Here is a 72,089-nt window from a genome sequence, read left to right on the forward strand (position 1 = left end):
TCTTGGTTGAAAGGGAACAAAAATTCTTCATTGGAATAATCTTTTGTCTCAATACGTGAAAAAAGTATCATCGGATTCTAATAGCATTGTGTTGAATTAGAGATGTGGCATGTCGTTTGTCTTGCGAGCTTTGGTCTATGTCCTGATTTCCTTCACAGAACATGTCATTAGATGTGCTCTGGTTCATGTCAACTTAATTGAATTCGACAAATTGAACACTTTTATGGTTGTTAGTTGGTATGCTTCCATTATTGGGGCGAGTGTTCCACTATCATTTTTGTCTAGGAAATTTGTTGTTGTGGTCTGGCAGATTGAAGTTGTTTCCAGTAGTATTGTTCCCATAAGAGTTGAAGTTCTTTGACTGATTCTGGCCATAGTTCTTGTTGTTCAAGTTTCCATTAGACCATTGAAAATTATTGTTTTCCCCTTGTGACGATCGCAAACGAGTGAGCTCATTTTTTATCTGGGACATGGTTTTCTTCATTTGTTCTAATTCAGATATCACATTATTCTCTTTTTCTATAGCGAGTGTGACCTTCTACTCGAAGAATGTTTCTTTTGGAGGCTCGTATCTTGGATAAGTTTTGGCTGGTGCTGAGATTGTAGGAATCTATTGTACTAATACCAAATTCAATGGGGGGTATTGGTTGGGCATTATCAGTACTCATATTCGATATGGTGACATCATTGTAGAGGCATTAGCTGGTACCATCATACCTCCCTCATTAGGATTGACTTGTTTGGTGAAGGTGACCGCTTCTTCAAATACCTTTTCCAGAATATCAATATTTATAGTGGAAAGTCTTCTAAGGAAGATGGAGGTGAGATGATCCATAGAATTTAGATAGATTTGAATTGCACCCTCCAGTGGTACGATATAGGGAGTCTCCAATCTCCAGTATATCATGTGAAAATGATGGTTAAACTAGGAGATGGTTTCTGTGGGGTCCATTTTTATCGACAAGAACTAGTGATGCAAGGTAGCCAGGTTGATAAATGTCTTGAATTGATCTAGGAACAACTTTTTGAAAGTTGCCCAGTTTTGAATGCATGTCGATGGTAAGTTCATGTACCAGGTAGAACCAACTTCCCCCAATGTGTATGGGAAAAGATTGAGGACTATGTTTTTATGTTGAATTTATTTTCTGTTACATATTTCTTTCAAGACTTTGATGTGATCTTTTGTTGTTCATGTCTCACCGTAGATGAAATTTGGGTAGAAGTTTTCGGGATTCCTGGGGAGGTCATAGAGTGGACCTTGTAGTTGATAGGTGAATCTTGTGCATTTGTAAAGAAAGTCATGGGTGGAGACCATGGCGGTTGACTTTGTTGTTATGATATGTTTTGTGAAGTGGTTGTGATAAAAAAAACCGAAAAGTGAGTTGGAAGATGATGATGAAGTTTGTGGAGTGAATTGGCAAAGTTTTACTATCCCCTTGTCGCTACGAAACTTTCAGAAATGGTCAAGCTCTAAGAACGTGTGCTTGCTAGGAGAGGACATCATAGCTCAACGAAAGGGGGATGTTGGGTTAGGATCTTCCAATTTGCAGACCTCTAAGGCAGTGCACCTTAATATTTAGCGCACGTTGGCAAACTAAGGCACCTTGGCATCTGGCACACCTTGTTGATTGGTGCACCTACGCACCTTAGTGACTATAAAAATCCAAACATAGAAATTCTACAAACTGCAAAATTCTAGACTTAGAATTCTACAAATGTGTGAGATTCCAGACTCACAAATTTTTTGGCCCTCCTTCTAGTGCCACTTCTATTAAGAAGTCATTTTGCACAATGCCAACAGCAGAAATTCTTGCAAATCTCTTTCTTGAAAAGTTGATCGAATTGGCCAACTTCAAGGTTCTGGATGGTTATTTTTCAACCTATTAGGTAGCTCAATTGAAGATAAATGTGAATGTTTACAAGGAGGCCTTTGATGGTACTTTAATCTGCAAAAATTCTGAAAGAATGCAATCCATGCACCAATTTTATTTTATTTTTGTATTTTTTGATTATAACAATGAATGCAAATTTTAACAATGAAACTATATGAATTCCTATTCTAACCAAGTGTTTCAAAAGCAAATAGCAGAGCTAGGGTAACAAGGAATTAAAGGAAACTATTGAAAATAAAATTCCCAATGGACATAAGTCAAAGTAACAACGCTTCTACGAATTAAATCTTTGAAAGGATTGGGTAGGAAACCAATGGAATTAGGACCAACATGTCCTCAACTCCACCCATGCAATCATCAAAGGGAACTTGAAAACTGTAAGATGTTTCACAATTCATCAAATTGTATAGCCACAAAAAGTGTGCTTACATGAGACAATTCCTTATTCAAGAACTCGAAGGTGATCCTTTCTCTAATTCGTCACAACAGAGGAACTCGTTAGCAAAGAGAAACACCAGAACTAAAAGATCGCACAAGTATCAACATACAATAAAACCATTGTCTCCTTCGTTATTCATGAATCATAAAATTCATAAAGTGAATGCACACTCGAACAAGAAACACTACACACGGAATGAGAGCACCAATAGCATACTTTATTGCATCAAAATATTGGTCTTGAATACATATTACATCTTTGTATTTATAGGAAACCCCATCCTTAATGCAATTTTAGGATCTAGGGATTTTTCCTTGCAAAAAGCATGTTAAAATCACTAATTTTAAGCAAATTGTGTATAAACAGACTCCTAACTAGGTGCTAAGTAAGCCTGCACTCTTTATTTTATTAATTATATGGTGCATGGACCTTTACATGAGACAAAAAATCCTGAAGAAGAAGAAGATAAGAAGAGAGAAATTTGCAAATGATCTGGGAGTCTTTGGCACTTCTTTAGAGGAAAGCTTGAGATTCACTATGAGTCTCTTCTAGTTAAACTATAGCCAAAATGCATTTTTGATGGATCAAACACTCAAAAAATAGAGCTGGAAGTTAACTGTCGATGCAACCGCAATTGATCAAAACTATCAACGCACCTTAGTGTTTGGTGCACCTTATGAAAAGTGCACCTTTGTGTTTTTTATACCTTCGCACTAGCGTACCTTTATGTGGCACAACCAAAATGGACAAAAAAATTCAAATTTTCAATTTCCAACATCTAATTTTTGTGACCCTTCCACCAAAATGATGTATGGATGTCTCACTTTGAACTTTGAATTGCGGTGATGATTTCCTCAATACTTGACAAGTCCAAAGTCTCATACCTAGTGCATACTTCTCGATGATAGTCATTGATTTCCTACCAGATTTTTGCAAAATCTTCTAGCTTGGAATCTAACTTCTTTAGTGCCTCTTCAGTCTTGAATACATGTCTAACATCATCTTCAAAACATGTTGTTTCATATAATGCACAGAATTGTTGCGCAATTGTTTTGACAGAAAATAGTTGAGTTCTTGAGTTATCTCCAAATATTTCCAAGCTAGCAACACTATAGTACTTATTTGCCTCAAAAAATTGTTCTAAAGCATTGTCCTTCATTTCTTGAATATCCTCATAAAGTCCAATCATAACCTTATTTTCAGCCGCTAACTTCTTGATCCAATCATATATCTTATCTAATTCCTCTGTCAAATATACCTCTAGTAGCATCTAATATCTCTACCCCTTGATGGTCCTTAATGCTTCCAAATCATTAGTCCAAGTGGCCACCTCTCCATTAACCCAAAATCTTTCTCTACTACTGTAACTAATTTGTCAACATTATTTTTAATATTGTGTAGCAGGTTCATATTGCCTTCAATTATTTGTACTCTTTTTTCCTCAAAACTATGGTGTCATCTCTAACATGCATCAAAAAATGAGCTTGTGGGTGCCTAGATCAGAGCTCGTTTGTCAAGAGTAGCCACTAGGGTAACCTCGGGATGATCAGGATCCAATGGATGGACTACCTCCTTTAAATACTCCTAGAGAAGATCATTCTGCTTTCTCAATTCCAAAATCTTAGCCTCACCTTCATCCAAGTGTTGAAACACTTGTTTAAGGCGTGTGGGCATATTGATAATCCCAAGACCTAGAATGACAAAAAATCTAATCAAGAATGCATAGCTTAGGAGAAAGCGCAATAAGAACCCTTACATTCAAGTGGGGAAGGGTTATCTTGGATTCTTCAATTTGAATAACATAGCCCAAAGGTTTCAATATCTAAGACAAAATTAGCCAAAATTATGACTAGAGGGTTTTTTGTTCAACCTGGTTTAGTGAAGAACGGGCCATAACTTGTTCAATATTGCACTTTAAAGACCACAAGAATGCCCTAAAAGGGGATTTGCCAACATTTCAAAATATTTTTTAGAACCCTTTCTTGCATATTATGGTTCTTTAAGAAGATAAAAAAACAATCCTTTTTGCAACACTCTACACAAATTCACATGAATACCTAATTTCTTTCCACATACATTTCTCAACCAATCATCAAAAAAATTGTGATGGTAGAAAACCTGAATCCATGGCTATAAAGAAAATAGAAATATTTTTAAGCCTTTCTTTCTCATTATTAATGGTTGTCCTCATATATATCTTCATTGGATAGCGGGGTAGCTTCTTTGGACACAAGAGGATCCCTGCCACCTGGATATATGTGAATGTGTTAAATTGAATGAAGTAAGCACCAACTTGTGTTAATTGGGTGGCAGCTTCCACAAACATTCTCTTTGCATAATCCCCTTTAGTGAACCAGATTATAGCAAAGACAAAACCATCATTCACCAGTCTATACTCTGGGCTCTTAAATAGGAGCTTCTTCATACCAATTGAGAGTACACTATATATGGCAAGGTGTTAGCATCTTGCAAGCTTCCTCTCTTTACCAATCCTCAATAATCAGTGGGCCTAGCTGCTAGAAGGTACACCACATAAGAAGTCATCTAGAAACGAGGGTCAGACTTCTTTGGACGCTCTAGCCCATCTTCTTCCACCTCAGCAGGAGTTGAATGAGCATGTTAGACTTGACATCTATAGACAATATGTTATCACGACCTAGAGGAATCCCCCAGGTGGGCTCTGTTTGCGCATGGCCTTCTATGCTAAGCACTTTCTTGATATCCAAGACAAGATCATCTTATGTCCCTAGTACCTCACTAGTCATTGGACTCACACTCTTCGCATCTCCTTGGGATCTTTTAGGGTGGGATCTCACCAGCTACATATTCAAACTAATCACCAGATTGGTAGGAAGGACAGGATCTATCAGCTTTGTCACCTCAGGGAGGTCGAGACCGAGTCTCACTTTATTTTTCACTGTCCCATTTACTATGAGATCCAAGTGAGATTCTACTATTTTTTCAGAGAGTGTCGGTCTCTTCCCTCATTCTTCAGATATATTGACCAACATTGTCTTGCACTCTACCTTCAGGAGACCATGTAGTTTCAAGAGCACACTATATAGCTCTAGCTTTGCTCAACATCGACCCCTATGCGGCTCATCACCTCTTTCTTCAGTCCTACAGTTCTTGCCCGAGGATCGAAGCGGCCTCTCTACACTATCTCAGTTCACACCAGATCTGTGAGACCACACAGAGATTACACTCGACAACGTCCCTCTAGTAGACCTCAAAGGCAACCTTCTAGAGTACCCGATTGCCCTAATGTCCACCTTTCCATTATGGACTACTTCTCACCTGTGAGGAGTTCTTAGCTGTTGTTATTCCTTTTTCTTGGTTATTTTGTTGTTTTGCTTTCACGTTCTTTCTATGGACACTATTTGGTGCTCCCCCTACTGACATTTTCCCTTTGTACTGTTTCCAGTCCCTTAGACCCTCATTGGTCTCTTGTTGGACATTAATAAATTTATCTTATCTTATCTAGGTTATTGTTGATGATGGTGTCCGAGTCAATTGGCAATCTGCTCCTCCTAATGGTTTCAATGAAATGAACCATCCATATTTCAAGATGACTAGCTACAAGGAGTCACGTGACTCTGCTCAAGAGAACTTTGTAACCAATAGTGTCTATCATGTACCCTCGAGTCATGTCAACTTCCCAACTCTTGTGTTGGAAGGAAGTCAGGCAAGGAAGTACTTCTCTTGCACTATGCCTTTCGCCTCATCTTCATGTTGCCTATACCATCTATTTTCTATGTCATAAGTTATCTTATGGGATTAGTTTGCAGGATATAGGTGAAAAATCTTTTCTATGTTGTTGGGGCGTATGTCCAAAACCATCTCCCCTGTCATGCTTCTCACAACCTTCTCCTTTGGAACATAATGATGGGCTAGTGTCATGATCAACTATGAAGATTGAATAGACACGAGGTGGGAAGTTGTGTTCACTAACCCGCTTAAGATTAGTAATGAAATCATCTCTGATCTATCCCTCAATTTGTTGCACAAAACTAGGAATGTGTTCCAATCAATATGTCCCATCTTTGTGTCCCAGACCTCTGAATGTTTAACAAATCGTGATTTCTTCAGGGTGCCTTAAAACTTAAAGGTGATTGGTTTGGGTGTTATCTTCTCCATAGATGATGATGATGATGTCATTTTAACCTTCACAAAAGACACATTAGTATTTCAATGTCAAAAGATTGAAAAGACACCAATCGACATGACCAAACCGATGAAAACTAGTAAAAGAACAACAAAAAACTAATAAACTTGGACAAAAGGTCTAAAAAGTGCATGTGCGCACCTTGCGCACAGGGTGCTCATGCACAAGTGTGCATGGTGCACCCTGTGTAATTAGGGTAGAGAAACTTGTGCATGTGTGCATGCTCCTTAGGTGCACTTACGGGGAATCTTTGACCATGTTTGCAAAATTGCTCGTGGGGTGCAATGTGCATAGGTTAAGGGTGTGCTTGTGTGCATCTAGGATTATCTTAGATTCTTTTGATGAAGGCGCAATTGCGAAAGGGGCAAGATGTGCGAAGGTGCGAAGGTGCAATTTTTAGGGCTTCGTGACTTTATGTATAGGCACTCAGGGTGCCAAGGTGCACACCTAGCGCACCTTTGAGGGTGTGCAAGGTGCACATCTGCGCCCCTCAAGGAGTTGATGCTTGAGCACACTTAGTGCACCCTTGGTAGGTGTGTATGTGCGCACCTTCTTCTAACTTTGGCAAATTTTAGTTTTTTTGGTTCCCTAATTTTTCTTAATGGCGACTTTCTGGACATCCTAGACTGACCTAGACTTAGGGGGAGACTCATCCATTGAGGCAGCCGACTAGGTGCCCTACTTTGGAGAGTGGGATCCCTTGCTCGAAAGGCAAAGAGAGGGTCCCCATTTTTTTCAAAAAAAATTAAGCGTGTGTTGTGAAGCAGGGTGCCGAGGTGCACACCTAGCGCACCTTTGAGGGTGTGCAAGGTGCACATCTGCGCCCCTCAAGGAGTTGATGCTTGAGCACACTTAGTGCACCCTTGGTAGGTGTGTATGTGTGCACCTTCTTCTGACTTTGGCAAATTTTAGTTTTTCTAGTTCCCCAATTTTTCTTATAGGTGCTTAGGGTGCCAAGGTGCACACCTAGCGCACCTTTGAGGGTGTGCAAGGTGCGCTTCTATGCCCCTCAAGGAGTTAATGCTTGAGCACACTTAGTGCACCCTTGGTAGTTGTGTATGTGCGCACCTTCTTCTAACTTTAACAAATTTTAGTTTTTTTGGTTCCCTAATTTTGCTTAATGGCGACTTTTTGGACATCCTAGAGTGACCTAGACTCAAAGGGAGACTCATCCATTGAGGCAGCCGACTAGGTGCCCTACTTTGGAGAGTGGGATTCCTTGCTCAAAAGGCAAAGAGGGGGTCCCCATTTTTGTCAAAAAAAAAACTAAGCATGTGTTGTGAAGCCATATGGGCACCTTGAGCCTAGAGATTTTTTCATAGGAGAGTCAATTACCCTAATTTTGGGATCTTGGGGGATTTTATGTTTATGATGACTAATGATTTACTTTCATCCTTATTTGAATTTTGTCTTTGTGTTATATGTATATAGTTATTCGAGTATATACGGGTGCACACATATATGCCCAAACAAATATACATATATTCATGAATCTTTTTTTTTTGCATATGCTAATGTGATTCCTAACATAAAAGAAATAGCTAAAATTAATTAGCCAGAATAAAACTTATAAAGAAGCAAAATATACTAAGAGATCTTAACCTTGACCACTCATTCAACTCTATCTTCAACCAACTCACTTACATGACTCTTCAAGAATCCTTTTTCGGATTTAGTTTTGAATTCATAATAATCTAACCAAGAGGCAAAACTTAGAATGACAAAAAATCTAATCAAGAATGCATACCTTAGGAGAAAGCACAATAAGAACCCTTACATTCAAGTGGGGAAGGGTTATCTTGGATTCTTTAGTTTGCATAATATAGCCCAAAGGTTTCAATATGTGAGACAAAAACAGCCAAAATTATGACTAGAGGTTTTTTAGTTCAACCTGATTTAGTGAAGAATGGGCCATAACTTGTTCAATATTGCACTCTAAAGACCACGAGAATGCCCTAAAAGGGGACTTAAGAACATTTCAAAAGATTTTTTAAAACCCTTTCTTGCATATTATGATTCTTTAAGAAGATAAAAAAAACATTCCTTTTTGCAACACTACACAAATTCACATGAATACCTAATATCTTTCCACATACATTTCTCAACCATTCATCAAAAATATTGTGATGGTAGAAAACTCGAATCCGTGGCTATAAAGAAAATAGAAATATTTTTAAGCCTTGCTCTCTCATTATTAATGGTTTTCCTCATATATATCTTCATTTGGAGAAAGAACAAGTGTCTTACAGGCACAAGAACTTGCCATCTCTTCTTTCTTCGAGGTTTGCAAGGTTGATTTTGTGACCATTTCTACATCCATTGGATTCATCCCCCAATTCTCCTTTTTCCACTTTTGTCACCATGAGTTTTCCAGTGAAGTTTGCAGAAGGTGGGTATGAATAGTCATAATCTTCTTTGAGACCTATTTTATATTCAGGCTTTTTTGGCTCCCCTTCTCCACTTTTTTCAATCAACAAATGTTCTTCATCACCATTTTGTTATTTGCCAAGGGTATCCCAAATTTATTACTTTCTCATGTCATTTGTACTTCCTCATTTATGATCATTAAGGGTATTAAATCAAAGACACCAGACACAGACTCAAAGGGTCAAACTCCAAGGGACACTAGAGGGGATCACACATAGGAGGCAATGAAAAACAAATAAAGGCTAAACTACATAATGGAAAAGGAAGAAAAACTACATCAATCAAACAAGTGTAAAAAACACACACAAAGTCCAAAAATAATGTAGTCCAAGTGTGAATGGTACGACACCCAAGTTGTCCTCTTAGGGTGGCACCAAGTTCCAAAGAAACCATGATAGAAGGAAGTTAGAAAAAGCAGTAATTGCATACATATTTGAATAAGTTTAGTAGATCATTAGTGGAAATCAAAGATCAATTACCTAAGCATATGTATAATTTGTTGGAGGAGAAAATTTTGATAGCTATAGATGAAGATCAAAGGGTTAGAGAAGCATCTTTATTGGTGATGTTCCCATTAATCACTAATGACAATAAGAGCGGCATGTTAGAACAAGCTAAGATTGGGCTTGTTGGGAGAGAAGAGGAATTTATCTCTCAAACTAATGATGTAATAAATAGAATGATTGTAGAAGCGCAACTCGATATTCCTAGGAAGAAAGAGCCCAAGACAGAGAGGAAGGATGATAAAAAATTTGTTGATGATCAATTATTCTCTATTATCAGAGAACCAAATGGATTTATTTCAGGTGTTCCAGTTACTATTGACTCACAAGAGGATATTAACTTTAGGAAGGATGAGATCAGAGATTTTGGAGACTTATAAAGGACAATCTGTGACTAAACCTATGATTGTTGTAGGTGGACTTGAGATTAATCTACATGGTCTGGTGTGTTAGACATAGAGGTCACCAATGTTGATGAGACAAGCTTAGATAGCATCCTAGATGTGGAAGTTTCAGAGGAGATCACTAATTCCTAAAGTATTACCTATTGATGTTTTGAAACCTACTGATGAAGCTAATCTCACTCATATAGAAAAGGGTAGATCCTCTAGTGGGATTGAACCATTGTTGGCAAGAGACTTGTTGGAATCTTTTGTTTTGACTAAATCTCATGGCAAGCTAAATTTGGAAAGTATGGATGAAAATGAGTTGTTAAAGATAGTTGTTCTTTCTCAAGCTAAAGCTCATGAAAAAAACATTGAGAAAGAAGGAGAAAGAGATGAGTTTATTGGTAGAGTAGTTGATACTCTTGTAATGATTTCATCCAATGTTCATACTAGCTCTATTACTACTCCACTGAACCAGTTGGAGGTTTTGTTGAATAATCTTGATAATCAATTTGAAACTTCTGAGAAGTGTGATGAGGACATATTGCAAAATGAATTTTGGGCAAAGAGATACATGCATCTATCTACTTTAATTTATATTGGAAAATCTCATTTTTTGATGCTAATATTGTTCAAATCAAGAAATTATTTGATGAAGGCAGTATGATTCTTAGAGCTTGTTGTGAACATTTTCCAAAGTGAAGAATATTGACAAACTTATTAAACAGAATGAGGAGGAACTGGAAAATAAAGCAAAGGGATTTGATTCATGAAAAGAAATTGCTTTTATTTATATGGAAGATATATATTGTTAAGCTTCATGATACCATTGATACACTTGAAGTGGAGAAGCGGCAGATGTTTGGCAGATTTGTTGACTTGTGAAATCAAATTGTTCTTAAGTTAGATGTTACACAAAGAGCTCATACGGATATTGTGACCTTGAGAAATGCCCCACATCTACTGAATCTTATTCATGTTGAAGAGAAAACCTATGCTTTGAATGGTCAAATTCAAATACTAGAGAGTTTGTAGAGGACATGGTCAGCTGACATCATTGCACTTAGAAGCAATTTTGGAGACATTTTCAAAATGATGTAAGTTTTTGCTATCACTTGTACATATGTATATGTGAACAAAATAGGATCTTAGCAGAACATTTTGAATTCATGTTTGGCCCTGCCTTTTCCATTGATGTAAAAAGGGGAAGAAGTGTTGAAGAATTGAAAAATAAATGACTAATCAACTAAGGGGGAGTTCAATTTTGGAAGTTTTGGTTTGACATATTTTGGGATGGACACCTAGTCATTTTTCTTTAAGTGTTGCCATCAATGTGAAAGGAGGAGATTGTTAGCACCAATAACTGATATACATAGTAAGTTGTTCTTGATGACAACTACCTGTACTTAATGTTGATCATGTGTGGAAGCTATGTTATGTGTATAAAAAATGTAGTTTACTGAATAGTCAGTATGCAAGGTTGGATCGAATAGTTTTTGGTATGGTTATAGGTTGTGGGTGCAAATAGAGCAAGTAGAGATAGGACTATGTCTAATTTGATGATCACAAACTTGGATGGTGGCATACGCAGGAGATATTCATCATTGAATATGTAGTTGGCATTTTTTGTAAAAGCCAGAGCGGTTCAGTTTAATCCATTGGTGTGCATAAATAATCAATGTCAAATCTTTGTTTAATGATACATTTTAATGGAGCCAACATCTGAGAAGATTTATTTTAGTTAACACGCTATGTTTTGGTAATTTGGTTAGGTAGAGTTATGGATTGTACATTTATCATTGTGGAAGCCGACAAAGTTATATTTTGTGTTGTGACATGATATTTGTGATTGAGTTTTTGGTTGCAATGGATATAGATGATGTGTGTATGTGTGAAGAGTGGTTGGTGAACATCATCTATAGATTTAGATCCAGTATTTAGAGACAATATTTTTTACCACGGGTTCATTAGGACTGTACAAGCATTTGTGATGCAACTAGTTAGTTCGATATAAGATTGTAAGTCCATTTTGATTTTGTAATTGGCTTTATGCCATGATGTATTGGATTGCGGAATTGAGAAGGGAGCCTAGGTCATTGGCTTGAATGCAAATGTATTCCCCACTTTTTGTACTAAAGCCTTTAACCATGTAGTCTTTTGTTAGAAAGGCCAAAGTTGGTATTGCACCAAAAGATCAACCTATCAATGTTTGATACAACCAATAGTCTTATAGAATGACTGAAGGCAGTTAAGCCATATTGCCAACCCCACAAGGGACATTGGCCCACTACCAAAATTCCCCCTCCTAGCATCACTTGTTGTGGCTTGTAGGATTCAAATATGTGACCAAGCTCTGATACCAATTGTTAATATAGGAAGATTATTGGGGGGTGAATCAATACTCACCAACTTAAACAATAAAACACAATTCAAACTTTCTTTCTAGTTTACCTATAGTAATTTCAATTTACCTATAATAGCTTTATCAGTTAACTAAACAATAAGCATCTACTCATCACAATAAAATATTCACACATATTAAACATAGTATTTATCTCATGGAAACTCGATTAGGGTGAAAACCGTGATGTGAGATCAGTGCCCACGAATAATTGTACTCTTCTAGAAAACACTTTGTTAGGAGCTTGTTCAGTTAAGGGTTACAAAAATATTGTTAGGTGTCAACCTATTAAGGGATTTCCTTGAGACTTGTTAAAGTCTTTATCCTGTTAGGAGTGATTCTAAGACCTTAAACAGGGCACCTAATTACTACAATAGCGAGATATTAGTCGATATCATTAGTTTTATATTGAACTTTAAATTATGGTTTGGTCTAAAGAAGAAAGTTATTGAATATTGTTGCAATGAATCCATGCACTAAGTTAATCAATAAGATATTACAATGAAGTTCCTCACGCTACTTTACACTTTACAACTTCCAAGATAAATCCCAATACAAGAGTCAACTACCAGTGAACATATCACATGTTACACTTCAACGACCTCCATAGAATAATCGCTCAAATTTGCTAACACAAACATTTCTTCAACCATGATCTAAGCTCGCTCACCTTAATTCATTCTTGCTCATAGGATAAAATCAACTTATCAATAAATTATTTCCTATAACTCATCCAATCCTTCATATTAACATGCATGAATACATATGTAGCATCTGAACATATTCTTGAACATGAATCTAAGCGCACATAGCTTAACTTTCCATATCCAAACCTCATTGATCAATCCAACCTTTGTGATGTGCAAAAACACTGTTTAACATCAAATCAAACACATGAATGTTGACATCAATGACAAACATGTCATGAGTACAACACGTAAGCATCCAATCCAAGTGCCAACCACTTCCCTTAATCCTAAAACTATATCCAATGTATTACATCAAGGAAATATTTGCTTTGCTAGATAGAGTAACACCGTGTGCGGATGAAGATTTGCTACTAGGTCCTACAAAGATTTTGCATAACTCTCACCAAATGAAGCAATGCGCCAAAAAGTTAGGACATGATTTGGCTTATTTGCTTCAGGAGGTGAACTTGGTCCATTTGCAATAAAATATCAAAACAACATGGGAACTATCACATAGTGGTACCTCTATTATCAACCATTTAGGCATATCCACAACCTCTTGCAATTAAGGTCCTCTCACAAGTTTGTTTTAATGTTTTCCCACCTGTTTTCTACACTACTTTAATTTGCTTTTTGTGTTTTTTTGTTTTTTTTTGTGAACATTGTCCAAATTGCAAGTTATTTTGTTGTTGAAAGGAGTTGGAGTGCATGCTCCTTTATCCACCCTATGAAGCATAACCAGCTAGGCTTAAAAAAAGTTGAAAACTTGATTTACATTCATACCAACTTGTGTCTTTTGTCACGAGGAGGGTCACTTCAATGAAGGGGCAGCCAAGCTTTGGAATGCAAAACCTGCATATGAACTTGGATGCAACAGTTCAAGATCTTGGTACAATCAATCATAATATGGAGGTGGTGGTTGTGGTACACAAATGGTTCATCTAGCACAAGTGAAACTATTTTGGGTTAGGATTATCTTAAAATTGCATTAGTTGGAGTAGTGGTAAATAAGGGTTTTTTTTCCAAATTCATATGATTCTAATTTGTATTAGGGTCTGTTTGGTTCTTGGAAGATGACAAGAATTGGCTTTTTCAAAATCCGGATTTGAAATTTTTTGCGTTTATTTCAAAATTGGCAAAATGGAATTAGCATACAGGACTTCCAATTTTGCCTTAAAACCAAGTTTTCCAACTTCCTACTAGCAAGTAAGAATTGAAAATCAAAACCTAGTTATGTTTTTAAAGGAGTGTAAAAACAATAGATTGAACTACTTTTTGAAATTTGCCTTCAACTCCAAGCCTAAGTATAAAAATGTGTCTTCACACACATCTTCAGAGTGAAACAAACAGTTCAAGTAAAATCCCCAAAATCGGAATGAAGATTTGCAAAACCTTGATTTGGCTAAACCAAGGTTTCTAGAAATCCCGGTTTTTTAAATTCCACGAACCAAACGGACCCTAATGAAGCTTGAATCTTGATTGATGAACATTGAATCATGAAATAAATTTTAATTTTGTAATTGTAATGATTTTATGATTTGTATTGGAATCATAAACATAGACATATATGATGACTTAATGAATAATTAGTTATTTCAATTTGAATATTTGTGAGCTATCAGATATTTTGATCAATGTTGAAACATCATAGTACCAAATCATTACTTTTGTAGATTTCATACATTTTTTTGTGTGTCTGTGTGGAAACACATCCAAAACCCCTAAAAACTTGTGTACCTGCACACCCACATCCCCACCCGTATCAGTAACTTAGTTACATAGTATACCAGGAATATAAAAGATATATATATATAAATGCATTCCAAAACCCCTAAGAAATTGTGCATCTGCACACCCACATCCGCACTCGTATCAGTAACTTAGATACATAGTATACCAGAGATGTGTGTGTGTGTGTAAACATGTCCAAAACCCCTAAAAATTTGTGCATCTACACACCCACATCTGCACCCATATCAGTAACTTAGATACATAGTATACCAGGGTTATCAAAGATATCATACTAAACAAACATGGTCAAGACTGCAATTTTGAAAATATGCAACTACAGATGTGGGAGTAAAGAAACTGAAGCTTGACACACATACAAAAAGTTATAAAGAGCAAACTTATTCAGTACCAGCGTAGAAGTAGTGACAAAGCAAACTGAGAGAGCCTTGAGCATAAGCTAAATAGGAATTGAAAATAATTAAATGCCTCTATGATAGCTATTTTGAAGGGCATGGTGTCTAATGCTAGAAAGGTTGCAGAAGGGAAGGCATCTCCTAGTGATATTCTAGCTTCCATGTCCAACTGAAATCGAATTTGGCTCCCAAAACTGGCAAGCGTTAACCAACATAATCTCAAGTAGATTGGATTAGAATTAATAGAGAACACAAATGATAAGTAAATGAAGTACAGGAAAACACAAACTGATTGGATCATAACATATTAATATGATCACTAACGTAGTCTCCTATGGATCAAGACAAAATATAAATTGTCAGATATGAAAATACTAGGTTAACAAATGAAACTACAGTCATCTAGAAGAAGGAAAAAAATTAAAGAGAGATATTTAATGAATAATTCTGGACCTCTGGATGTAGTTTTAGATGCTAAAAATATTCGGTAGTGCAAACTGCTAACCATTTATTACTCATGTGGAAAATACTCAGCATAAACATGAAGTGTTTTTTGCATCAAAGCAAGGCATCAATTTATTAATTCTCAGCAATAACAAGAGTATAACGAGTTAATTACTTACCAGAAATGACTGCAAACTTTCATAGTTTCAACAAAAAATTAGTCAAATATCCCAAGGAAAAGGAAAGTAAACAGAAATTGCATAAGGCGGCAAAAATTCAATATTTCTGACTCAAAAAACGGAAAGATGTTGTGTTAATCTTCACTAGAAGGCAAAGGCGAGATTGTCATATATTATAGATAAGATTGATAAAAAAATGAATTATCCACATAATCCATTACTCTAACACCAAGAATTTCATGGCAGCCGCTTACAACAAATCAATGTCAAGTTACAAATCATCTTTCGCAAGCAGGTTCTCATTCACATTCATCCTATTGAAGCAGAAGGTTGGCACATCTCAAGAGGAAATGCTTTGTATAGAAAAAGAATCAGTGGGTGGGAAGGTTAGCACATCCACTTACCCTTAAACTTTAACCTACTTACTGACAAGACTGCCTTGCATGAGTTGCAACCATTCTCGCTTAGCCTCCAGTGGAGAAGGCATCATAACTGCAGAACAGAGGCAATTGATAGGGCGGTATAATCTACTCCTGGACTAGTTCCGCTCCCATAAATCTTCCCAATGAAGCATATGCCTTTTTCACCTCTCCATGCTTGTGGAAAGAGTTAGGCACAGATCTTTTTTTACCCAACCAATGTTAAAAGGAAGTCAAATATTAGCACTGCTCATAACTCCTGTGCATCCATGTCTGGCTCTGGTGGATATTGAAGCCCCTGAAGAACAGACATTTTTCTCAAATCCTCTTCAGCATATGCAGGAACTAACCAATAAAATTTCTGGGTACCAAACACCTGTTCGTGAAAAGAAGAATATTAGAAGTTGTGCTAAGTACATCCTCAATGAACATAAAACAAACACATTTGCAAAAATCCACCTGTTCAAAATTCTTTCTTCGGCCTAGGTCATATATCCATTTGGCTGAGACCTGTTTTTCATAAGCCTGTATATAAAAAAATTCAACATTTCAATTACGATCCGAAAAGCAAAGCAGGGGCATACAATCTCATGTGCAAGAAAAATAATGAAGAATCAGATTACCTCAATAGTGGTAGTGTTGTGAGAAACCAAGGAGATATGCATGATGAGGAAACCGAGAACACTCAGTGAAAATGCTAGATTTAGCACTGAAGACAAAGTGCATATTACACACAATGTTAGAAACTCTCATGAGTTTTAACCATGTGATATATGAAGTTTACATGAAAAGCAAACTACTGGTAGACAAATGCAAGCTTCGTGCACACAACATGAATGTACTTGGAATATTAGCTTGCCTAATTAAAAATTGTAGCAATGGTATGAGTTGGATTGTGCAGAATCTAGCTTACCAAATCCAAAGAATGTGGTGGCAAGCGTTCCAGCTGAGTCAGGAATTTCCTCTTCACTAAAGAAATCTATGAAACGAGGTAACAATGCTAGTGTGACCAAGACAGTCTCCAAAAATGTGTAGAACTGTACAATAAGAGAAAAGAAACATTAGAATGAGACAACAAATTTCAAGGATGAAGGTCACCTAACTCCTACAAATGCAGAGTTTTCATTTCTAGAAGTCCTATATGATAACAAAGGAAGAAATACACTTAATTTTTATCTCTTGTTTAGATTCTTATTATTGAATTAAAATCATCAATAAACATGTCATCAATCTAACTAGCAATATTGCTTCAAAAATCATTTCAGCAATGTAGAAACCGAATGCATTGCCCTCATAGTTTCTAGAGCTTCAAGTTGTGAAGGGATTTTTCTGCAGGAGGGGAATAACACACTGGTAGATTTTTACCAGTTAACAGTTTAGTAAAAGGGCGTGTTATGGCCATAAACACCCCAGGTTTTTGGGGAATCATTGGCAAATATCACCTCCATAACAACAGCAGGTTAACCATGTTGACCTTGATGTGCATCCACCAAATTCTGAACTCAAGGATGCAAATTTAGATTTAAACAAATGCCTTATGATGCTCAATTGCTTATAATTCAAGAAAAGGACGCCCAGCATTTAGTTACAAGTGTGGCTGCACGACAACTGTGTTAGGAACTTGAGATATTCTGGGCATCATGAACCAGCTTGGTAAAAATATCAAAATCATTGCACGTAAGGATCACTAAAGCAGCGTGCTTCATTATAAATTTATAATTTAAACAGGAGTGACTTTAGCCTCAATTAAACTGAGGCACGGATTGTTTATCTATCAGGTGGGATGCACTAGCAAGTTTGGGCCTCAGTTTAGCAGCCAGATTATATATTTTTTATCATGTGCGATAAAATTTACAATAGCAAAAAAAATTCTTCAATACCTCCTGCTGCAGTTTCTGGAAAAACAACCAAATGCTACTTGATGACACTGATAAGTTCAAATGTTACATGCTCTTAACAGTGCCCATTCCATTCATAGAACATTGAGTCACTAACATTTGGTGAGACGTCAATAAAAAAATAAAAAAGATTTTTTGTGGGCATGAGACCGACAAATCAGTTCAGAGACTAGCTTGCCCTTCAACTAATAATTGAAATAAAATGGACTCTGACAATTACTGACTACAGAGCAATACATGAGTATACTACTGAAGAAATCAGAACAGAAATTGTCAGAATTATATTCAATTATTTTTCACATATCCTGATGGACTTCAATAAGTTATGGGCAATTCATGAGTCCAAATTACAATTCAGTTTACAGTTACATTTGATGATCTTTCCTGATTACACCTTTAATAAATACACGTGTAAAATTAAAAATTGATGAATTTTTCAAGTCTTCTACTGGCAATATAGCAATCAGCCTCAATAGTTCTGGATGAGAAGGAAGCAAATATGCTTGATCAACAAGCCTGTTCAGTGTGCAGACAGTACAGGATAACATCCAGTGTTGGGAACCATCCTCAGAAGCATTTCACAAACATCACCTTAAAATCTAGTTTTTTTGGAGAACATAAACAATACTCAAAAAGCAAAATACAAGCACAGAAGGAAAAGATGAAAAGATGAAAACTAAGCATAATAACAACGCAAATGCATAATGTTAATAGGTTCTTTAAGAAGCACCTCATTCATATCAGTTATTTTATATGCACCATAGCCATACACTTCTATGACAATGTAAGTACTGGCCAAGCAGGGAAATGTAATGTTGTTTTGTTACTTGAGCTATTGAAATTTTCTTTTATGTACTTTTTCAAAGTGTGTTATGTTTTTTTTCAAAAGAGCTTCTTGGTTTGTAGCCTGAAGTGGGTTCCAATTCTCGACTGCATTACCTTTCAAGTGTGCTTCTGGACTTAAATAGTGGAGTACCTAGTGTCTAATGGAGTGAAGACATGCTAACAAAATCAAGGCTATGTGGAATTCGCCTATTCCTAAAACCATTAATAACTTGAGGGGTTTTCTAGGACTCACTGGATGCTACGGACATATGTGAAGAATAATGACCACATAGCAGTAGCCCTCACAACTCTATTGAAGAAAGATGTTTTCCAGAGGAATGAGTTAGCTAATACAGCATTTCAGAGACTGAAGGAAGTTATGTGTACCACCCTAGACTTAACCATGGATTTTCTTGTAGATTGTGATGTTACATGAAGGCAAACCAATTTCTTTTGGAATTCATCAACTTAAGGGTAACAATTAAATCAAAGCCATGTACGAGAAAGAAATGCTAGCTATTCTCCATGCAATAAAACAATAGAAACCATATTTTATGTGGGTAGACATTTCAAAGTTAAGATATATTACGATAGCCTAAAATATTTTTTGGAGCACTGCTCAACCTCTAAAGTGCACAAAAATGGATCACTAAGATGTTGCATTATGACTTTCAAGTTAAGATAAGGAGAATATAGTGGTTGATGCACTGTCTAGGAAGGAGAAGGATGAAGCATTATCTATGCCATTTTAATATTAAAAGTAGATATGGTTGAAGAAGCCAAGGTAGAGTGACAAAATGATGTTGCTACAAGGAATCTTAGTCAACAGATACAAATTGATCTCAATAGTTCAAATACGTTTTCTTAAATGGACACTATTTATATCTAAAAAAAAAGATTCTAGTAAAGTAAGAATTCCACCCTGAAACTCAAGGTTCACAAGGAGCTTCATAATTTTCCAATTGAGGATCATTCCCAATTTTTGAAGACATACCAACTCATGCAAGATCTACTTTGGGAAGAGTTTAAGCGTGATGATAAAACTTAAAAGAAATTGTGGCAAAATGTTTGGAATTTCAAGGAGATAGTTAAGTCACCTAGTCTTTTGGAGCCTTTAGTTTATTTCTAGCCAATTGTGGGAAGAGGTCTCCATGGATTATATTAGTGACCTTCATGATTTCAAAGTAAGAGTTTCATCATGGCATTGGTGGATTGGCTCACCATATACACCCAAACTATTTCATTATCCCATCCATTACAACTAATACAACAGCAAAAGCATTTACAACTAATACAACAGCAAAAGCATTTATGGAGAATATACAGAAGTTCCCTGGTACCCCAAAGGTTATGATTGTGATCCTATCTTACTAGGAATGTTTTGATAGATTTGTTCTCTTCTTTGGGTAATCAATTGGCTCATAATTCTTCATATTATCGTCAATCAAATGGGTAAATCGAGGTCATCAACAAGTGCTAAGAAGGGTATATGCATTGGTTTGCTTCAAATAGCTAGTCTCAATGGGTGGATTGGTTACTACTAGTAAAATGGCCGTACAAAATTTACATCCATACTTGTTTAAAAATGTCCCCATTAATGGCATTACATGGATACTATCCCCCATCCACCACATCATCATTGAAGGTGATAAGAACTCAATGGCACAAAAGTGAATGAAACATTAGGTTGACCAGCACTTTAGTGCAGGGATTGTTAGAGCAGGTGATTGGGTATTCTTGAGATTGCAACTTATGAACAAATGTCTCTGAAGCAACACAGAAAGAATAACAATTTGTCACGAAACTATTATGATCTGTACCAGAATCTGCAAAAGATTAGCAGTATAGCCTATATGCTTCAGTTACCTCCAACAACAAACATATATCTCATTTTTCGTGTTTCCTATTTAAAGGAGGTGATGGGTCAATAGATCCCTGCAGATAGTGATACCAAAATTAGAGGAAGTAAGAATCATCTTAGATCCAGAGTTAGTTGTCCAGATGTGCATAATGAAGTTGAGGACTAGAACAATCACTAAGTATCTCATTCAATGGAAGAATTTGCCAACCAAAGATGCCATGTGGAAAGATGAATATTTTGTGTAGAAGCATCCTCAATTGTTCAAACTTCAAACACTGAGGGTAATGCTTGTTTGAAGAGGGGCTTGAGACACCATTAATCCTAAATGTGTGTAAGATTATGAATAATAAGCTTGTGACAATCTTGACTCTTAATTAACTTATTGATCATTTAATATTCTTATTTAGATAATAAAGTCATCCTAAGTGTTATTTTTATGTATCTAAATCAGCTTGAAAGGATGTGACATTATCACACATCGTCCCATTGCAAACTTGGGGACCCCCAAATTTGTTTCAATCTCCATCCTTGGCTAGTGAGAAGTTTGGAAATTCAATCAAAAGTCAAGGATGTCAAAAATAAGAAAGGAAGAAAGCATGATCAAAAGAGTATTCTGATGTCAAAGAGGTGCTCAGAAGGGCCAAGGGACAAAGATCAACATTGCTTAAGTTCAATTTTGACGACTCTTACTTTTAGAAAAAGTTGCTTTTTGCTTTTTTGGAAGTTTCTCTTTTTGCCATTTTGGGGCCAATCCAAGAGCTTGCTTTTTGTTTGGAAGTTTCTCTTTTTGGCATTTTGGGGCCAATCCGAGAGCTTTCTTTTTGTTTTCTTTTTCTAAATTTTTTTTTTTTTTAATTTCACTATATCAATTTTTAAAAATTTCTATTGTGAGATGACCAAAAGTTGTAAAATCAAATGTAAAATTATTGTCTGTAACTTCAAGTTTGTCTGAGATTTCATGAAAAGCAAGAAAAGTGGTGTAAGAATTTCAGATTTCAAATCAAGGGAAAGCATTCAACTTTGAGAAAATTCTAGAAGAAAGAAAGCAAATGAAAAAGCCAAAAAATAAAGTGCTTTCTTTTAGCAGTTTGAACCATGGAGATGATAACATTTCAAAAATGGGAAAAAGATATTAAAAACAGGTCAAAACAAAAGAGATTTGACCTCATTTAGGGATATTATAGATGAGAAAATTAGCAAGTTTCAAAAGAGAAAAACAACGAACTCTTAATAAGAGATTTCGATCTCTTTCTTGGAGTAGAAATTTCCTAAATTTAAGAAAATAGAAAAAAAACAAAGCCTACAATCTACGGATCAACTTCTTCTTGAAGGATAGAAAATTGCTTGTATAAGCAACAGGTACAACATATTTCTCATTCATTAGTTGGAGAGCAGAATTTGGAGCTCAAGTCTAAAGAATTTTTCTGACTGCAAGAAGCAAGAGTGAGAGTTAAAGGTGATTTTAATGGCTGCCATTTGTTGTGAGGTTTTCACACCATCGCCCCAAATCTTGGGGACCCCCCCCTTTTTTTAATCGCCTTGGCAATTTTTTTGAGTTGTCCAAAAAAATTTGAGTTTTGAAAATTTTAAGTCTTGGACGCCTTTAGGGCCAATGGGGAGAAGGTTAGATTTATTTTCACCCGGTTTCAACTTGATTTTCTAGAGCCACCAATTCTATCCTTAGGCCGAACAAATTTAAAAGTTAATTTCAACTTGGCAGGATAAAATTGTAAATTTGTACTTAGACGTTTTCTTTTGAAAATCCGGATATAATTGTGTAAATTTGAATAATTTTCAAAAGGGAAATTTTGTTAGACTTGAGTTTTGGAAAATCTTTTTAAAAAAAATTCTTTAGTGAAAATTTTAATTTTGTAGAAATAAGGCTAAATTGCAAAATCGATTTTAGGCTCTAGCAGCAATTTTATTTTTTGTCAAAAAAAAATTTAAATGGCATAGTAAAATCGATTTGGATAAAAAATTGTTTTAATAGATTAAAATTGCCTTGAAAACTTTTTGCCTTTAATGAAATTGGTAATTTAATATTGAAAAATGGCTTTTGGTTAGCCAAAATCCAATTTTAATGACGTATTAATTACCAAATCCTCATTAAATGAAAATATTTAACCCCCCAAGGCACCGTTTAATTTCTTTTGCAATTTGGAACTAATTGGCAATCTTAAAAAGCAATTTTCATTTTGGCAAAATTAAATTTTAGCTAAGTATTTAATTATGGGCCATAATTTTGCATTAATTATTTGTTTTTCTTTCTCCCAAGGTCCAAGTCAGCCAGCTAGGGAGGGTTTGTGGAGTTGGCTATAAGAGGAAACTCCTTCCTCTTCTTTCCTCACTTCTCATCTTCTCCTCCTTGCTTTTGGGCAATTTTTATTTGAGGGCAGATTTCTCCTTGTTGGGCGAATTTTCTTCTTGGAGCAGCTCTTTGGTGTTGGGCGATTTTCCTTACAAAGCAGATTTTTTCTCCATTTTTGGCGATTTTGGTCTTGAGGGCAGATTTCCCTTCCATGGGCGATTTTTCTTAAGGGCAGATTTGGCCCTAGTCTTGAGCAATTTTTGGTGGGAAGGCAGGTTTTTCATGGTGTTGGTAATTTTTTGCAAATTCTAATTTTTTGCAAGGACTTACGATTTTTGCCCTAGGTTGGGCAATTTTATTTGAAGGTGAATTACACGATAAATTTCTGATTTGCAAGTGGATTTGAAGTTCTTGAGGTCTGATCCTAAATTCCGAAAAGTCACTGTCTGGCTATTGGTTAAGGTGAATATTAATCATTTAGAGTTGAAAGGTCTTTAAGCTGACATCCTTCTTTCGTTCTAGTCTAAAGATTGCTTCCCTTGGTTCTACTAGCCTTCTGGTCCACCACTCTACCATCCCATAATAAGGCGACGAGTTGGAAGATGTTAGTGCAAGTATGAATCCCAAGCAGACAAACACTAAGAAAAACAAAGAGGATATGATGCCCAAAACAACTTTCTTCTCGAAAATGAAGCGAATAACCAACACCAATATTGGTATGGTAGATATGATACGGGTGAAGGACAGACTGAAGGAAGGACAATTCCCCTTGGCAAAGAAAATACAGAAGGCGATTGCACATCACAGCCCAAGCATCGATACTTCCATTTCAACCATGATGAGCAACATTGGGGTGGCACTTGATTTTGAAGACATTGGAGGAGGATATCAATGAGACAGATTTTGGATCGAGGTTGGATGAATTAGGAAAGGTTGCTATCAGGAAGAAGCATTTGGGCACCCTTTCCTCTCTCAATGCTTTTATTGGATTTGCGAAAGAATATGAGAAAGATCATGAGAAGATACTACAAGCAGCAAGCAGCATGGTGAAGTTAGCGGAACTCAGGGTGAAGTATACACCTTGTTCTCCCATGGAGGAAGTCAATGAAAGGCTAGCTAAGTTCATTGCCTTAGCTAAAAGAATGAAAGAAAAAGGGGGATTTATATTAGAAGATCATTTGATGTAAGCCCAAGTGGCAATTTTTCTTTCTTCTAGAATAGGACAAGTGTCTATTTTTGATTGGCCACTATTTTGGTGCCTTCTCATTGGTTGCCACTCTTCGCACTTTTTTCATTGGTCCATTGACGAGGTGGCGTCTTCTCATTGGCCGATGGGGTGACAACCCTAATTAGGGTTTTTAGGATCCAATTTGGATCATTGATCTTGTTTTGATCTCCACCATCCATTGTATTTTTGGCCCCTTTATAAGGCCATTTGCTCTCATTTGTAAAGGGTTGGAGAAATTGTTGCTAAGATAATACCAAAATCGCTCTCTTTTTCATTGTTGTGACTTGCATGGTGATTAAGAACATTGGGTGTTATTGCATGCTTTCTACTTCCACATAGTTAAATTGCTTTTCAAGTTGTTGAAGCGAATTTCATTTCAAGTTGTTTAAGTAAGAGTAAAGTAGATGGATAGTTGTATGGTAGCATTAGTAGATGTTTGATAGAGATCAATACTAGACCACTAGCATCCTAGCGGTTGGTTGGGAAGCCTTGTGTGGTAAACTAGTTTATTATTCCTTTGAATCATTACATCTATGAAGGTGGGGCCGCTGGTTAGCCTTCATTAGATTCGATCTCCATCCATTTGCTAACCTTCCATTCATAGAAGTAGGAGTAGAATGGTGAGTAGTTGGGTAGTCGAAGTTTAGAGAAGGAAGTTAGAGAAGTCAAGTATCAAAAAACACCCATTCACCCTCCACCACCATCGCTTTTCCATCAACATCATCATTGGTGGATACATCCTCCATCATTACCACCATCAACATTATCAGCCACCCACATATTTCACAAACCAAACCATCATCACCATCTCACCAAAAACCCAAGTCACCCTTGAATGAATAGCGTAAGGCCGCCTATGTGATTACCAACAAATCACATCGATAAAACTAAGCGAATATGCACAACTGTAAGGAACATTGGAGTTATTCTCATATCCCATGAGCAATAACTTTTCAAGAGAGGAATTGTGTGTTTGATACTCCGTATCAAATGTTCAATTACTAATATGTTATGTAAGTGATACAAAACTCACATCAACACCATTAAGGGTTTCAATCAAATTTTTCATGCTTAATCAATTTCCTTTCAAGCATTTTTAAATTTTCTAATTTTCAGAGGATTTCATGAGAGTTTTTAAGTGGAAACTAACATGTTCACAGGTTAAGAAAGGATTTCAATCATAGCTCGAATTTCTTTCAAGATATTTGATAATCTTCAAGTTCTTTTCCTAACTTGATGAACAGATTTAAAGCAATTTAATGCAGGTTTCAAGAGCATTTCGTCATAACATTTCAGATCTTCAGCCTGAAATTTTCAGAATTAGGACAGATTTGGTGAATTTGTCTGAGTGTTGAGCAAGTTCTTTTTCTTGCTTTTTCATGCTTTCAATTCTAATTCTTGATTGAAAGTTCTAACTTTTAGAGTTGAAGGTAAGATTTGGACAAAAATGCTAAGTGAAATCAGAAATAGACTTAAAAATCCACACTTTGCATATAAATTTTGTATCCTCTCTTAACTTAATTTTATTTAATATCTTTTCAAGAGAATGAGGAAAGTCAAGATGAAACTCAAGAGGAAAGCAAGAGGAGATGGACTTTGAAAGTTAAAAAGGAAAGCAATCAGAAATTTGTCCAAGTGTTCAAAGATTTTTATTTCAACAGAAAGTCCACTCCAAGGCATGGAAAATTTCTCAAATCAGCATGAAATCCACTCAAGAATTCATGGAAATTCATGTTTCTCTATAAAGTCTTCTCATGGAAAATTCTTGTTTCCAAGCCAAATCTGCCCAGCCTAGAAGATTATTGCAAATTTGGCTAATTGTCGAAGAAATTCCACAATCCATGATGAAGTTCAATCAGGAGATGGAAATGTTGGAAAAATGTTCAATGCTCTCCTCAAGATTTGTGACAAGGGCTTAACCGCCTCTTGTGTACTATAAGTTGAGTGGTTGTATCAGGCATTGACAAATCGGTTTTTTGGTGCAACGGCAACCCCACTCTATCAAGTGGTACCAAAGCTTGGTCACAAGTTTGAATCCTCAAACCCTCAAGTAACGATGAAAGGGAGATTGTTGGAAAAAAGTTCAGCGCTCCCCTCGGGATTTGTGAGAAGGGCTTAACTGCCTCCTATGTACTATAAGTTGAGTGGTTGTATTGGGCATTGACAAATCCGTCTTTTGGTGCAATGGCAACCACACTCTAACAAGTGGTAAACACCTAACTTTAGAAGAAATGTAAACAAAGTCAGAAGGAATGAGAAAAGCATTTAGCCCTTGCGAAGTTGAATTAAGTCTTGCAGAGTTAGGAGAAGGTTTACAAGGCTAAAAGGAAGCTATGGTTAAGAGCGCATTAAATTCTGAGTTCATATGTAAGTGCGCAAGCAAGAAAGAGTTTACTGGTTATAGAAATCAGCTTTTGAAGCCCTACATACTTGCACATTTAATGCAGAATCAGATTGAAGTGAATTTAAAGGTTGAAATAGATTGTTTGAGTACTATATGTTGACCCTCTTGGCTATGAGGTTACTGAAGAGACAATTGAAGGATATGTATAAACAATTCTTAGATTATAATCAGACCCTAACAGTGAAAGATTTGGAGCTTGTTAGGAAAACATGCAGTTGGCATATCAAGCTAACATTGAGAAGTCTACAAGGAAGAAGGTAGACAGTACAATGAAGAAAATCACAAGAGTTTTCTGCTGTAAAGCAGACAGTCTCTGGAATGAAACAAATGGGACAAGAAGATATTTTATTTGTTCCACCTTTGTCAGTTGGAGGCCCCAGCTCTACACCTACACTTGCACCTCAATTTGTTTCAGCACCTGCTGTTGTTCTGGATCAGCCCACAAAAGAGGAAGATGTCAGCATTACACACATTCAGTCATCTACACCCACCAGCTCAAGAAGGTCAGCGAGGTTAGTAGAGGTCAAACAAGAGCCAGTAAAAAGCCCCCAAACCTAAGAGAATGAAGGAAATGGCCACTGGACCTGGAAAGAGATAGAAGGTTATAGCTACATATGAAAGTAGAAACATGAGAGGACAAATTACTACTCCTGAAGTTCCACCACAGCAGAAACAAGAAGAAGGAAGCAGTAAGAAGCAAGCTTCATGGATGCCAAGAATTGAGAATCTAAATGATTCTATATTGAATGAAGGAAACCTCAAAAAGCTCAAGCAATTCTATGACAGATATACCCTGTATGAACAGAGAAATTTGGAAGTGAGTGTAACTCAATACATGAACAAATTTGAGAAACCACTTCTTACAATTCATGGTGAATTACCCAAAGAATTATATGACAGATTAAATAAGTAGAGGTTGAAGATAAAGAAAGAAGAGTCTTTGAGAGAAGAATTAGTGATTACTACAATGTGAAAAATGATGCACAAATGGAAAGAATAATGCATTTACTAAATCCATGTGTGCCAGATAAAATAAGAGTGATAAGAATTCTGGAAAGACAAAAAGAAGAAGTGATTAAGGAGACAGAAAAGCTTATTGAATCATTCTTGTGTGCACCAGTAAGCAAAGCCTATATAGATGAGGCTGGAAATGAAGAGGTTACATCTCCATCTACTGCAGAACCACCTAAGACATCAGAGACAAACATCCCTATGATTGCAGCAGAGAAGACTTCAGAAGACAAGATAATGTCAGATACATCTGAAACTGGTCAAGAGGAAGGAAACACAATGTTAGAGGGAGTAGCAGAATCTTCAGTTCCTATTTCTATAAAGAAAGAAGCAAAGGTAGATGAAGACACTATAATGGTAGAAGCAAGAGAAACCAAGGAGGCAGAAGTAAATGTTGAAGGAACAATTTCTGAGACTCCGCAGATCACAAATAAATGATGAAACTATGAATATTGATATCACACATATAAAATTTGATGAGACCGAGGATCCATTTAAGGATCAAGCAAACATTGTTGACAATTTGGCCGCGGAAAATTTGGTTAACTATCCAAATTCTGATGATGATGAGAAGAAAATTGACAAAGAAAAATCAGACGATCTGACCACATTGGCTGAGACCCTTAAGAATGTTGATGCGAAGTTGCAAATTGATTGGAAGATTATACTACAAGAAACCTCTCATTTCACACCTCAGCTTAAACATACTGAAACAGAGAAGGAAATCATTATCAATCAGCAAGTGGATGAGTCATAAATGCAAAAGGACACTACTGAAAATCAGCCCCTGCAGCAAACAGAGAAAGAGGATGACAGTCAGAGAATACAAGATCAGTTGGTTACTCCAACCAAGGATGCAAGTAGAGAAGCACTTAGTTCATCTAAATCACCATTAGAATAATTGATAGCAAGTACGATGAGCAATACACCACTGGCAGTAGTGGAGGACCCTGAGATCGAAATGCTTAGTCAGTTATCAGCATTCACTACCAGCAGGATTGTGGAGAAGAGTAAAGAAAGGCACTCAAGAGATTCTTGAGAAAATGACAGGAAAAATGGAAAGTTCGATGAAGATTCAGATCAGTGAGAGCAATCCACAAAAGAAGGCAGCCAAAGTGTCAAAAGAATTTAACAATCATTTCAAGGCTTTGGTTGAAGATGCTACATTCAAGGCACAAGCTGAACATGATGCAAATCTATTCAGAAAAGTATGTAAAAATATGAAAGATGACTTAGCAAACTTGGACACTTGTATTAAAGAATTGAGAAAATGTGTTCATGAAGGCAAGGAATTATATGAGAAATGTGCACTAGCACATAAATACATGCACACCTTTACATCTCAGCTTAAGGGAAAGGAAGATGAAATGAAGAATGTGATTAGTGAGCTGAAAAGCACAGATACAAAAGTTATTGACTTGGAGCAAAGGATAAGCAAGATCCATGATCAAAGACGAATGTTGGAGGTCAGCAAGGAGCAGACATTGCAGAGGTTCTCTTTGTTAAGAGAGCATTTATCTTTGAAGTTTGACCCAGTACAGAGGCAGCTTGATGATTGTCTGAAGGCAAAGATATCATATGAACATTTTGCATATCCAGACTTCCAAGCTTCAGAATTAGCATCTTATGGACTTTGCGTACTCATTACTGTGTCAGATTCAGTCAAAGATGAATGGAACAAAGGTTTGATCAGCTTGAAGAGCAATTTTGCTGATTACATTACATTATTATCAAATTCATCAGCATAGAAGTAAGGTAGAATCAAAATTTTGACTTGCATATAGTTTTTAACTCACCTTTGTCATTGATGTCAAAGGGGGAGTGATTGTATGGAAAATTGTATGTATGAGAAAATATATGGTAGAATATAGACTATGGGGGAGTATGAGTATGATATGTAAAGATGGTAGAAAATAGAAATGATTCACATTTTGAAATTTTTGTATGGCCATGTGAAGAACTTCACAACCTTGAAATTTTGCATTTTGGGGGCTTAGCCAATTTTCCCATATGTTGCCATCAATGCGAAAGGGGGAGATTGTTAGAAATTTGGCTAAGTACGGAAATGCATTGAGGTTGTCATTTATGGCAACATATCATCCCTATTAAGTCAGCATGTTATGAAGACAAAGTTTTGGCTTGAAGACTTATTAAACTGTCCAAGTATCCCAGAGCTTATCTGTCAGCACAGACACCTTTATGGTTTGCAAAAATCATAGACAGCGAATTGACATGTGCGCACTTGAGAGAAGCAAGAACAAGGTATAAGGATACTACATGCAAGAGCGCAAGTCATTATGAGCAGTACAGATGGAGTTATTAATGTTTTATCAGTTGCAGTACCGTACAGGCAGAACAAGACAGTTAAGGAAAGTGGTAATTTCTGTTAAGGAATTATTTTGTTTATCAAAATAATTGCTTGACTATTTAGGGACGACATCCTAAATGTTAACCCTAAGTGGCCAAGAGTTAGTTTTGATTTTTCGGACACATGTGAAGACATAAAGGCCGACAAAACAAAATAACTTGGTATAAAGAGCAGAGTTTTGGATGCGAAGTTGTGTGATGTCTTCGGACATTGTTATGTACTTATTTTGTGATGTGAACTTGATGCTAGAGAAGAAAAAGATCTGTATATGTGACGTTGCGTACAGAAAGCTTCAAAGGACAAATCAGATATTGCAAATATCAGCATTGTCAAAAGGTTTATGTATCTATTCATTTTGTATACAGAATATCATTGTAATTGCATGTTTGGGCAGTGGGCTCATCTTGCATACATTTTGTAATTGTAATAACAACTCCTAACAAGGTTGAGGATTCTAACAAGGCCTAATCCTCTAACAAGGACAGAGACACTATACGAATGTAATAGACTCCTAACAGGGTCAATATCTTTCACAAGATACTTTTGTTTAGTAATTCATTTAGTGGGTACCATCCCCGCCAAGGTTTCCCTAGTTAACAAATTATGGTGTTATGAGTTGCATTGTGTTATTGCCATGTTTACTTTTCAGTATATTCATATATGCATGTTATAAGGTTGTAAAAGATATCCATAGTTGGGCAAAAGTTTGTGGAATACTGATATCTAACAAGAAAATCCACAATTCTTCACAAAGGAAATATGTTTAAGGCATGGCTAATTCCACAAATGCACATGAACTCCACTCAAGTTTGAAAGGCTTATTAAATTGCTCAGTATTTCAAATTTTCAAGTTCCTTGAACAGACTTGAAGTTCCCCCTCTCCAACATGGAAGAATTCCTATATAACTATGAAATCTCCCTTGGAAGGAGGATAAGAAATTTATACAAGTGTGGATAAGTTCTACAAACTCATATGAAGGCTGCCCCTATCAAGAAGGAAGTTCCTTGCTCCAACTTGAAGTCTGCTCAGACTAAGGAACTTTGAAATAAGTGTCAAGAAAATTCTCAACCCACCATCAAATCTGATCAAGAAATCCACAAGCAAAAGCAAAGCCCTGCCATCTAAGGATGACTGCAAAATGCCTAAGTATGGGAAATTTCCTAAAAATTAGACCTGAAAGTGCATTTCCAGAATTCATAAGGTTGTGTCCAAATTAAAGACAAACATGAAGGAGATGTTACAACCACCATACATATCCAAAGATCAAGATCAAAGGAAAATTTAAATGTTTTAAGAAAAGATGAAATTCACATATGAGAAAAACAAGCGCAACTAAGGACTTCATCATGTCCGAAGAATTTCAAGACAGAAAGAAGGATGGACAAAGAAAGGAAGATTTCAAAGACATCTTCCGAAATTCAATGTTCACATCTGCAAGTCCAGAATCTTGCATCAAAGAACACTCAAAAAGGAAAAAACCAAAGTTCAAGATAGAGTTTTAATTTGGGAATATTTATGTTTCCAAAATCTCAAATTCCCAAAATTGAAGAAGAATTGTTTAAAGCCAAAGGGATAAGCATGATGAGGTGGCCAACACCTGTCTCCACCAATCAGATAATTTCACGACAAGGCATCCAAATTCAATGATTCTGATCTATTCTTCCATTAGGATAAGGGATGCTTTCTTCTAGGTTGTTTATTTTTGGGTTCTAATAAGATAACCATTGCAAAACTAATTAGGGAATAGTTGTCTTAATCTTGGTTGTCAATCTTAAATTGATCTAGGTCCTTCATTTGTTTTTTAATTCCTATATGAACCCCACTCCTCTCATTTGTAAAACAGAGATTCAAAGATTGTTGCATAAAACATTTCTCAAGGAAAGTCATTGCTCAAATGTTGGTGAATTTAATATCTTTTGCAAGTTGCATGGTTTCTTGTATCTCACTTAGAGTAGATTTTATTTTCAAGCTGTTAGATTAAATGAAGGATTTGATGAGAATGTTCATCATGGAATCAATATATTCATACTTTTGATAGTTGGATGATTTTCAACTATTATGCAAGTTAGTCTGAGCTTGTAATAGAAAACTTAACTTCCAATGATGGAATTCATTGTTCAAATGTTGGTGAATATCTATGATGTGAAAATCCTTAAAATACCTTAGAAGATTGCACAATTCTTGTGGAGTTGTTGAACTTGGTGAAGCAAATATAGGTTTCGGACTCCATTTTTGTAGTCTTGTCTATAGAGTTCATGGGCCTAGTTTAGAGCTAGAATAATTTTCCTCAACCCTTAATCTCTTTTCCTTTTTTTTTAGATCTTAGTAGTAGAATCCAAAAGCTCAAAGGTAAAATTATTTGAAGTATAAATTCTTGATTAACCACGTAAGTCCCCTTGGAGGTTTTCAACAAATCATCCTACCACAAGAGTCTATCTCAAACAGAAAAATCACATGCATTGGAACCTTGGGGTCGTCTTTGTGATCACATGGTTCATCTATTCGGCACACAGAGTGCTTTGTTCAAGAGAAGATAGAGTACACTTGGTATTTTATTCTGAGTTGTCCATTTCATTAAACACCCACCAACAGGACCTTCAAGGCATGAGTGGAGTATATATTAGAGATAGTGAGTGTTATCTGATCATCTTATTGCATATCACGTTCTTCTTTGAGATATTTTGAGGTCTGCCTCCTCAAAGTGGCTTACAATTCTCAAGCAATAACAAGTATTCATAGTGTATTTCCTATTATATCCTTCTCTTGTGCAAGTTATTTCATTACATATTCATTGAGACATATTATTATTTCTATGGTATGTGTTAAATAAATTCTTTCTGTTTTACTCCTCTAGGAATTATATATCAAGTGCAGATTCTGTTTCACATGATATAAAAAAATTAATAGCTCTGTATGGATGCATTGTACAACAAAGGAGTTTGTATTGATCACATTCCTAGTACACTCTTGCATGTCCCCACTTGGCATCTTAGCACCACTCTGAATCCAACCAAAGAGCCAACACTGATATTGTTCCTAGCCACATTGAGACATAATTGGCATCTATAAATGGGAAAAGAAGATTCCAGGAGATCAATCCTCAAACACTGGCTACTCCTACTTTGGCACATTAACCTGCAATTGCACCAAACAACTTTGGCTCCGAGACATTGATGTCCTTGATATATGCTTAAGCAATTGCCTACATCATTTTCCTTCCTCAAGATAATCATGATGTTTGGTACAAAATTGAAGCCAAGGTGATGTTCAAATAATGTCGTGGAAACTCAAAATGCATCAAGGTCCTATCACCTTCTTGAGGGTGCTTTCAACAAATGGAGAACCAATGATGAAAATGCCTATGAGGCACTCTAAATTGTATCTGACAACATTTGGCACCTCCCACCTTCCTAGCATAAGATAGGCTCTTAGGTTCCTGGCTGACAATTGTACCTGCAACATATACTACTCAAAATGTGTTATAACAAAATTGGAGTGACTGCTATAAATCCTTGACTTGCTCACCTTCCCAATGCATAACTAACCTCAATAACGTTAACTACAGAATCTCCTTTGATAATTATATCTCATATATCATTGTAATGCTTGAGCCTCTGCTTCATCCCATCGACTAGTTTTTTGGAAGCAGCCCATACCAAATTTCCATTCCAATCACTTATGACAAAGCCCACACCTGATGCTCCCAGCTTGCTCACCGCTGCACCATCAAAATTCAGTTTAAACATCCCATTCAATGTGGGGTTGCATTGATGTTGGCACCTTGAGTTATTTGGACCAACCTATAAGACCGGTGAACGGGACTTACAACATGCACTTGCATAGAAATGAATAAACATCAGTTGCAATTCCTATATATAGTTTCTTTTGCCATTGCATTTCGATCCTAGATTCGAAGAAGATGGAATTGCCGCTTGAATGAACATTCCAGCAATGAAAAGCATTGCAGAAATAAGCTAGATCCATGGTGCAAATATATTTGCTATAACTTTGCATATGTTGGATGTAAGTTTCAACATATGTAGTTTCTTCAAACGCTTTGACAAGGTCAACAAAAGATTTATGATTCTAAAGCATGTTCTATGTCTGCAAATCCATTTTGATTATCTGCAATCTTCTCAGCGTATGCTGATTGTAAATATTGAGAGAAGCAGTTTCTTCAAATACTTCATCAAGATCAGAGAAAGATTTAAAATTTTGTTCACTATCAATAGGGAACTCTTCCAATGTCCATACTTCATTTATAGACTTGATTCCTTCAGATAGTAGAGTCCCTGGGGGAAGGGATGTGATGCAGAAAACTATGGACATTTTGAAAGCTCCAAACAGAAATTGCAATGGGCCCAAAAAGACAGGGTTTTTGAGGTTGGAGACATGTTTTACTTGAAACTGCAGCTCTACAGTCAAACTTCCCTCAAAGGGAGTGGTGCAGAAAAGTTGAAGCCAAGATTCTATGATCCTCACAAGATAAAAAGAAGGATTGGTGAGGTTGCATTTGAGTTAGAACTGGCAGAGAACGGCAGAAACACAATGTTTCCCATGTTTCATGCCTCAAGAAGGCTCTTGGGCAGTGAGTTATTCCATCAGTATGAGATTGACCCCATCAATAGAGTCACACCCATTCAATCACATCATATCTCAAACTTGAGCAACTGTGGTAGGAACCATTTCCGCCAAAATAACAAAATTGTAAATTGAATCACAAAACTCACAACTGATTGAAGAGATTGAATCTGGTATTAATGATGTTTTCAGGAAAATTAGACCTGATATTCATTGCTGTGTGAACCGAATATGTGTGTATGTGTGTGTGAATATTTACTTTGTGAATTTTCTGGTATATTACACTCCTCCATCCCTCTCAACACTGTTTGCAAAATACATCAACAAAAATGAATTGTCATTTGCTATCCTTCAGTTTTAATGTGCTTCTTTCAGTGGTCACCTGGCAGGTCAGTCCCTTTGGTGTGTGGATTATTCGTATGGGGAGGTCCATAGTTGTAGTCAGCGACCTATTTTGTGAAAGTATATGCAGACTAGACTGAATCTAATAGGGCGTCTTCAATGGTTTCTCTTTCTTGTAGAGGCCCGTGCACTTTGCATGACCGCAGCTTGAGCTTTTGGTAGGCACAACAGTTATCCTCAAAGATGAGGACTCATGGGAGTAATACAAGACTATTTGGTGAGATCAAGCAAATAATAGACTCTGCATTTGAAATTTTCTTGGATAAATTAGAACAGAGAAAAGCCCTATTTGATAAGTTGCTGGAAGATGATAATGCTTATAAACAACTCTTACCCTAAGATTGGTAGTTTTCAGAAACATACTATGGGCAAAACCTTTATCAGCATGTCTATTATACAAGTGCTGAAACTTGGTAAATGTGGGCAAAGTATTGTCATTTCTATTGAGCTTGAGTAAGATAATATAGGACCGGCCTTGGTTGTCTTAAAGCCATATCAGAAAATAAAATTCACCATTGATAAGCAGAAACTAGAACTTATACCATTTAATTCGACTACAGCTACTTGCCATCAGGCACCAGTCCTACACCATCCACATCTCATTCATATTGGCACCCTCCTTACAGAAATTGAGGATGCTCCCCATACTAATATTACATTCTCATCACCAAGCTTTTGGTATGACAGCGATTGTGCACAAACTAATAGCAAATATGCGTGTATAGTAGAATCCTGGATCACTACTCATTATCAGGTCTGTGTACACAGGTTGATGATTGATTATGTAGACTCATCGAGCACTCATGACTCTCTATACCATTGCTATTGCTGTTCTTGGAGATTTAGTTTTCACTGTAATGTCCATTCAACAATCTTGTCAATGGATCTTGTAATGTAATGTTTATTTGGTCAAATATTCAGGAAGTTTGATTATTTGTAGACACCTTCAGTGACTAATTTTCAATCCCAGGGTTGCCTTGAAATTTCTCTCGTTTTGGTAAATACTCACATATTGGATTTTCTACCCTAAGATTTTCCTCCTCTCTGTTTGCTGCAGAGGCAGTGATTGTATTTCAAAATTCGATCCATCCAACAATCATCTAGTCTTATGGATCATAAGCATTCTCAGAGAATGCCAGACTTCAACATACAATGTGACAATATGCACTAGACTGCAAATTAGGCTGAATTGATAGTCATATCATGTCATGCCATTCTGATTATTTTCTATGTTAGGTTTCATTCCACTCATAACATTGTCTACAATAAACTACTACAAACTCTTATGCTTGTACAATGTAAGCTTATTAAATTAAATTTGTTTTATTAATAATTGAACCAGTACTCCACAGGGACACACAGAAGGGAAGTCCCCATTCTTCTCATTTTCTTACTTAAGATAATTTCTGAGATAATTCCACCCCATGTTGTTTCCTTTTTCTATTGTAACTTAGAGATGTCCCAATGCCTACAACGGATGTTCCTAATCTGCTGAAAACACACACTGATGTCTCAATGTGCCCTCTACATCACCAGGCTTGTTTTCCAAAAACATATTGGTAGTAATTAAATACAAATAGTGTGCATGTTCAAATGGGTATTTTAACAATCAATGATAAAATAACAATTAGACATTCAAGTTTACAATTTTCAATGTTAGTGTCCTGGTTGTTGCTGCTATTTGAAATTCAGCTTTTTTGGAAGTTTAACGATGTTTAACAGTTTGATCATACAATGCCAAAGGTGTTAAGTCTTTTTCCATTAACTTCCTTCTATTTCTAAAATATAAATTTTGATCTCCCAGGTCCCCAAAATGATGGGAGAATTTCGTATTCTCTGAACCACATACTCACAACCCTTTCTATATATCAATTTCTGGATCGGGTGTGTCGAATTTTTGTCAACAATCAAATTCAGAAACTGATATACAGCATGTGCAATGATAGGTAGGTAGTTTCATAAAAGACATTGATCAGTGATTATATAAAAGGATACTTTGATGGATATGAAACAGCCAACTTAATTAAAGTGTTTTTGTACTTAATAAACAAGCCAACCACATTGGGAGATCTTATTGGAGTTTAAATTAAGGATATTAACTTATTTATTAGGCCAATTCCCTTCAAATTTTTTAAATCGCCTATCTTGGATTAGTACTGAGGTTAAAGAGGTACACATTAATAGAAGTCATCACCATTCGTGAAAGGAGGTGTCTTTTGGAAGTACTCCTCCCTCTAAAATAAAAATTAAAGAGATCAGTTTGAAAATGAGGAGGAGTGGCATAAAACACTGATCCAAGAGCAGCGAGGGAGCAATGGGCTTCGGATTATATTTCAGAGGAAACAAAACAAGTCAGACATTAATAAGCATCTACAAAAGTCAGACATAGGAAGAGAATTAATCAGCAAGAAAGAGGAATAGATTGACCAATTAGCAGCAGATCAACCCAATCAGTGGCACCTATAGAGCAGATCAAAATCAGCAATACACACGTAACAAATCAGATTTATAAATCATTGTTTATTGCAGGCGGTAGCTTTGCTGTTTGACAGTGATATGCATAAATATGTATGTATTTAATATATGGGCTATAATATGTGTAAGCATTTCATTAATAACCCCTAATAAATTGATATTGCCAGTTATGTGGAATAATTGATTTCCTATCTGTCTGTCAATTTGCTGCAGCCAACAATAAGGTTAGGAAATGAGTACAAGAAGGGAGAAACTGTTACGAGGTCCTCTTCTAAGCACACCACCTCCTGGTGGTGATAGATTGTCCCACGAGACCAAGGGACCCTTGGGCTTACAAGGGAAGGACACTTCGGATACCCTACTGCAGTTTCCTCAAACCTATACCTCAGTTGACTACTCTGTTAAGGAACTCTAATTGTAAGGAAGAGGATGAGGGTAGCAATGCAAGAGGGGAACGGATATAGGATTCCTCACTAGGTACACCCCCCATGTGGACAGCAAGGGCCACACGAGGCCATGAGGGATGGTATCCACTCTTGGGCCTACAGTAGAGGGTTGATCGGCTATGCATTCCTCACTAGGTTCACCCCCTCATATGGATGAAAAGGGCCACATGAGGCCACGAGGGATGGTATCCGCACTTGGGCCTACAGTAGAGGGTTGAGGGCTATAGATTTCTCACTAGGTACACCCCCTCATATAGATGGCAAGGGCCAAATAAGGCCAAGAGGGATGGCATCCACTCTTGGGCCTCGGGTGGAGGATTGATTGATTAAGGCACACCTGCCCCTTATTCTAGTGGTTGAATTCCATCAATAGATTAAATATATCTTTAATTAAATTAATGATTCTAACCCTAGTTGAAAAGATCTATGCTTTTAATGGCTCTAATAAGGATGATCTATTCTCTGGATCATGTTTCAACGATTTCCCAACGTGACTCAGAACCTCAACCAGATATGCGGATGTTACTAATTCTATTCTATTTCTAGGTCTATTTGGAAATTGTTATTTAGGGCACTTACAAAAGGGGGCATTACATAATATGGGACTACCCCATACCCCTTGCGATAGGCACCAAACTATGCTACAAGCAGCATAAATATCTTACCCCCTATGGGGTTTTGAACTTATGACCTCTCTTTCAAGTACACAAGTTCTCCACCACCAGGTCAATTCAAGCTGTACTATGAAAACAGCAAAAAAGAGGAAATTCAGTGCTTAACATTCACAAATATAAAGCTTCCTTATTTAGCAGATGCATTGGTAATGTCAATAATTCGCTTGAAGGCAAGAAATGTCCTATCAAGAATGATCGTAAAAATGACAACTCATATAAATAGACATTAAGGTCAAAATATATAATTCTCTCTCTTTTCTGCATATGTCAAAATTGCAACACTGCATACACTAATACCTCTGTAAAAGAATTTGCGATCCTAAAACAGACATTTTTGGTCATTTTATATTCATTAGGATCCTAATTGCATTGCCTATCTAACACATTATTTACTCAGATTTCAAGCTTTCTAAAAAGGAGAACAGAAAAAATGGAAATTTAAGATATATTATTAACCCAATTTTTGCCACAATAAAACTACAAGGTTCTGCACTGTACATTATTCACACACTCACCAAAAACAGAAGAAAAAACTTGTAATTTCGTGCACCAACACAATTGACCACCCAAACACAATGGTGATCCATTTTCAAAATGCATCTTCCACCTGCAATATTGACAGGTTTATGATAAAAGCAGAATTTACTAAGTTAGAAACAAATTAAGAAAGCAAAAATCGGACAGAATTATGCCCATATAAAAAGAAAAGATACATACAAAGAGAACTCCAAGATGAGGAGGATAATCAGATAAATGAGGAGTCAAAAGATACTTCCACTTCTCATTCATCAATACAATTATAAAACCATGAATAAGTGTGGATCTTGAAAAGTGATTCATCTAGATGAAAGAATTAGAGAAAATCTTACAAACACAGCAATGATGACAACGTGGAGGCTTAAACTGACTGCATTTCCTGCAGTATCGAAGCCTTGAATTTGAAGAAGAATTTATGCCTGATACTTGTTGAAAGGTCTGTCTAGGTATACCAGGCACAGAACAGGTCAATGGTACAGTCTCCCCACTTTCTTCGTCGGTCACTGGCTTCCAACTTGATGGCACACTCCCTGGATCGGTAAAAACCACCGCAAAGTAACTCCACAATAACATCCCCAACTGCAAGCACGTCAATTAAACATAAATCTTCGAAAATCCTCTTAAAAAACCCAAATGAAACATTAAATTAAATTAAAATTTTGAGATTTCCGTAGTGCATACATCTTTTGAATCGATTTATTCTGAATAAACTGCACATGTGGTATATAATTCAGAAGAATTTTATGCAAATAAATAATTTAACCTATAGTCCAAGACTCCAAAACACAGGTTCGTAGAGTATGTTATCTCTTGTCACCATGCAAAGACTTTGGAACCGCTCAGTACTCACCAATAAATGGAAGAGAACCAACACCACAAAAGATTGTAAGGCTTTAACTCCTCCTTTCAGCAAATCGGGTCCATAGTTCGCAATCACAACTGCATAATATGTTGATCCAACGATCCCTAGGACCACGAGAATCATGATAGAGCCAAGGCCTCTCAAGGCCGTGCAGAATCTGAACACGTTCCATGACATGTGAAATCGGAACCTCTGCATATAAATGGAGGACTACCGAACTGAAACAAGCCACAAGATATCCCTGAAAGAACCACGGAGGACACTTCTTTGACTCCGAAGGTCTCAAATAAAGCTCTAATCAATGCCCTGCCATAGGCAATCTCCGGAGTGAAAACTAATTAGCTTCAATTGCGGCGCTTCTTCAATTTAAAGAAGCGAAAAACAAACACTAGCTCAAACCAGGTCCTTCAATTCCTTTTCGTAGACAATCTCCAAACTTTAAATTCATAAATCAGTATAGCTTCAAAGTGACAACCCTAAACTTGCAGAGCACATTTCTTTAACTCGCAATGACGAAAATGAACCCCTAAACAAATCCAAAACCTTGATCTGAACAATTTCCAGACTGCAAAATACAGAGCTCAGATATAAAGATTCTTTATTTCCCATAAAGAATCAACGAAACCTTGGATAAAACGAGGCCACCATCTCCAAAATTAAAAATTTATACATAGATAATCTTCAAACGCAGAGCTTCTGTGTGGAGCAAGCCAAGTTGTTTGACGTCTCCATGTATGCAAGGGTCCTGGCTAATAAGAACAATCACACATCGCAACCTCTGTAATCATTGCTCTAGAAAATATTTGCAATTCTCCTCGGCATTTAAGAAACTTCGAGGAAATATTAGACAAGTCAGGATATAAATAAGTAGTCACGTAAATAAGTAGTCACGTACAATCTACCATATGAAGTAATTTTGAGCTTTGCAAATATTTTCGCTAGCTTGAGATCCACGACTACAAACCTTCAACTAACACCTGACATTCACAATTTCAACATGTTTTTTCACCGCCCGAGCTTTTATGAGACATTCAGCGCCATTAAAACTTAAATTGCAGTCTTTTCCAAGCTTTTCGTTGAAATTTTAAAGGAGAACTTACTTTACATAAACGGAAAAAAGAAACAAAAAAAGGCATCAAACCTGAAACAGCCCGTTCACGAGACACACCTCCCTGGATTAAAATCTTAATCAAACCCTTCCACTTTCCAAAATTTCCAATTAACGGAGATTGAAATTTAACCCTGCAAGAAAAATATTTTTTTATATCCAGCTGCAAAATTCAAACGTCGTATGTGAAATACCAAATAAAAGCTCGGATCCTTAAAGAAAAATTGAATCTTGTTCAAAAACGTGTCTACATTTCTGCCTCAAGTGGCAAAATTCTCTATTTTAGAGAATAAAAAATAGAACCACCTGAAATAGGAATTCCAATTCAAGTCCGCCGGCATAGAAATTTCTGAGGAGATTGAAGAAATATTCTTCTTTCATTGGCTCGATTTGCATAATTCTGAGCCCATTGTTTTTTATATCAATTCTCTTTTTAATTGAAGAAGGAAAGAGGAAAATTCCTTTCAAAGTAATTAAATAAATATATAACTACCCGAGTACCAAATCGTTGCCGTTTACGTGAAGTAAACTTTTTCAGTCCGAGGGAACTAATGTTTTTAGGTCTATTTAATTTTCATGGGTAACCAAGGGTCATATTTGAAAGGTTAGATTTAAAAAATAATTATTAGATATTAATTGCTAATTTCTGATTCTTTTATGAGGAATTTAGCAGGGTTTAAATGTTTTTTGTGAATAAGAAAATGGAGAAAAAAATTGAAAAGATAGTATGGCCAAGATAAAGATGGATTTATTGTGTATGAGATATAAGTTTTGCACGAATTACCTTCATGGGTCATAATCATCATTGTTGTGTTTGTCTTCAACTTCTTTATAGATTATTATGTCTTATTCAAGTGTTACCATTTTGCATCCCTAGATTTTCTTTCATGAGAACCCTTTTGTTTCGATCGTCTGTCTCTCCGACTTTTCGCTATTTGCCACCTCTATTAATTAAGCGTTGAAGAAAAACGATTGGAATGCGACTCCCATCTAACCACAACATACCATAGCATGTGTGTGAAAAAGAATACTTGTTTTTCAACCTTTCAAACTATTACTACACAACATATTGATTAAAACTAAGGTTGTCATGTATTTATTTTGATTTCATTTGTTTAAGGCAATAGAGTTGGCACATAGGGTTTAGTGGGTTGTATAATGGATGTCAAAGACATTACTTGCTCATGAATATATTTCAAGTCATGTTCCTTTGGCTTAAACATATTCCAAAGCGATTGAGTTCATTTTTTAAAACCCCAATGTGATCCTTTGAATCTTTCCAAGGGTATTACATTTTTGGTTTTTATGATTTATGTGACTTTTGTATTAAGTAGTTGAGGACTTATCTTGTGAGACTTTGTGCATGTTTCTGATCGAAATCATAATATACTAACCTACCTGTAGTGTACCCTTTCTGGGTCCATCATGATTGATGTCTTTTAAATAAATTATAATCTTCGTAATAGTCATTTTAGTTATCAAATGATATTATTATTTGGATTCGCGTCCAAAGGTTATAGATGTTATCAAATTTGCCTAAACACCATCTATGGACTTCCTCAAAGTTTACAAGTCCAAGTCTATTTCACAAAGATTTGTGAGATGTGACCCCTACCCTCTATTGGAAAGATCCACTAGATTGGATTTATACAAGCCCCTCTTGGGTAACATTGTTCACTTTTGATCATAAATCAAATAATAGTAATATTGGAAATGATAATGTTAGAGGATCAAATCTAATTAGTTGTTCACTTCTGATCATAAATCAAATAATTGTAATATTGGAAATGATAATGTTAGAGGATCAAATCTATTTATTTGATCATAAAGATATATAAAGGTTAATTCTATTTTTTTTAAATAATTATAATACTATTGGGAATGCTCTTTAATGATTACTACGACCAATATTAAGTGTTGGTTCTATAATACCTTAATTATATTTTTAGTTTTCACTTAACATATATGATTATAATAGATAGGTTCCTTATCACTATTCTCTTGTGGCTTAGTGTCCACTCGGGAAACATATGAATATTATCCTCAGTGACATATGCTTGAGTATATTTCATCATATTCAAAGGGGCTTCTTTGGAATGTATTATCCCCTCAACTTCCATAGTGGTTGTGTTAATATTAAATCGTGGCCCATTCGATATATATGGTTAGTGGTAGGTAATGAAAATGTTCATCGCCTTGATGGAATGTGCATAATTGTATTTATGGATGGTGATTGTAATGTCTCCAAAGTCAAAGTATAACCTTCATGATTGGGTCGTCTTTTGTTTATCATCCTTAACTTTCATTATTATTATACTTGCTAATAGGCTAGGTACTATTGTGATATTTTATGAATTCCTCATGTTAACAAATTATTAAATGAGCTCTCATTTACTAATTAGAAGTCATTTTAATTAGATTTTTTTTATATAAATGTTATGTTTTTAAAAACTACATGACAATTTTTTAACTTCATTGTTTGTATATATTAATTTTCTCTCATGTAATTGGTTGAATGAAGTGGAGTCTTATATGAGGTTTGTTGAGTTTGATTTTTATATAAGATTATTTGAAGCCTCACTTTTTTGTTGTTGTTATTGTTGTCATTTTCTTTTCATCCCTAATTTGGAGCACATTTTTCGTTACTATGGCCATATTGTTGATATTATGATGTTATTATCATTCATTTATCTATTTATACATATTATTAAATGTATATAATTATGTATCAGTCAACATGAATTCATTAGTGCTAATTAGGAGCAATGAAGAGCATATGATTTATAAACAAGTTTGTTGATGTTGCATTTTAAATTTTCTTCATCATTTTCTTCTTTTCCCCTTAAATTTAAAATTTTAAAAAAAAAAATCATGTCACTTTCATCACAGACATCTTTAAATAGAAATTTAAAAGCAAAGGATTATGCAAATAGAAATTTTTTGTATTACTTTAATCACAGACCTTCAACTTAAAAAAGGGTCTCAAAGGATTAAAACCCTAGCCTTAGATGCGCTGATCTATGCATGATATTTAATCATTTTAGATCCATGAGCTTGAATTTAAGATTGTTTAGTTGAATTTTATAAATTCATTTTCTGTACATTTATCTTTAAAGGCTCATTCTATTATTTCTGAATATTTTTGTCTAAAGATTTAATTATTTTCATCCAATAGATCTCACCATTTAGTCATGTTTCTTTTTGTATTTTTTTCCTAGTAGAAAGTATCTAAAAAATACGCTTTATAGATTATAATCTATTATTCCATCTCATTTATTAAACGAAATTCTTCTTGTTGATAAATCTTTTTATAAAAACATACATGTAGATAATCAATATTATGTAAATAATTTAGTTGAGAAACTTTCCTTCCAAATTTTACCATCTCCTAACATTTAATACTATCGATTCTCCAAATTTTATAATTGGGGAACATATGTTTATAATTAATTTAATAGGAATATTCATTTGTTATCAAATGTCCACATTTATTTATTATCAATTGGATTTTAAAACTAGATAAGATTACACATCTTAGAACAGAAATAAATAAATAAATCAGTGGTGCCTTCACTCTTGTGCGTAGATTGCATTTAAAACCTTTTTTTCAGTTTTTGTGTCTTTCCCTTTAAATTTACAACCAAATGTTTTTTTATAAGTAGACATTCCTGAATCTCTTTTGTCGCAGACATGCAAATTAAGTGTTGATGCCAAGGGGCTGAAAGCCCAGGCTTGCATGTTTCAATCTTGATATTTACTTATTATTGATTAAATTTGTTAATTTGTAAACTATTTATTTGAATTCTATAAATTTGTTTTTGTTATTTTTTCTAGAAGTTTATTGGTTTTTGTCATAAGACTGATTGTTGGAAAAATTAGAAAAGAATATGGCATAGAAATCAGTACACTAAACAATATTAAAATAGAAGCCACCCAATCACCCTTCTAAAACAAGTATAGACCAACAAACAAAAAAATTCTAATTCTTCCAATCACCTAAATATAATGATATCAGAGTAAGGTTTCATATCAAAAAAATTGTACAGAAAATTTTTATTTTGTATAGCAAAGGTTTCATAATTTTATGATGTTTATCATTTTGCCATATTTTTTAGGTAGAAAGAACTTTGATTTTGATCAATCGAACTATGACTTTGAATACAAATTCTAAGATTGAAATTATTTAGTTCATTAAAACTCAGAAGTTGGGCAATAAATTTTGAATAATTTTTTTTCAAAAATATATAATTTGTAATATTTGAATAATTTGAGAGGATATAATTTTAAGTTGTACAAAGGTTTGTAACCATATCATCTTAGAAACGAGTTTACTGGGGTATGCCCCTTTTAAAATGTAATAATATAGGACATTTGTCCCGGGCTAGACTAGAGGTTTTCTTCTACGTTCTTTCCTACCAGTGCCCGTTTGAACAAAGAATTGCTATTGTATTTTATTCTTTTAATTAATAAAATTCATTAAGGCCTTGGCTGTTTACCGATAATAAAAAACTGTATAAAATTAAAAGTATACAATATATAATATAATAGTAATATATATTTTTATATTTATTTTTTTCAGATTTGTAAGTTACTTATTTTCAATTTAATATAATTTTAATTATATATTGAAAAGATTTTATAAAATTTGATTTTTTTATCAGTTGTTTTTCTCATAAATATTATTTTCTTTATTTCAAAATGTTATAATTGAAATTAAATTAGTACAATAGTTGAAATATAATAATAATAATTAAAATGTTGTTAAAACATTTTTATTTATTTTTTATCGGTAAACGACCAAGGCCTTGATGAATTTTATTAATTAAAAGAATAGATTGCAATAGCTTTACTCCATTCAAACACCCACTAGTAGGAAAGAACAAAGAAGAAAATCTCCAGTCTAGCCTGAGACAAATGTCCTATATTATTACATTTTAAAAGGGGCATACCCCAGTGAACTCATTTCTAAATGAATAGATTACAATCAAAACAGGGGCATAGCCCTGATGTATTATATTGTCTTAGTATATTTTAACATAATCTTTGACAGATAATGCATATTCAATAAGCAAGAACCACCTGCAAGCTGACAACTCTTCCTTTCTGAGAAATTCCATCTTCTAGTCTTATCACTTGAAGAGGTTAGTCAATCATAATGAAAATATAGATCATCCCTCCATGAACTTTGGAATGATTATGATTAATAATTTAAATCACTGATAATTAAATAAATCAAAGATCGATACTAAGAGTTAATAATCCTCAATTAATCCTATGAAACCAATGAATAATGTCATCAAGATAATATATACCAATACCACTACATGGCTAAACCATTAATACTCCAACCTGATATAATGGGAACACATGAGAAATTTTAAGCTTCGATGTTAAACCTAGCTTTCTAAAAATGCCATAAGAATAAAAGATATCTACAGAGCCCAGTCTAACAAAAAGAGAGAAACACAGAAACTTTCATACCAACTAAGCCATAAACTGAATACATGACTAGAACTACCAAAGTCAGCACATGATATGACTAGCTAAGAAAGCCTTTCAATAAAAACATCAAATAACAATCAGAGTTTGTCAGAGCAAAGAAAACCACCATAAACATGAAACCAAAATAACCCTAGAAATGTAGAGAATGATCTAAAACAAATTTGTAGGTCTACTAAAACTCTTAGAGATGAAATGATACCTCACAAATTAGTCATTACAAGCCTAAAAATTAATATAGCTCAATTAAGATTATGTTAAAATGTCATAGAAACCAAGACAAAGTATAAGCTACACTCCTTATTGGATTAAGATGACATAAAGCTAATCAATTAGAGTTTTAACTTATTGAAGAGGGAAGCAAGAATACAACAATCTTCATTCCTTCTCAACAAACACAGATAACCAATTCTCTATCTACAAAAGAGGCTGCAGATATCCTAAATGCTAAGAGAGATATCAAATAATAAACACCTGAATTAGATTAAAGACCATCTTTAACTAAACGTGGAATTCTAACTAGCTGAGAAATTGAGCTCGTCTTAAAATAATTTAACAAGCCCAAAGATAATTGCTCATTAAACCCATAGTTGATCCTGACAAATCAAGTGAATATGTTGATTATAAGGAATTTTTCAAGCATACCAGCACCCAGAATAGATAATAACCATTCAAGATGGAGATGCAAGGCAACCTTGGCAATCTAAGGCCACACCGGAGCATAAATGTACCCACATTATGAAATCTAAATAAAATTCTTCTCTAATTCAAATGTAAGTTAAACTGAGCTAATAATAAACATGAAATAATATATAGATATCTAAACCATATAAGGAAACCCTACTAAAAGCATCTGTTCATAGAGACAAAGCCAACCCTGATTGAATTGTAAAGTATTAGAAACTAAAAACCTACTAGACATTCAAGAGTAAACAAATAGCCATAGAGGAAAAAATAGAGTATAGTCCAATTTACAAAATACTAGATATATAATATTGTTCACATAGAAACATTTAATAAAGTCTTAGTGTTTTTTGGCATGAAAACAAGATCTCATACATAGGACTTATACATAGAGAACTAGAGTAGCACTATGAATTTAGGGTAATTACAAAACCAGAATCTATGATGCATTACTAATTGACCCCAAAGTACTAACCCTAAATAGAACAAAATTCCCATCATTCATTCAAGCCGCTTCCTCACTTCTAGTAGACCATGATCACTTATGGGATGTCGTTAGGTTATTCCACATAGTAGTTAGGTGGAAACTCGAAGTCAACCTTGGCTCTACTAGTTTTCTTTGCATTTAGAGTGTAAAAATCGAGGGCATCGAGGTTGTTGAATGTCACCCCTAGTTGGATATACACATTGAAAATGTGAAGATAGTTGATAAGCTAGTCCTTGCTCTCATCTGCAATTATCCCTTGCCATCAAAGAATAAAGTGAAGGCTAGCCTCCATTTTAGGCCACTCGCGAAAGAATGCTAAGCCTTCACGAATTACCAAGGAAGGGCGACAAAAAGCAGTTTCTAAATTCAGATGACCCATAGGAAACTTCATGTATTTTTCTAGTAGGGGAATTCTGAACTTGCCATAAATTCTATGCATTGCTTGTTCCAAACACTTTCGCCGAGTCGAGACAAAAAGATCACAGCATAGCCTAATGATATCTCCAGCCTCCACTTTGGCTCTGACCAGGCAACCAATGAAAGACCCAATGATATCACTATTGGTCCTCCGAGTGTATTGGTAATCGAATACTCCTTCCCCTAGTGCTCGGCTAATTGCAATTTGAGACATATCATCAATTGGATAGAGGATTTTGTTCCACCTCTCTGGTTTCACTAAACCACAAAACAACATGGTTTGACTTTCGGAAGCATGAAATAGGTATATCCATGATTAACATAAAGATGGAAATTGAAAAAAGCTGAAAATGACGCCCAAAAATAGCAACTGGAAGTGTCTAGATGCAGTCATAAGTACCACTAGTGTGATGTCATCTAGGGGAAACCATGAGTGGTCACTTAATTATAGAGTACCATGTCATGGGATAATCCTTATAACAAAGCATAATTACTTGACACTCTAAATAGCCTAAAATACTATGGTCATCTACCTAATGATAATGCAATAGGAAGAATAAGACTCAGTTAATCTATAAATTTTAAATGAAAATGCTACTGAGGCTAGCTAGAATATAGATAATGACTACAAAGGAATAAAAGTTGCATAAACAAACTGGACTTATAAACAAATGGTAAATTTTCGTTCTTAGAAATTGAAATACTTATATTTTTATATAAACATATTAATCTAAAGGTATAAAACAATCAAAAAGATAAAGAAGACTACTACAATGTCTAAACATGAACACAAATTGAAATTGACAAAGATGAACCATCATTGAATAGCAAAGAGTTGACTCCATCCACCCCAGAGTTTGCTAATTGGTCCGCTATTTGATTACCTTCCCTATATATATGACAGATCCTATAATCTTCGAGCGTATCCAATAAGACAAGGACCTCCTCTAATTGAGAATTGAGAACCCAATTAGGGGTAGAGCATTTTCTGATAGCATTTAAGACAATTTGAGAGTCTCCTTGGATGATGACTTTGTTTAACTTGAGCATGAGATATAGATGAAGACCTTGATAAAGAGCTTCAAGTTTCGCTAGGTTGTTAGAGGTAGGTTTGATAGACATAGCTTTTTTTGCTACCCAGCACCCAACTTCATTATTAGTGATACATCTGATACTGGCTATACCTAGATTACCACGAGAAACTCCGTCAAAATTTAATTTGACCTAGCCAATTGGTGGTGGCTCCCATCTGCAATTTTTCCTTATCTCTTTATTGTTCTTCATATAGAATAGGGGAGGATTGATCAAATTAGACCAATGCTTCTTCATTTGCCGATCCCAACTTGAAAAGGATCCTTCCTCTAGTTGAATATTCCTTAGGTATGAGTTAGTAGTTTCCACAATACTAACTTCTATTTTGGCAATTAGTTCTTCAGGTTTAAATTCCAAATTGAGAAAAATGCAATGATTCCTTTCCTTCCAGATTTCCCAAGCCATGATAGAAGGAGAGATATTCCACAGCTTTTTGTACACACCCTTAACCAAAGTTGTGGGCCAACCTTTAAGAAGGTCAGACAGAGATTTTGGGAAAGGGGTAGACCAGCCCAACATGTGCCTAAGCCATTCCCAGTAGTTTTTGGAGAAGGGACAATTAAATAGAATATGATCCACATCTTCAGAGTTTTTCTTACAAAGTACACATCTAGACGACCCTTGTATATCGAGTTTGTATAGCCTATCCATAGTTAGGATCATGTTTTGGATAGCTAGCCATAAAAAGAAACCAGCTTTAGGAAGGCATGACGTATCCCAATAGAGCTTTATTGGAATATCCACTTTCTCTAGTTCTTGAGAACCTAGAATAACCCTATTACCATCTTTAATGTTATAATTACCATCATTAGATGCTGCCCATATTAATACATCACTTTTCTCTGAATGCTTAGGCTTCTTTTATTTTAGTAATTTTTCCAAAGCATTAACTGTCTCAACATCCAGGCCTAGACCATCCAAAGATTTCCACATCCATTTTGGAATCTCGTCTATATACACTAGAGTCTTGCAATCCCTAACTTTTTTACCCCATAGGTTAATTAACTAACTTTTTTACCCCATAGGTTAATTAACTTGTTTTTGAAGTCTGATGGAATATTACTATGGAGAAGGGGAGGCTTTCCATCCTAGGGATCCTCCGCTTTAAGATATTTATTGTAAATAATATTAGCCCATTTGTGATCTCTATCATGATAGAGGCACCAAATAAGCTTCGCCCCAAGGGCAACGTTTTGCCATTGTAAGTTTTTGATCCCAAGTCCATCCATATCCTTGATTTAATAAGTGTTAATTTCTTTTCTTCTTCACAGTCCCTCCATAGAAAATTATGCATTTTTTATTCAAGCTTTTGGAGGTACTGTTTGGATAGCGAGAGACAAGATAGAGGGAAGGTAGGAATGGTAGAAAGAACTGGTCAGATCTTGGTGCATTTACTGGCCTTAGTAAGCCATTTATCCTTCTAGCAACTAAGTTTATTATCTAGCTTATCCAAAGTATTGTGCCAAACCTTACTTGATTTAGTTCCTTTCTCGAGAGCAATACCAAGATATTTGCAAGGAAAAAGACCCTTTTATAGCCCATTAACTTACATATTTGTTGTTCTATATCTGTATTAGTATTGATAAAGAAAATTTTAGATTTGAACTCATTGACTTTCTAACCAGAGGTTTCCATATATATTTTTATGATTTTTTTAGGCAAAGAGCCTCTTGGATTAAGCTTTTGTTGAGTAAGATAGTATCATCAGTAAATTATTGATGAGTGATGTTTGGCATATTACTAGTGACCATGACTCCTGAGATCCTTTTCTTATTAGACGCATCTGTCACTGCTCTCCCAAATGCTTCTGCCATAATGATGTAAAGTGAAGGAGATAATGGATCTCCCTATCTGATACCCCTAGATGTATCAAAAAAACCTTCTGGCGATTCATTGATGAGAATGGATATCATAGGGGTTGATATAAATTTGAAGATGAGGTTGATCCATTGATGAGAAAACCCAAAGGCTTCCAAATTCTTATACAGGAACCTCCAATCAACCATATCGTAAGCTTTTTGAATATCTAATTTCATGAACATGCATGCTTCTTTATTTGAGGATGTAGAATGAATGGTCTTTTGGATGGTAATAAAACCATCAAGAATAGATCTACCCAGCATAAATCGTGTTTGTTCCTCTGAGACAATTTTAGGGAGGATACCTTTAAGTCTATTCACTAAGACCTTGGAAAAAACTTTATAAACGATATTACATAGGGCAATTGGTCTATAATCCCTAGGGGTCTCAGGGTTAGACTTCTTAGGAATCAGTGTAATAAAAGAATGGTTAAGTTCAGATAGAAGAGAGCCCCCATTCTTGGATGCTTCAATAGCTTTCCATAGATCAAACCCTAAAATATCCTAGCATTTTTTAAAGAAAAATGCTTGGAATCCATCTGGGCCTAGGGATTTATCTAGATTCATTTGGAATACAACCTTCTTAACTTCTTCCAAGGTTATGGGTTTGTTTAAACTGTTGTTATATTCATGAGAAATAATTTTTGGAATAACTTTCAATAGATTATCTTGTGCTAATCTATTTGAACCTTCATCATTATTTAAAATATTCCGAAAATGTTTAACAAAAGTATTTGCAATCTCACCTAGTTTATCGGTTAGAACACCCAACTGATTTTTGATGCACATTATTTTTCTCTTTGATCTATTATATAGTGTGGAATTGTGGAAAAAATTAGTGTTATGATCCCCTTCAACAAGCCATCTTTCTCTAGATTTTTGTCTCCAAAATATCTCCTCTTTGGATAGAATATCTTCTTTCCTAGCTAACAGATCTTTTTCTAATAGGTCTCTATCATTGTTCATGCCTTTATTAATTACTTCAGAATTTAAATCTTTCAATTGTTTTTCTATATCTAGTTTTTCTTTGAAGATGTTATTAAAATGTCCCTTATTCCATCAAAGAATACACTCTTTAAGCATTTTCAGTTTGGTAATAAAAACAAACATTTTTGACCCTTCGTAATTATCTTGAGCCCACCATTCTTTGATATTATTAAGAAAGTTCAGATCTAAGAACCACATTTTCTTGCATTTAAACGGGTTCCTAGCTGGCTTGTGAGGCTCAATAAATTTGAATCTAACAAGGAAATGATCAGACCCAACTATTGGCAGGATAGAAGATTGAAAGTTCAAATTGCTAACATCTAATTCACCCTTTAATAAGAACCTATCTAGCTTTTTTGCAATATAAGCAAAGTCTTTTCTCCTATTATTCCATGTGTATATTCCATTATTGACAAGGGTATCAATTAGGTTATATGATATGCACCACTCTTTGAAGTCTTTGGAAGCTTGTGATAACACTTGGGTACCCCCTACTTTTTCATCAACATCTAAGATCGTGTTAAAGTCACCTCCTAAAACAAACAAATGGTCCTTAAATATATTCATAAAAGAGCCTATGTCTTTCCAAACTAGTTTTTTACCAACATTGCTAATTGGTCCATAAACATTAATGATAATAAAATTAAGATCTGATTTTAAGCTTTGTACATTACCGCTAATCTAGTTACTACTACTATTTAGAATGTTTATACAAACCTTTCTGGGCCCCTGGAAGCCCTTAATGATTCTTGAAAAACAGAACTCCATACTCCTAGTGTCTTATTTATTTTAACTTCTTCTAAGTTATTTAATTTAGTTTCCTGAATTAAAACAATATCAGAATCAAAAGCTTTGAGGTTATGTTTTAATAACCTCTTTCTGCTAAGTGCATTAAGACCCCTAGCATTCTAAGTAGCGATCTTCATACCTTCTTAGGAAGGCACTTCCCCTTCCCAATGTTGAAAATTTGGTCAATCTTTTGTTGCTCTCTGCTCTGATCATCTGCTTCTTTAAGTTCCTTTAGTGACCTTCTCCCTCGCTTGCCTTTTAATTTGCCACATATAGGATATTTGAGCCCTTCTTGATTCATGTAGATTCCTAGCTAGTCTAGATTGGATTCCTCTATCTGAATAGTAACTTCTTGCTCTGCTGAATTCTTTTCAATTTCATCCTTCCCAGTTTCTAATAGAATCCGATTTAACATAGATTGTTGTTCTAGCTCTAAATTAGATCCCACTTTACTATGAATACTAATGCCACTGCTCTTTTGCTCCATATTTGAACCAAACACTATCATCTGAGATTTTCTTGCTAAATTATCTTCCTGATCAATTTTTAGTATGTCTTTCCTGAGATCTTCACAGGTGTAATTGTTCCCACCTAGTTTGAGGATCCTCTTAATAAGTTCTTCTTCATGAGCATATGTGTTTTTGTCTATGTTTTCAAATCAGAACACTTGGATTAATTCATCAGAGAATTGATCAAGACTAGTTACTTTTGATTCTGTTAAGCTCACATTATCCATTACTGGATCCAGAGTGCTTTCCTTATTCAGGAACTCATGCAATTCCTTTACCGATAGCTTGTTTGTGTACTTGATTAACCTTTCCCTATTCTGTCACTTGATGTTAGGTGTAAAAGGAGAGCTAATTATGGTGGAAGGGGTCTGCCAAAACTTGTTTTTTGTAACCAAAGATACCATGATGCTCTTTGACGCCTGGGGTTGACTAAGTACTAGTATATCTACATCCTTTAGAGAACTTACTTCCTCTTTACTATCCTCAATGGGGTTAAACAACATAGAATTCTCAATTTCCTCTATTTTTCCATCTTGATTGTCTTCAAGTTCATCTTCGTGTTGAATTTTTGGGATAAGTTCTTGATTGTCAACTACGCATGTGTGCATACTCTTTGGTTTTTTATCATTGAGAATTTCTTCTAACTTATTATGCTTTGCTGATATGGTAGAGGGAAATCTCTCCCCTTTTTCTAAAAGTGTCTGTTGTTCCATTGAAGACTGATCTTCTCTATCCCTGATCTTCTTTCTTTTGATCTTTTTATCCTTCTTTCTTTGCTTTCTGTTATCCACAATGACGCTCTGAAGTCTAGGTTTGTTGCTTGATTTAGGAGATTTCTCCTTATCCCCATCAATAATCTCTTCTCTGGGAGCTTCTCTTGGATGTAGGATGGATTTGACACTGCTTGAATGGTTGATCTTATTTGACCACGAATCTCTTTTTGTAGATGTATAAGGGTTGCCCTATGAGCCCTCCTTCTTATGCTGAGGAATATATTCTTCCTCTCCCAAAATGTCTTCTATCATAGCTAAATCATGGCCAACATTGCAATCTTGTAAATCATGAAGTTATTGGTTCATCTTGAGTCTCCTTTTTCTTATTAGAGGTAAGGACCTATTAAGGTCTAAATTTTTTTATGACATGTTGAAGGAATTCCTTCTCTCATCATCAAGTCTGATGATATTTGATATTTTTCCCTCATACTTATGAAATTTTAAATCATATGTAGATCTATTTATAATGAGATTTAAAGGTTTGAGTTTGATTTTATTAATTTGGCAATTGATTAAGATTTTAACATCATTGTTTGTTTTGTATGCCAAGTCCCAACCAATTAGATTTCCTAATGATCTACCAATCCTTTTTAAAATGCCTATGTGTTTTCGTTCTAGAGGTAGTGATTTAACTACGAACCAGGTTGGAATTGTAAACTATAAGTTTCCTTCATCACAATTGGGTATCCAATCAAAAAAGTAAACAACATGTCCTCTAAACATACAATTAGAAACCCTAAGAAACTCCTTTTTAACCTATTCATCACAATAGTGAATAAAAAGAATTCAATTAGAGTACTACGAGATACATACCTGGGAGCCACATAAATCCTCAAACCAATCAATCAGTTTGTGCAAGTCTGCTATGGGGCCATTCCAAAAGGCAAAGAGACCTACCTCTTAGCATTCTTCCCATTGCTCTTCACTATCTTGATTGTTGATTATGTGAACCATGTCTTCCTTTTCTATTATGGAGGGGTGGGGGGTTGTGAAGGCTAGGGGTTCAAATGAAGGTGCTATGTCTCTCTGCAATGAGGTGGAATGTAAATGGAGGGGGTTAATTGTGAAGGGCGAATCAGGGGATGGGATGAAACATTGTTGAGAGGGTGGGAAGCGAAACCCTCTTGCCCTAAGTATAGAGGTTTTAGGCTATGACTAGCATATTTGGTAGAATTAAAGACAAAAATCTTCTGAGCATATTTTGGTTAGGGAGCTCTCCCTACCTATATCATACAAATCCTGGTCATGGCCAGTTGATGATTTTCCCATATTCTCATTCTACAAATCCACCAAAGGAGCTTAGTGATTAGAAGTGGAGACCCCCACTTTGCCCGCGTAGCCTAAATCTTTTTTCCTCTTCTAGGTTTGAGTGTTTTGCCATCCCTAGGAAGAAAGTTTGGATGTCTACGCGTATCTATGAGGGTGGAGCTCTGCGTTGTTCGTGGTGTAGGGTTTGACATTGTTCGCTTATTTTGAAAAGTTCACATTTTTCGCATTTCTTCGTTTGCTTTCCATTTTTTTAATTCTACTTCTATATTTATATTATAAAAAATATTAATATCTTTAATAGTTATCTTAATTATTACTATTTCAACTATAGGTAAGTACTTAGCCACTAAGTGACACTTGTTTCCTGTGATTGGCCCTTAGTTGTTTTGATATGCATTTGTCTCGATTTTATCCATCAAAGCATATGAGTATATGTATGCAACCACCTTGATCCTAGGAAACGTTGTGAGTCATCAAAGGGGTGAAGCATATATATTTAGGTTTATCTATAATAATTTATGAATTAATAGTAGTCTTAGTGTTATTCACTTTCGATATTATTAATTTGTTTATTTAATTGTTTGATATAACATTCTCACCCCTATTTGTTTTGCTAAGATGCTCAAACTCCCTTCTTATATCCTATATTTTCTCCTTCATAAAACAATATTCAAGATGACTTTAGGCTAGCATTTGGATAAGCTCTTAGAGGTTGTTGGGAATGTTGAAGAAGTTAAGAATTTGATGAAGAGAGACCCACCTCTTGAAGCTAAAAACAAAGCAATTGATCAAGTGGTGAAGGACGTGCAGAAGAAGATGGTCATTTTAGAGAACAAAGTTGAGGGCACAGAAAATGTTTTGAAAAAACTTGCTAATCAGAATTGTTCCATTTTGAAAGTTGTTGCGGAGAATATCAAGAATTTACTAGATAACCTGGAGCAGGGAAGAAATTAGGGTAGAAAGGAGATGAAAGATGACCAAGGTTTCAGAAAACACATAAGGGCAAACTTGAAGAAAACAAAGGTTATTGATGATAAAAAGATCGATGAGCTAAGGGCCTTTACTATGTAGCTGACTTGTTGAATACTTTTTAGTTGTCCTATTATTGTCTCTCTGTTGTCTTTTTTTTTTTTTGCATGTTGTTTTAGGGCCTTCTATTATGGCATGTTTAGTTTTTTGGTGCTGATGCACAGCTTCTTCTGGGCTTTTACTGTTTGTATGGTGTTATAGCACTTGCTTGGTTCAACGTAAAAGGTTTCGAGTCCTTTGAAAACCTATTTTTACTTAATCAAAACATTATCTCATACTATCTATTTTATTAAATAATTATATAGTTATAATTATTCAATAATTATTTATTAAATTGACATCTAATACACATATTAATTGGTTGATTTATCATTATTATTATTTTGTCTATTAATCATTTAGTTATTCATTTATATATATTTTAATCAATTAATTATTTTTTTGTATTTATTAAAACATAATTATGAAACTTGGGATATCACAATCCTACCCTCTTGAAATTGCTTGTCCTCAAGCAGTTATATTTTTTCTTGGTTAGCTCACAATTAATTGATGACTCATGTTTGAGTTCTATGTTTGACTTAAATTATATAATTGTTAGTTTGAGAATGGAATTATATGCACCTATATTGAGTGGTATGAGATTCCATTTGTTAATTAAATTGTTGATTCATGAGATTGATTCTCGTTTAGATTATTGATTAAGCATAATCAATTGATTTGTTTTTGATGATTAAATGTTATATGGTGAAAAATTATAGATTTCATAATGTTAAGGTGTTGAATTGCCTCAAATAGTTTCAAAAATAATATGTAATATGGTTTAATTTGATCTTCCATGTTTCGACATCTTTTATTGTAGTTTGTTAATTAGTGTCTTAAGGGTTGTCTCACATACTAGAGTTTCTTACTTTCTAAGATTAATGTATATTAGTAAGAATTTAAAATGAAATCAATATTAATAGTTAACATATTAAGTTTAGTTTTTTTTGCTTCTTGCATGACCTCTTTAAGAGGTGGTGTGGTTTCACAACACACGCCCCATTTTTAGCTTAAAAGATGGGGACCTCCTCTCTTTTTCTAGTCATAGGAACCTTCTACTCAAAGCAAGGTGTCTCCCAAGGCACCTCAAGGAGTGGAAGTATTGTGACCTAGGTTTATAAGTTAGGAGAAGAAGGTGTCGTCAAAATCTAGCGGCTAAAAAGGAAATGTTAATGCATTTAAGGAAAAGCATGCACCTTGCACACTTGTGCAACTACCATAAATCTCCCTTCTACTTAGGCAGTGTGGAGGTGTGCACCATGCGCAAGTGGGCAACTCCCACCATGCGCCAAATCTACCCCCACATGTATAATAGAAGCGCTCTCCCCAAGGTTTGCTCAATCTTCTTTGTGAGCTCCTTGAGCATGAACCTATGAACATCCAGACATATGCAACCTCTGATCATCCATATCTCTACATGCTAAGGTATATGCCTCATGTGCATGTGAGCATCCACACAGGTGTGCATGTGCACAACATCTGTGCCCCCACCTATTGAAGACCATGTACACCAAACACTTTTTGCACCAATTTTATAGTTTGCAATTGGGCACCATGCACAGGGTGTGCATGTCCCCCAACCTAGACCCTATTTTCCAGGCTTGCATAGGTGCACAATGTGTGCAAGTGCATAGTTTTTCTTTTTTCTTAGTTTTTAGATAGTTAGTTTTCTCACTTTCTTCTCAAGTCATCAAGCATCTTTTCACCTTCCAAGCAACCAAATTTACTAATGTTTGTCGTTTTGTGTAGTTACCATGGCCTCATCATATCAGTTGCAACTAAGATTTCACCCAAGCTAGTCACTTTCAAATTCCAAAGGGTACCAAAGAAGTCACACTTTATAGAATTGTACTCAGAGATTAGTGATACAGAATTAGGACACATAGATTAAAATGAGTTTTTAGTATTCTACAACAAGCCCCATGAGAGATTGCAGATGATCTATGCACTCATCTAGAGTGGGATGGTTAATGTTGCATTATATCCAATATCGATACAATCTTAAAAGTTGGTCATGACTCTAACACAATATTACATCCCTTATGAGAAAGTTGTGAAGGGCGTTACTTGGGAGATTGTTGTGGACATTAGATCGAACAACATAGAAAAAGTGTTCCATCTTCCCATCACTGATGAATACTAGGAGATCACTTATGAGAGTGCAGACAAATGGTACAAAAAAGAAGAAGGCCAAGGGAATAGTACAAGATAAAATACTTGATCACCAAGCCCTCGCATAACAAACCAAAAAAGGTTGACAATACCTAGGGATACATAGTTGCAAATATTGGTTATTGTATAATTCTCTTAAGCAGAGTAATGGGACTTTGTATAGCAAGCCATATGGAGACATGGATGGTTTGTTTTATAGAGAATATTAGAACAAGGGTCCACTTGATTGATTAAGGTGTCATCATTAGCAACTCTTTGGATGCGCAACTAACTTTGGTCTAGATTAACCCTAAATTCTACATGAATTCATATGTAGTATACTTGTTAGCACCAAGGGCCACAACATATGTGGGGCTCATAAGGAGAGGAAATATAAAGGATGCTAATTCTTGTGCATACAATATGTACCCTCAATTGGTGAAGAAGAAGCTCCGAAATGAAAGCCCAAAATACAAAATGGTGAATGATGCTTTCATCTTCACAATAATCTGGTTCATCAAAGGAGATTGTGTGTAAAGGTTATCAGTTGAGGTAGTGGCCCAGGTTACACAAGTAGGTGGGCACTATATCCAATACCATACCTTCATCGATATTTGGGTAGTTGAAACCCTTATCCACTCTAAGAAGCTACTACGCTATCCATCAGATAGACACATACTATTGGAGATTACCCCATAACTGAGCTCTACATATGATATGATCTAAGAGAAGCATAGAAAGACATGTGTTTGGCCTATCACCATTGGGCCTTATGAAGTAAAGGATAAGCAAGACATATGCACCTTTGAGGTGGAATGGGAGAATTATCCTTTTGAGGATTACTTGATGGCTTGCCCCTATTTTGACAATATAGGAATGTTTAAGTATGTTGCAGGTGGGGAGTTTATTACAAATGCATCCACTGAAGATCATTGGTTGAATTGCATTGATGACTATGAAGTCCAGATATGGAACTAGCACTAGCAGAAAATGTTCTAAACCTGTAGATACCTCTCAAGGTGTGGAATAAAAGTAGTCCCAATGTCCTCAATCCCACCTATAACAAGGACAAGATCTTTGAATGCCCCATCATGAATGCAGAGGTGAATAGAGAAGAGAATGATGACTTATAGCATCAAGCCTAATATGTCATCAAATTGACAAGGGATAGGATACATAAGCCCTTCCACCTAGATGTCTTGCCAAATATACCCACCTTAAAGGCACCAGCCAAGTCGAAGAAAGGGAAAGGGACTAAAGTCACTATCCCTACACATCAAGAGAAGTTCCCAGTGAGGCCTAAGATGATACATAGACATGAAAGGTAGGTGGTCCATATCTATAGGGAAGAGAGATCAAAGGGAAAGAAGAAGCAAAATGCTACAGAGGTAGAAGAAGCATGACTCAAGGAGCCTCTAGCTTAAATAGAGGTTTCTACATTAGTCCCAAAGTGGAGTTGGATAGATACCATAGTAAATAGAGTCAAAAGAAGGAGTTGAAGAAGAATGCCACTCCTTCGTCTCATATCCTTGAGACAATCCTAGAAGAAGGTGAGGAGGGAGAACAAGAGGATGAGATAGATTGTCTCTCAAACAAAAGGACACATTCATCTGGGGTCATTGAAGAGGAAAGGAGGAGGAGATAAACACAGATACCCCTAGGTACACAAGACCGGACTATCTATGTCAAGGAATCTACTACTCAGGAGCAGGAGAGATAAACTGAATCAATAATAGGAGATGGGTCAAATGTCTTTGACTTCACTTCCTTTTACTTTTTAACTATGGGGACCTACATAGAGGATGAGATATACCACACCAAGAGTTGCTAGGTGATGATTGGAATATGATTCTTGCACTCCTACAAGTTCCACTAGGAATGCCTCCTCTGCCTCTGGGAAGGCCAAAGATACCACCACCACCTCTGTTGGAACATGAAACTATGTCGTAGCCTCCTCCAATTCTAGAATAATAGGGTCAAGCCACCACTAAGGAAGAGGTGTATATGGCTCACACAGAGGAAATTCCCCAAGTAGGAAAAGTGTATGCAATAGAAGAACAAGCTCCTCCCATAATGCAACCACTTTCCTCCCTCCTAGGACCATAACGACCACCCTCATGGTGGAACAACCAAGAGTGGAAGAGACCTTGGAGAGGATAGAGAGATAGAAAGGACTAACATCAATGAGGACTTTGTCATCTATTCAATACATGTCTTTGAGGGGCACTACTTTGACATGCCTAGACCGAGTAGTAGAAAGCCTAAAGAGGAGGTTTATAAAGACTTCTTAGGAAGGAATGACATTTTTGATAGAGGTTGTATAGTTATCAATGCTCCCTCTGGAGGATATAAACCAAATGGATTTCATAATGAAGAATAAGCAAAAAGGCTTGGTTGCACATATAGCCATTCCTCCACCTCATGCAGATCTAGAGACTATAACCCCCAATGATTACTAGATGTAAGAGATCGTATTGGAAAAGGCCACTAAGGATACAACCAACATTTTGATGATCATGGGTCTTCAACAGGTATTTCACCAATTAGATCAAGGTGAGGAGGAGACCCAAGTTTTTCAAGAACAAAATGAGATTTTGTGAGAGCTTGTGAAAGAGGTAATATGTCCCATTGACCCCACTCACCCTAAGATTTCTCTAAAGGTTTCCCTTGAGAAATGAGCTCCAACCTCTACATCGAGTGACTCATTTTTGGATAATTGCAAGAGATGCAATCTCAATTTTGAAGAATAGGGAATAAAGATTATAGAGGCAAATATGCATTTGTTGCATAGTATATAGAAGAATATGGATAAGCTGGCAACCGTGATTAACCATAATTTTGGATTGGTGGATGAAGTGTCCAGTTGGACTAATGATTTGGAGCCATTGCAAAAAATTAAGGAGTAGAGATATACAGTGCGTCTCAATGTTTACACAAGGGAAGAACTAGACAAAATTGATGACTAGATTGAGAATATACAGACCGGGAACAAGTTCATGTTATCTATGTATGAAGACATACATGATTTGCAAGGAGAACTCACTTCCAATTATTAGAAGCATATAATTGCTATGGTGTGATTAGCCTTGATATTGTTTATGGTGACTCTAGAGAACACTTATGCTAGACAAAAATAGTGGTACAACAATTATAAGCATCTTTTGAAGCAGTGTCCTTTGATGATGATGTATGGCATATATTCAAGACTGAGGGGACACTGAAGGAGTTGGATTCTAAGATAGATAATTTTATTGAAGTGTAACAAGAGGTTTGTGACTTTCATGGGGAAGTGATGTCCAAGTATCGAGCTTTAGATTTGTTAGATCCCCAATAAATCACTATAGATATACAAAAGATCAAGGAAGCTCATGTGGACATCATTTTGGAAAAAAAATGAACAAGACCCAAATGCCAGAAATTGAGATTTCAAACTTAGAAAAATTATACCAATTTTGATCATGAGACTTGGAGGTGTGCAACACTACTTTTTGAAGATTTGGTGGAGGAACAAATTTTGTATCCAAGGTGCACAACATTGCAAGTGTAGAACTTCGCAACTCCGCAGGTGCAACAATTTTTTATATGGTGTAGGGGCACCTTGAGACATAGGGCCCTCACCAATATCAATTTTGTTGTGTTATGCTCTAAGAGAACTTTGTAATTAGAATAAAGGTCTGAGGACCTAATTGTGTGCTTTGGCAACACTAGTTAGGGGATAGGAAGTCTTTTAAGAGTCCTAGGAAGAGCCTTAAAATGAGTAAGGTACTCCTTGTCAATGAAATAAGATGAGTCTCTAGCCTAGGGAAAGGTCTCTAGCATTGAAAAGCTAAGAGATAGCTAATTTGGCAAAAAAAGATGTCAAATATATGTAAACATAAAAGTTGCAAAAAGTTGCTATACACAAAAAATTGCAACTTTGCAAAATTGTTGATCAACTTTGCAAAAAACTCTTCCAAACATGGTGGAGGTCGATGGTGTAGACACCTAAATTTGATTACACTATTTTAGTAATCCTATTTAGTTATCTAAAAAGGCATTATTAATTAAATTTCTATTTAATTAATCCTTTGTCATCCCCTAGTTGATTAATTTAATTAATCATCTATAGTCCTAATTGATAAATCAAATAATCTATTATTTATCAATTAAATCTTTTTCTCCTATCTAATTCCAAAAATCCCCATTTATTAAATAAATCTATTTGATAAATGAAATCCTAAAATTCAAAAACCCCTAACCTATCTCTAATCCTCCATTTAGCCTAATCCACCCCATCCACCCATACTAACCAAGCTTAGCCACTAACTCACCCACCCTCTTAATGCCATCCACTTGCACATCTCTAACATCCCTAATCTAATCCTAAACCCAAGCCTAATCCACCCCCTAATGTTTTCACATTCCTTAAACAAGTTTAAGACTTTCCTAATCCAAACCAAAGTCTCCCCTCAAAAAAACCCAACCACTAAGTCATGAGTGCTCTTACAAAACATAAAGACTCTTACAAGCCCACTCATGACTCTTACACCCATCTTCCACACTCTTCCCTCTTCCACACTCATTCCTCTTACATCCCTCTTACATACTCAACCCCACTCATCATGCCCTTAACCAACCCTTAACCCTACCCTCTCACACTCATCCTCCTTGTGACAAGTGTCACCTTCCCATTGGTGCTAAACAAGCACAATCCATGTGCTCCCCTTTGAGTGCATCTTAGCCCTCCTTAAGCCTTCATCCATCCTTGCATCTAAGCCCTCCATCCCTCTACCCCTTAGCCTATAAATTGAATCCCATCCCAAGCCATTTCATCAACAATCTTTGAGCTAAAGTTACCATGCTATTTTGAGAACCAAAGCCATCAATATTACCCTTATAATGCCAAATTGAGAGCTCACAAAGCTACCAATTTGCCATTACCCATCTCCATTGAAGCAACTTTTGAGCATCTTGAGCATACATCCACAGCAAAAAGACACATCTACAGAATCAAGAAAGCATGGATTGTTTTCTCTTGTGAGGTTTGCACTTCTTGTTTGCTTTCTTTGTCTAAGCATATATGTGAATTTAGTTTTTGGTTTGTGAATGTTTACTTTATTTGTAAATGTTCTTTGCACACTGATTCTGGTTCTACATTTTGGCACGCCCGGTGGGACCCCACTATGGGTCATTTAATCATCTATTTTCATCTATATGTCATTTTTCTAACCATCTAATGTTTGTTGTTGTTTGAGTGTGTTGTGAGGGTGTTTTGCTTGTTTTTGCAGGTTAAAGAACGCACTTAGGAAGAAGAAATACCATCTAAAAAAAAAAAATTTGCATTTTTCAGCTTTTTTGGTGCAGTTTTGGCGTCTGCAACATGTTCTGTCTGCGAAAATCGACGTCTGCAACCTGTTCTGTCTGCGAAAATCGACATCTGCGAAAATCCGCGTCTGCGCAAATTGACATTTGCGAAAATCCGCGTCTACGAAAATTGACGTTTGTGAAAATCCGCATCTGCGAAAATCGACATCTGCGAAAATCTGCGTCTGCGAAAATCGTCGTCTGCGAAAATCCGCATCTGCGCAAATTGGCATCTCTGTTTGTCACCTGTGTTCTGTGCTGCAAATCTGTTTTGTCCTCTTCGTATTTTGACAGACTGTCTTCTCTGCTTGCTTATGTTCCATTTCTGCTTTATTATTTTTGCACTTTGTAGCTAAAAAAAAAATTAAAAATAAAAAAAAATTAAAAAAAAAAATTCAAAATTTGACTTTTAGTGGTTCTGTAGGATTTAGACCATTGTAAACATTTTTACGCGTAGAAAAAACAACAAAAAAAGTTAAAAAAAATTTTCCCATAGTTAAGCTCTCATTTTTGAAGATTTTGGCTAACTAACTAAATTGCTTTTTTTTTGTCTCATTGCAGGTTGGAGCACATATAGAACCACTAACCATGTTTCTTGCAGGTTTTCATGTTGCTAAAAAATGAACTTGAATGTTTAACCATTTGTCTTTGAATGCATGTTGCTAAAAAAAAGAATGAACTTGAATGGTTAAACACATTTTTCATTGAATGAATGCTGCTCAAAAACACACTCTTGAATGTCATGGATTAAAATCAACTTTCTTTGGAATGCATGCTTAAAACAAAAAATCCAATCTTGAATGCCAAGGATCAATTAACCATTACAAATCTCTTTTTCACATGCAATCTAGGTAAAGTTTGATTTTTGGACATTTAAGAAACTCTGTTAAGTTAAAATACAAATTTACAAAAAGCAATTTGAGTAGTTCCTTGGACTCACCTCTTTTCTAATCACCCATCAAATATTAACCATTGGTTGCAATCTCAGCACCATTTATGGGGAGGGGTCTACTTGAAAAAGGTGTTAAATGTTCCACAATCTAACTCACTCACTTGGTCTTTGAACGTTTGCTTTAACTTTATCAAAATTCTTAAATGGCCAAAACTCTAGATTAAATCGATCACACTTCAAGTTTGGGCACTAAAATTGAACAACAACTGACATGGAGAGCCTCCGGGCGCGCGCTTGAAATCGAATCTCACACACTTTTTTTTTGGGCTTAAAACAAACTCACACTCAATCTTGAATGCCTTAAAGAAAATTAATCGATACTTGACGTGGAGGGCCTCCGGGCGCGCGAGTTTGCTTTTGTTGACCCTAACTCTTCTTATTGTTTGCATTCTTCGATCGATTTACTTTTGTTGGCTCCTCAAGTTGGAATTGAACATTGTCTCTTAAACATGAGTGCTTGCAAAGTCTAGATTAGCACACATAAGAGTCAGTTGGTAAAAGAACAAGCGTGTTTTTTAGCCCAAGGTCATCCAAGTCTTCTCTCCCCTTGTCGTCTTTCGAGGCCATCTTGGGTGCATAAGATTAGGATCCAAAACCTTGTTTCTTTTTTAGGAGGCCTGCTTGGGGATTTCATCACCCCTTGGACGACCTCAACTCCAGCGTTCCGGCGGAGTATAAGAATCGGGAGGTGAATCGAAAGACACCTCTCTTGGGATCAAGATTTTGTCATTCGGGCTAAGCCTCAAGGAACTTTATACCCTTGAGAAGTGAAAGAGGAGAAGTGGGTTACCGCTCCTCTCGACTGTGTGACATCCTTTTGGTCTCATCTACGGATTTGGGCCTCATGTACCTTGCGTATATCGAGGACTCCCTAGCTAAACCAATTGTCTGCCTTGCAGAAAACCATCTAGGATGTTAATGTGTTTGGAGTGACTGATCGAAACATTTGTAGAACATACACACTCCTTGGCGCAAGTATCACATTCTGAGAACCACAAACTTCTATCTGGGTGTTCCTATCTATTGCTTGTTTTTATTTTACTTGTTGAATGAACGTTTGCCAAACTTGGTCAATCCTAGCTTAGGGCACACTTAGCGTAGTCACTGCCTATTTTGGAAGTTGAACAAGTTGAAGCAAAACAACTGAGATTTTTTCCAAAGCCAAGCAAATTCAGGAATTTATGTTGGAACAACCCAAACCCAAACAGAAGTTTCACAAGGTCAAACTCAAGCCATCTCTAGCATACCAAGAACTTTCAGCCAAGAGAAAAGAAATAACACCAAGCCCCCGAATTTCCAAACTCCACAAAGCAGAGGACAAAGCTACCGACGAAGCACTTCAAGAGGCCTGGTTAGAGCGCACCATCAAATTTAGCCAACATCCAGGAGTTAATCCTGCTTATGCCTTACCAACTAGGCATGATTTCTATGATTAGACACCCTTGTTTCTCCACATCTTCTTGGATAAGCTTCACTTTAGAGTCATTTTTGTAGAAAAGCCAGCCATCTTAGCTTATCCCCTTAAGCATTATTAGCTCATCCATCTCATTTAGAATCATACCATCTAGCTAGTAATCGAAAATCTGCACATCTAAGCTTTCAAAATTGTTGTCACCTTGCTAAAAGTTTGCCATTCCTAAAATCTTCCAAATCCACCAATCTCACCAAGGTTATCCCTTTGATAGAGCTTTGTCTAGGGTAATCTAGCTTTGTCACTTGTTATCCCTCATCACCTTGAGCTAAAGGTTGGGATTCGCAAGTGGTCAATCTCGTGTTCTTCCTAAAGGATCATCAGTCTATCCTTAAGTTGACACAATCACCACCAAGCTTGCACATAGGAAAGCAGACCTTTTGTACTTTGACAACATATCTTTGAAGTTAGAATCCCCAACCCAATCCTCCTTAGGTTTTGTCATATAGCTTTGCCTCAACCTAGGAAATCATTTGCATAGAAAAGCCTTCCCCCTTTTGCATCCATCAGCATTATTGCATCTCATCCCTAGGAGCATTTTTCATGCCACCCGTCACTCACTTAGCCAAGAAGAAAGAAACAATGGAGCCCTATCATTTGGATCGAACAGCCTCACCCCCCTTGAGCACTCAGCCATCCTTCAGCCCAGAGCAAGCTATGCCATCACCTACTGACATTGAAGCTTTCATGAACCAACCAGGAAATGCAGTATTGGTAAACGCCATTATAGACAAAAACAAAGAGACAATCATGGCTAATTTTCGAAGGGACAATGTAGGAACCTTTGACTTTGGAAAACCCCCTCCATTATCAAATCCATCTCACCCATTGTTTGGGCAGCTACCACCACCCATAGGCTCTTATGATCCAAATTATCCTCAATATATTCCAAAAGAAGAGCCTCCAGCCAATCCATATGACCCAACAGACCCAAACATACCATCATCCACCCAAGTTGAAATCTCCATGCCGCAAGCCAACCCAACCACCACCACTCCATCATTGGTTCATACCTCTCCACTCCAAACCCCCTTTACCCAAAACATCTCACCGTTCACCCCCTTCACTATTGCTGCTGCTCCCACACCTAGCCTTCCAAATCCACCCATCTCCCAAATTAGTGCTAGCATCTTTGGCCAACCTCAGCAATATACAACAGGGATGCCACCCATGGGGCCAAGTAATCAACCTTTCATCGCCCCCAGCTTGTTCACCATAGCCCAAAGCACAATCCCATCATTTCCATTAGGTCTCGGGAGCTCAATACCACCAGCCACAAATCCACAAGCTACTACCTTCACTCCACAAAGCTATCAAAACCCACAAGCTACTGCCAATCTTCTACCAAGCTCCCAAGTGACCCCAGCTCCCACCACCACTCTACCAAGCTTCCAAATCCAGTCACAAAGCTATCAAACCCCATCAGTTCCATTCCCAAGCTTTCAATTCCCACCACCTCCACCACCAACTAATCCATTACCTCCAATTACCAACTACTTTTCAATGCCACTTCTAGGAGGTAATCCACCACCCCAGCCAACCACCAATTATTTGCAGATGCCATCCCAAATGGGGGCACAACCCACATATATTGGTCAAACCCCACAAGCCCTTCGATCCTTTCCCCAAGCCTCACAACCATCTTATACCTTACCTCCACAAAGCAATCCATTTACCCCACAGCCAGCTTATGTTCCTCAATCCCAACCTCAAATCCCATATCAACAGCAAGCCTCGCAGCACATGCAGCAATATGCGCCACCTCCCCCTCAACAACCCGTCATCCACCATGCAGCTGCCCAAACAATGTACAATCCCTATCAGCAAATCCCTCATAAGCATCCATATTCAATGGCCCCATCCAGCACATACCTACCTCAAGGCACTCCTACATTGGGGGCACCCCAACCATCACCTATCAATTCAGAGTGGGAGCAAATGAAGACAGCTTTGAAAGCCATCCAAGAAGGGAATGATCCAAAGACATTCAAGTTTGAGAATGTGTGTCCTTACCCATTTGACAGAGCCATTACCACGACACCATTTCCCAAACACTTTGAGGTACCTAAATTTGACAAATTCAGAGGAAAAGGAGACCCTGTCACACATATCAAAGAATTTTACATGCATTGCCAGGACGTGGCATACAATGATGTCTTCCTCTTGCGCCTTTTTCCCAAAAGCTTGGCTGGACCAGATCTTGAATGGTTTTATAGAATCCCCTATGGCACAATTAAAAACTTTGCTGAATTATCTGAGGCATTTGTAGCCCAATATGCCCATCTTGTCGAAATAGAGCTATCAATTGTTGATCTTGTCTACACCAAGCAAAAAGGTGGAGAAAGCCTTGCCGAATACCTGCAAAGATGGCAAACCCTTACCACCCGCATATCCTGCACCTTGCCAGAACGCCATGTGGTGAAAATGTTTATTGATAATGCACATCCCAGCTTGGCTCACCACATGACCATGAACTGTTTGCAAAATTATAAGGATATCAAAGAGAAGGAATGATCCTCGAGCAAGGACTCATCAAAGATGGTGTGATAAAGATTTACAAAGAGGCCAACCAAAATCAATCACATTCCAATGACAAGTCTAGGTGTTGGAACCAAAACAAGCATGTTGCAACAGATGGGGTTACTGACACCAGACATGTGAATATCCTTGGTCCTCAAAACCAGTCTAACCCACCATATCAAACAAACAACCAACAAGCTATCAATTACCAACAACGAAATAACCAAAGCTATCAAAACCACAATACAAGACCCAACTTTCAAGGGTCTAACAATCAAGCTAATGCCATCAATGTAGCTGCAGGGCAAAAGCCCAGATTCCAACCTGCACCTAGAAACTATACACCCCTTGGTGAGCCATTGGATGTTATTTTTGAGAAATTGGCTAAGGAAAACCTCATCAAATTTCCTCCTACCCAGCAAATTGATCCAAGCCAATCCAAAGCTGCATGGTACAAGGACAATGAGTATTGCAAGTTCCATAGGGTAAATGGTCACACCACCCTCAGATGCATGAAACTGAAAGACTATGTGCAAGACCTCATTGATCGGAAGGAAATCACTGTTGGTGCCCAAACCTCTCCCAATGTAGGCTTACAGATTTATCAAAATGCTTTTCCTCCACACAACAACCAAAATCCTGGAAAAGCACCTATCCAAAACAACACCAACAACCGCCAGCCAAACCAACAGCATGGGAAGAACAATGACCACACTTCATCCTATATAGACTATGGTAGCCTTATAGGTTGTATATCTGAGAAAGAGCCTTCTGCCAATGTTATCAATATCCGAGGACCAGACAATGAGTGTGCGGTCACCACTCGAAGAGCGCAATTTAACATCGCAGGCCCACCAGTTTCATCAACACCATCAACTCCATCAAAAAGCTGGTACAATATCTTGGAACACCTTGGGAACATGCCAGCCCAAATATCCATTTTAGACCTTCTCCGCACTAGTCCTGTGTACAAAGACATCCTTGACAGTGCTCTCATAGAATCCCGTGTCCCTTCTGATATCAATGCTACTGATTTTCATAATCTTGTTGGACACCTTTCATCCTCATGTGCCCTATCTTTCAAACCCACCGACATACCCGCAGTTGAGCCAGATCACACCCTTCCGCTTCGCATAGCCATCATGGTATCCAATTTTGCCGTGAAAAGAGTAATGATAGATAATGGATCAGCCTTGAACATTTGCACCCTAAAATTCATAAAACAAGCTGGGTATACTGAGGCAGATATGATCAGTGAGGTTATCACCATAAAAGCTTATGACAACTTGGAAAGGACCACAGAAGGGACTATTTTGCTACCAATCAAGGTTGGGCTAGTCATTCAAGAGATAGTTTTCCATGTTGTTGATCTAAACCTACCATTTAACATCCTCCTCGGTTGCCCATGGATTCATGTTATGAAGGCCGTTCCATCCACCTACCATCAGTGCATCAAATTTCCACATCAAGGCACTGAGGTAACCATCCATGCCAATCCAGAACCCTTTGCTTACTACAATCCGGTTGAAGCTTCATATACAAACCATTGCCCTAGAATAGACATCGGCACAGCCATCGCCAGCTCATCCCACACTTGTAATGACGCAGAAACCATCCTTGCCTCCACCCTATCTACTGTAAAGATCAACAACAAAGGATGTGGAGAATATAGCCTATCAGATGCATTTGCTGTCGGAGCAATCCCACTTGATCCACATACCCATGGATGGCCAACATATCACAAAGCTAAGGAGATTCCACCTCCTCGATACAAACATTTTGGCCCAACCACCTTTGTGTCCTCAAAAACCCCTCTTCATGAGGAGCTCACTCCAGATATCAACAATTGGCTACATAAGGATGCACCTCCAAGAAATCAAGCACGCCTTGATCACTTCAGCCAGAAGTATCCCCAACAACATAAGCTCGTCACTGAAAAATGGAACTATCAAGGAGGTGGACTAGGACCAGAAGAAAGGGGCATGCAATGTCCCATCGAAGCACATGATTGGGAAATAAAGTCAGGTCTTGGCTTTGGCATACCCACAACTGGGGGCACCAACGAGAATGGTCACGCTTTTTCGAACATCCACCGCGACCTTGTCGAAATCGAAGACATTCCTGAGGAAGTTGAAAAGAGAGCCTACGATGATATCCCAGACCAAATCTTCCTAGGAGACTCTGTTCTCCGAGAACTATCCATCCATCTCATTGACCTACCACTTGCTCATCCACAACTCATAGATTGGGACCAACCAAGTGTCATACATATTGATGAGTTCGCATCAGAGGAAGCGCTTCTAAGATTCATGGGAGCTAAAACTCCTCATAAGAAGACAAAGCCAGATTCTGCCTACATCTACAAGCTAGATCCCAAGGGGTATTTTGGAGAAAATCCCCAACCTAGTTTCAATACACCCAAAACTGAAACTAAGGTAAATCTGGGACTAGCTAAGGCAGCGAAGAGAACCCCTCAGCAAGAAAATCTAGAGCCACAAGCAGAATATGAGGATTTAGTATTGCCTCCTCAAGATAATCGACCAGAGGTGTCTTCTATTCTAATAGAGGATACTAGAGAAGTCAACATTGGTTCTTCAGAGATCCCTAGAATTGTTCACATTGCTGCATCCCTATCACAAGACCAAGCTGACCTCCTCTTTGAGGTTTTACGAGAGAACATTGGCCGATTTGCATGGTCATATCAGGACATGCCAGGACTTGATCCAAAGCTTGTAGTTCATCATCTTGCAGTCGATCCAAAGATCAAGCCCGTCAGACAAAAGCTCAAAAAAATGCACCCCAAGGTGGCATTACTAGTCAAAGCTGAACTAGAAAGAATGTTAGCTGCTAAGGTTATCCGACCTATCGACTACTCAGAATGGATCTCCAACATGGTCCCTGTCACTAAGCCTTCCGGTGACATCAGAATCTGCACTGATTTTAGAGATCTTAACAAAGCTTGTCCAAAGGATGATTTTCCCTTGCCCAACATAGATATGATTGTAGATCTCACAGCTGGACATGAAATTCTGTCCCTTATGGATGGATTTTCCGAGTATAATCAGATCAAGATTGCAGAAGAGGACCAGCATAAGACAACATTCACTACCCCTTGGGGAACCTTTTGCTACACCATGAT

General features: G+C 36.4%; 1 protein-coding gene across 6 annotated transcripts; it reads right to left on the reverse strand.

The window, feature by feature from the left end:
- Nucleotides 1-15,814: 15,814 nt before the first annotated feature.
- LOC149562868 (putative protein S-acyltransferase 14) lies at nucleotides 15,815-41,518 on the reverse strand. 6 transcript variants are annotated; one of them, XM_089826322.1, is made up of 10 exons: nucleotides 41,384-41,518; nucleotides 41,111-41,211; nucleotides 40,865-40,946; nucleotides 39,958-40,714; nucleotides 39,440-39,686; nucleotides 39,086-39,177; nucleotides 17,002-17,125; nucleotides 16,712-16,797; nucleotides 16,548-16,613; nucleotides 15,815-16,464 (listed from the first exon to the last, which is right to left on the reverse strand). In XM_089826322.1, the coding sequence occupies exons 4-10, from the start codon at nucleotides 40,165-40,167 to the stop codon at nucleotides 16,339-16,341; spliced, it is 951 nt and encodes a 316-aa protein (XP_089682448.1). In that variant the 5' UTR covers nucleotides 40,168-40,714; nucleotides 40,865-40,946; nucleotides 41,111-41,211; nucleotides 41,384-41,518; the 3' UTR covers nucleotides 15,815-16,338. The 6 variants fall into 6 exon arrangements, with proteins under 6 accessions (XP_089682448.1, XP_089682447.1, XP_089682451.1 ...); XM_089826321.1 differs by having other exon boundaries at nucleotides 39,958-40,718; XM_089826325.1 differs by having other exon boundaries at nucleotides 41,381-41,513.
- Nucleotides 41,519-72,089: the final 30,571 nt, after the last annotated feature.

This window comes from Cupressus sempervirens, chromosome 4, assembly GCF_028749045.1.
Source record: "Cupressus sempervirens isolate cs-2001-9-10 chromosome 4, ASM2874904v1, whole genome shotgun sequence".
In the NCBI taxonomy this organism is placed as follows: Eukaryota; Viridiplantae; Streptophyta; class Pinopsida; order Cupressales; family Cupressaceae; genus Cupressus; species Cupressus sempervirens.

What these genes read in the sequence shown, in the direction of transcription:
- LOC149562868 (XM_089826323.1), bottom strand. Translation starts at nt 40,167, where the DNA reads ATGCAGAGGTTCCGATTTCACATGTCATGGAACGTGTTCAGATTCTGC. An exon ending in TGGTTCTCTTCCATTTATTG is followed by an intron (nt 39,687 to 39,957) that starts GTGAGTACTGAG and finishes ACGTGCTTGCAG; the next exon opens with TTGGGGATGTTATTGTGGAG. An exon ending in GAAGAAAGAATTTTGAACAG is followed by an intron (nt 16,465 to 16,547) that starts GTGGATTTTTGC and finishes TTTCACGAACAG; the next exon opens with GTGTTTGGTACCCAGAAATT.